At 39.7% G+C, this 72,089-nt stretch overlaps 1 long non-coding RNA gene across 2 annotated transcripts; it reads left to right on the top strand.

The window, feature by feature from the left end:
- Window positions 1–55,837: 55,837 nt before the first annotated feature.
- LOC147573375 (uncharacterized) lies at window positions 55,838–64,969 on the top strand. Of its 2 annotated transcripts, XR_015244691.1 has the most exons (3): window positions 55,838–58,125; window positions 58,586–58,732; window positions 63,064–64,969. It is a non-coding gene; the product is annotated as an uncharacterized LOC147573375 (long non-coding RNA). The 2 variants fall into 2 exon arrangements; XR_015244690.1 differs by having other exon boundaries at window positions 55,838–58,732.
- Window positions 64,970–72,089: the final 7,120 nt, after the last annotated feature.

Here is a 72,089-nt window from a genome sequence, read left to right as displayed (position 1 = left end):
TGTGCCTCAAACTTCTTCCAGCCATTGTCTATTACCAATTCCAAAGCCTCTTCCACAGTTTTAGGTATTTGTTATAGCAGCACCCAACTTCTTGGTGCCAGAATCTGTATTAGTTTTCTGTGGCTGATATAACAAATTACCAAAAACTTGGTGGCTTAAAACTGCAGCACTTTTTGTGCTTGTAGTTCAGAGGTCAGAAGTCAGAAGTCAGTATCATTGGGTCAAAATCAAGGTGTCAGCAGGGCTGTGTCCACTTTGTGGCCCTAGGGGAGAATAATTTCCTCGTCTCTTCCGGCTTTAGGTGGACACCAGTATTCCTTGGCTTGTGGCATCACCCTAATCCTCAAACCTCTCTCTGCTCGATCTCTATATTGCCTTCTCCTCTCTGTGTGTAAAATCTCTGTTTGCTTCCATTTCCCAATTTATGAACACAGGTAATCTATGACATCCCCCAACCCAGTTCTAAAAAACTTTCCTGCCCATTTTTTTCAGTGGAATTGAGTTCAGATTGGTCTTTCTTCCCTATTGCAACAGCCTTGAATGAAGTCTTCCCTGCCTGTTTAACTTTGTCCGGTGCAGTGATTTTGACAGTGGTTTCATACACTAACCATCACCCTTTAACCATCTCTATCATGACTGCAATATGAATGTAAACGTGATATTACTTTTAGTGGGGCCTGCATAGTTCAGCTGGTTGAGAATCTGTCTCTTGGTTTTGGCTCAGGTCATGATCCCAGGATCGTGGGATTGAGTCCCATGTTGGGCTCTGAGCTGAGCTTGGATCCTGCTTAAGATTCTCTCTGTCTCCCCCTGCCTCTCTCCCCCAACTCATGCTCTCTCTCTCTAAAATAAAAAAAAATTTTTTTTAAGTGATATTACTTTTAGAAAAAATAATTAACTCTTTGTTTTCATTGACCCTAAATTATGACCTCCTTATGCTTAGAAAAGCATGAGAATACGACTCTCAATCTCTTCTTGCTGGATATGTCCTCTTTCCCCATCTCATTTTCATAAAGCTCCTGATCTATTGATCAGCGTATTGATAATCATACCCCAGTTTTGCTTATTTTCCTCGCTTGAGGCTGTTAAATGATAATTTTCAAAAAAGAGATAAAACTATATCTCCCGTGCTGATATAAAGTGAATAATTATTAAGGATATTATTTAACTGGTGAATCAGAGAGGGAATCAAGTAGACATTTAATAGATTCAAAAGAAAATCCTTGCTTGTCCACACCTGAGAAGGGAGGTCAGTTGACTCTCTATGGACAGGGAAGGCTTGCATTTCTATAGATAAGAATTATTTTTCATTGCTATCAGCTATCTAGAATTTACAGAGATGGGGAATAGCTGCCATAAGATCATAAATAGGTAACAGGGAGACATGTGCTAGATAGACAATGCATTGTTTCCCTTTGAAGCACTAATTTTTCCCTAAAGAGCCTTGATTCAATTTTTACTATTGACACAGAGTTGCAGGCTTAAAGTGCTAGAGAACTAGGGAAATTTCTTGAGGTTTGGATAACTGTTTTATTCATAATAAGAAAGGTTAGAGTATTTTCAAGAGAAGCAATCAGTGAGCCTGAGAAAGGATTTAGTGAAAGGACTGTTACATTAAAGGAGAATAAAGTTCAGAATCTCAGTATGGAAGGAGTTTTCGTGCTACTGACACGTAAGGATGGGGAAAATGTCAATTTGACCAGAGCTCATAAGATTTTTTATATTTGAAATGGAATTGGCCTGATGGATAACCCCTGAGCCCTTTGCACCTTTTGAGGTATGATTCTGCCTACAGCCACCTAGGACCAAGATAACTGAGCCAGACAGCCCTGCGACGAATCTGCAAGAGCTTAGGCAGGAGCTGTGTTCAGAAGGGAAATTCAGTGGTCTGGTGGTCCATCATGACCCCACAAGTCCTCAATACCACGCGTCCATTAAGTGATTGTTGCCTTCAGTTTGGTTTGCCATGTCACATGGCATGAAGTTTTGCTAAATGTCCTCAGAATTTAGGGACGATGGGAACAATGTGCAAATTAACCATGGGTAATGTTCCTGCCCATACACAATTGCGGGTGTTTAAAAACTTTAGATGCGAATGAAACCCCATATTCCTTGTAAATAGTGCCAGTCTACCTCCAAATAACATGTTGCCAAGATGGAATAATTTGCCGTAAGTGTCTGCACCAGCAACAGTGGCTGGCACATATATAGATGCTATTCAGTAAGTGTGCGTGGTATTGACTGGAAGAGCATCCGAGAAGAGTTTCCATTTTTCTATGAAAAGGAAAACATTTGGTGCTCATTTATTAGAAAAGAAGTGGTTGACTTCGAACAGGGTGGTGGTGCGGCGTCGTGTTGCTGACAAACATACTAACTATGCCCTCATTTTCCTTAGTGTTCCTATATGTTAATGATATTTACATCCTCTCCTGATCACCAGGGAACCAAACACAGAATCCAGGAGCACATTGGCAGGAGAAATGTAAATAAACATGCACGTTACGTGAAAAAAAACGAACCCTGGAGAAACCTTTTTGCCCATTAGAAGTGTAGGGTTACCTAGAAGCTCATAGTCTCCAAATGTGTTTGTAATTACATGTATAACGTGTCTTGTTTGCTAAGTAATAGGACTACTGAACTGCACAACCTGGAAATAAAACATACTGACCCCTTACATTACAGAAACTCTTTATTTAATGACTTCCCTGATGAGCCATGAGCATATCCAGGGCAGAGATTTGAAAGCTGACACTCCGTAGCACTTTCGAAACTTCCTTCCATTCCTCTTCCTTCTTTGGGATGTTAGTAGTTTGCAAAAAGCTGAATAGGAGACAACACAATATGAACTACTACAAAAAACCCGTAACACCATACGAAATACTGAAAGAGAATATTTTAAACATGCAAATGATTACTTATCTGAATTTTAACCAAAGTAGGTAAACAAGTCTTTCAGAAAATAGGAACTTAATGGGTACATTTTGAAAGCCAGATTGGGAGATTATATATCACATTGCGCACATGGTCTTCTCTGGGTGATCTTTGGTTTCATTCTAAATAATTTATTGTAATTTACTTTAAAAAACTTACTTAAAATGACTTTTTATTTTTGTTAAATGAACGTTTATTATTTCTGTAATGAGGAACAAAAGTTACAAAAAGCCTTTGAAATCTGTGCTGTTCTATCACTTGCCATCTTGTTTTTACGATATAGTTATGTCTTGTATATATTCCATATATTTTGCATATGACATATATGACTTTTTATAATTTTTGCTCTCCTGAATGATTTAAAAATATATTTGTACCCTTTTTTTCATTTAGTCTATTTCTTTATTTTTAATTTTTTTATTAAGAAATTTGTTTAATGTTTATTTTTGAGACAGAGAGAGAGCATGAATGGGGATGGGTCAGAGAGAGGGAGACACAGAATCTGAAGCAGGCTACAGGCTCCCAGCTGTCAGCACAGAGCCGGTTGCAGGGCTCGAACTCACAGACTGTGAGATCATGACCTGTGCCAAAGTCGGATGCTTAACCGACTCAGCCACCCAGGTGCCCCTATTTTTAATTTTTTTTAGTGTTTATTTTTGAGAGAGAGAGAGAGAGAGGCAGAAAGAGGGGTAGACACAAAATTTGAAGCAGGCTCCAGGCTCTGAACGTCAGCACAGAGTCGGATGCGGGTCTTGAATTCATAAACCACCAAGATCATGACCTGAGCCGAAGTCAGAAGCTTAATTGACCGAGCCACCCAGGCACCCCTCATTTAGTATATTTATGTTTTGCAATGTGATGAAAACAAAACCCCAACATATTTTATTTTTATTTTTTATTTATTTTTATTATTTTTTTAAATGTTTATTTATTTTTGACAGAGAGAGAGAGAGACAGAGCATGAGCGGGGGAGGGGCAGAGAGCGAGGGGGACACAGAATCCCAAACAGGCTCCAGGCTCTGAGTTGTCAGCACGGAGCCCCACTCGGGGCTGGAACTCACAGACTGCGAGATCATGACCTGAGCCGAAATCGGAGGCTCAACGACTGAGCCATCCAGGCACCGGTATTTATTTTTATTTTTTGAGAGAGAGAGTGTGTGCACGCATGTGCATGCACGTGCAACTGGGGAAGGGCCAGAGGAAGAGGGAGAGAGAGAATCCTAAGCAGGCCCCACACGCAGTATGGAGCCCCACATGGAGCTTGATCCCACTACTGTGACATTATGACCTGCGCCGAAATCAAGGCCTTTTTTTTTTTTTTTTTTTTTTTTTGAATGAATGATCAGAAGAAAGGAGCTCCACCAAACTGAAGACCCTTTCTCAGGAGTAACTCTAATACCAAGTTGAGTCAGACTCCTACCAAAGTTTACCACTTATTGACTTGGAATAGTTGCATTTCAACAGAGAGATGCTGGCTGACTGAAAGGACTATCACATGCTTCTTTTCTTTTCTTTTTTTTTTTTTTTTATATATGAAATTTATTGTCAAATTGGTTTCCATACAACACCCAGTGCTCATCCCAAAAGGTGCCCTCCTCAGTACCCATCACCCACCCTCTCCTCCCTCCCACCCCCCATCAACCCTTAGTTTGTTCTCAGTTCTCAACAGTCTCTTATGCTTTGGCTCTCTCCCACTCTAACCTCTTTTTTTTTTTTTTTTTTTTGTTCCCCTCCCCCATGGGTTTCTTTTAAGTTTCTCAGGATCCACATAAGAGTGAAACCATATGGTATCTGTCTTTCTCTGTATGGCTTATTTCACTTAGCATCACACTCTCCAGTTCCATCCACGTTGCTACAAAAGGCCATATTTCATTTTTTCTCATTGCCACGTAGTACTCCATTGTGTATATAAACCACAATTTCTTTATCCATTCATCAGTTGATGGACATTTAGGCTCTTTCCATAATTTGGCTATTGTTGAGAGTGCTGCTATGAACATTGGGGTACAAGTGCCCCTATGCATCAGTACTCCTGTGTCCCTTGGATAAATTCCTAGCAGTGCTATTGCTGGGTCATAGGGTAGGTCTATTTTTAATTTTCTGAGGAACCTCCACACTGCTTTCCAGAGCGGCTGCACCAATTTGCATTCCCACCAACAGTGCAAGAGGGTTCCCGTTTCTCCACATCCTCTCCAGCATCTATAGTCTCCTGATTTGTTCATTTTGGCCACTCTGACTGGCGTGAGGTGATACCTGAGTGTGGTTTTGATTTGTATTTCCCTGATAAGGAGCGACGCTGAACATCTTTTCATGTGCCTGTTGGCCATCCGGATGTCTTCTTTAGAGAAGTGTCTATTCATGTTTTCTGCCCATTTCTTCACTGGGTTATTTGCTTTTCGGGTGTGGAGTTTGGTGAGCTCTTTATAGATTTTGGATACTAGCCCTTTGTCCGATATGTCATTTGCAAATATCTTTTCCCATTCCGTTGGTTGCCTTTTAGTTTTGTTGGTTGTTTCCTTTGCTGTGCAGAAGCTTTTTATCTTCATGAGGTCCCAATAGTTCATTTTTGCGTTTAATTCCCTTGCCTTTGGGGATGTGTCGAGTAAGAGATTGCTACGGCTGAGGTCAGAGAGGTCTTTTCCTGCTTTCTCCTCTAGGGTTTTGATGGTTTCCTGTCTCACATTCAGGTCCTTTATCCATTTTGAGTTTATTTTTGTGAATGGTGTGAGAAAGTGGTCTAGTTTCAACCTTCTGCATGTTGCTGTCCAGTTCTCCCAGCACCATTTGTTAAAGAGACTGTCTTTTTTCCATTGGATGTTCTTTCCTGCTTTGTCAAAGATGAGTTGGCCATACGTTTGTGGGTCTAGTTCTGGGGTTTCTATTCTATTCCATTGGTCTATGTGTCTGTTTTTCTGCCAATACCATGCTGTCTTGATGATGACAGCTTTGTAGTAGAGGCTAAAGTCTGGGATTGTGATGCCTCCTGCTTTGGTCTTCTTCAAAATTACTTTGGCTATTCGGGGCCTTTTGTTGTTCCATATGAATTTTAGGATTGCTTGTTCTAGTTTCGAGAAGAATGCTGGTGCAATTTTGATTGGGATTGCATTGAATGTGTAGATAGCTTTGGGTAGTATTGACATTTTGATAATATTTATTCTTCCAATCCATGAGCAGGGAATGTCTTTCCATTTCTTTAAATCTTCTTCAATTACCTTCATAAGCTTTCTATAGTTTTCAGCATACAGATCCTTTACATCTTTGGTTAGATTTATTCCTAGGTATTTTATGCTTCTTGGTGCAATTGTGAATGGGATCAGTTTCTTTATTTGTCTTTCTGTTGCTTCATTGTTAGTGTATAAGAATGCAACTGATTTCTGTACATTGATTTTGTATCCTGCAACTTTGCTGAATTCATGTATCAGTTCTAGCAGACTTTTGGTGGAGTCTATCGGATTTTCCATGTATAATATCATGTCATCTGCAAAGAGCGAAAGCTTGACTTCATCTTTGCCAATTTTGACGCCTTTGATTTCCTTTTGTTGTCTGATTGCTGTTGCTAGAACTTCCAGCACTATGTTAAACAACAGCGGTGAGAGTGGGCATCCCTGTCGTGTTCCTGATCTCAGGGAAAAAGCTCTCAGTTTTTCCCCATTGAGGATGATGTTAGCTGTGGGCTTTTCATAAATGGCTTTTATGATCTTTAAGTATGTTCCTTCTATCCCGACTTTCTCAAGAGTTTTTATTAAGAAAGGGTGCTGGATTTTGTCAAAGGCCTTTTCTGCATCGATTGACAGGATCATATGGTTTTTCTCTTTTTTTTTGTTAATGTGATGTATCACGTTGATTGATTTGCGAATGTTGAACCAGACCTGCATCCCAGGAATGAATCCCACTTGATCATGGTGAATAATTCTTTTTATATGCCGTTGAATTCGATTTGCTAGTATCTTATTGAGAATTTCTGCATCCATATTCATCAGGGATATTGGCCTGTAGTTCTCTTTTTTTACTGGGTCTCTGTCTGGTTTAGGAATCAAAGTAATACTGGCTTCATAGAATGAGTCTGGAAGTTTTCCTTCCCTTTCTATTTCTTGGAATAGCTTGAGAAGGATAGGTATTATCTCTGCTTTAAACGTCTGGTAGAACTCCCCTGGGAAGCCATCTGGTCCTGGACTCTTATTTGTTGGGAGATTTTTGATAACCGATTCAATTTCTTCGCTGGTGATGGGTCTGTTCAAGCTTTCTATTTCCTCCTGATTGAGTTTTGGAAGAGTGTGGGTGTTCAGGAATTTGTCCATTTCTTCCAGGTTGTCCAATTTGTTGGCATATAATTTTTCATAGTATTCCCTGATAATTGTTTGTATCTCTGAGGGATTGGTTGTAATAATTCCATTTTCATTCATGATTTTATCTATTTGGGTCATCTCCCTTTTCTTTTTGAGAAGCCTGGCTAGAGGTTTGTCAATTTTGTTTAATTTTTCAAAAAACCAACTCTTGGTTTCGTTGATCTGCTCTACAGTTTTTTTAGATTCTATATTGTTTATTTCTGCTCTGATCTTTATTATTTCTCTTCTTCTGCTGGGTTTAGGCTGCCTTTGCTGTTCTGCTTCTATTTCCTTTAGGTGTGCTGTTAGATTTTGTATTTGGGATTTTTCTTGTTTCTTGAGATAGGCCTGGATTGCAATGTATTTTCCTCTCAGGACTGCCTTTGCTGCGTCCCAAAGCGTTTGGATTGTTGTATTTTCATTTTCGTTTGTTTCCATATATTTTTTAATTTCTTCTTTAATTGCCTGGTTGACCCACTCATTCGTTAGTAGGGTGTTCTTTAACCTCCATGCTTTTGGAGGTTTTCCAGACTTTTTTCTGTGGTTGATTTCAAGCTTCATAGCATTGTGGTCTGAAAGTATGCATGGTATGATTTCAATTCTTGTAAACTTATGAAGGGCTCTTTTGTGACCCAGTATATGATCTATCTTGGAGAATGTTCCATGTGCACTCGAGAAGAAAGTATATTCTGTTGCTTTGGGATGCAGAGTTCTAAATATATCTGTCAAGTCCATCTGATCCAATGTGTCATTCAGGGCCCTTGTTTCTTTATTGACCGTGTGTCTAGATGATCTATCCATTTCTGTAAGTGGGGTGTTAAAGTCCCCTGCAATTACCACATTCTTATCAATAAGGTTGCTTACGTTTATGAGTAATTGTTTTATATATTTGGGCGCTCCGGTATTCGGCGCATAGACATTTATAATTGTTAGCTCTTCCTGATGGATAGACCCTGTCACTATTATATAATGTCCTTCTTCATCTCTTGTTACAGCCTTTAATTTAAAGTCGTTTGTCTGATATAAGGATGGCTACTCCAGCTTTCTTTTGGCTTCCAGTAGCATGATAAATAGATCTCCATCCCCTCACTCTCAATCTAAAGGTGTCCTCAGGTCTAAAATGAGTCTCTTGTAGACAGCAAATAGATGGGTCTTGTTTTTTTATCCATTCTGATACCCTATGTCTTTTGGTTGGCGCATTTAATCCATTTACATTCAGTGTTATTATAGAAAGGTATGGGTTTAGAGTCATTGTGATGTCTGTATGTTTTATGCTTGTAGTGATGTCTCTGGTACTTTGTCTCTCAGGGTCCCCCTTAGGATCTCTTGTAGGGCTGGTTTAGTGGTGACAAATTCCTTCAGTTTTTGTTTGTTTGAGAAGACCTTTATCTCTCCTTCTATTCTAAATGACAGACTTGCTGGATAAAGGATTCTCGGCTGCATATTTTTTCTGTCTAGCACACTGAAAATCTCGTGCCAATTCTTTCTGGCCTGCCAAGTTTCAAAAGAGAGATCAGTCAGGAGTCTTATAGGTCTCCCTTTATATGTGAGGGCACGTTTACCCCTTGCTGCTTTCAGAATTTTCTCTTTATCCTTGTATTTTGCCAGTTTCACTATGATATGTCGTGCAGAAGATCGATTCAAGTTACGTCTGAAGGGAGTTCTCTGTGCCTCTTTTTTTTTTTTTTTTTTTTTTTTTTAGACCAGTGTAAATAACAAACATTTATTGGTGTCACTTATGGTAGAAAAAGTTCCTACACCAGATGCGCATGACCCAATTGTTAAATAGAACATTTCCAAGATGAACACACGCCCTAACTCAGCTTTTTTTACCCACTTTTTAAGATAGCCAATTCTTCCTCCCCCCCCCCACCCCCAAGACATGTGAGCAACTGCTAATGAAAAGCAGTAAACAGCCACTTGGGCTATAGCATTTTCAACTCCACTCCAAGGTGAAGATTCCAATTACATTCGAGACTTAAGTTCTCTCAATTTTCTCCTAACGAAAGTTCCTGAGTCCAGTATTTACAATATTACAGCACTAGCAGAGCAATGTCTACAACTCATCTTTATCTGCTGGTTCCTCATCACCAGTTGGGGGAGGGCCTGCACTTCCATAGAGTTTGCTGATAATTGGCTGAACAATTTCTTCCACTTCCTTCTTTTTAGCTTTGAAATCTTCAATGTCAGCGTCTTGGTGACTTTCTAGCCATTCAATCTTTTCCTCTACGGCTTTTTCCATGGTTTCCTTGTCTTCGGAGGAGAGTTTACCTCCCAGTTTTTCTTTATCTCCAATTTGATTCTTTAAAGAGTAGGCATAGCTTTCCAATTCATTTCTAGTATCAATGCGCTCCTTGAGCTTTTTGTCTTCCTCGGCAAACTTCTCAGCATCATTAACCATCCTTTCAATTTCTTCAGGTGTCAGGCGATTTTGGTCATTGGTAATTGTGATCTTATTTTTGTTGCCTGTACCTTTGTCTTCAGCTGTCACTCTAAGAATGCCATTCACATCGATTTCAAAGGTGACTTCAATCTGTGGGACCCCACGGGGAGCAGGAGGAATTCCAGTCAGATCAAAAGTTCCCAGAAGGTGATTGTCTTTGGTCAGGGGTCGTTCACCTTCATAGACCTTGATTGTAACAGTGGGTTGATTATCGGAAGCCGTAGAAAAGATCTGAGACTTCTTGGTAGGCACCACGGTGTTCCTTGGAATCAGTTTGGTCATGACACCTCCCACAGTTTCAATACCAAGTGTGAGGGGACATACATCAAGCAGTACCAGATCACCTGTATCTTGATCACCAGAGAGTACCCCAGCCTGGACAGCAGCACCATATGCTACGACCTCATCTGGGTTTATGCCACGGGATGGCTCCTTGCCATTGAAAAATTCTTTAACCAGTTGTTGAATCTTCGGGATTCAAGTAGAGCCACCAACAAGAACAATTTCATCAATATCAGACTTCTTTAAGTCAGAATCCTCCAACACCTTCTGGACAGGCTTCATGGTAGAACGGAACAGGTCCATGTTTAGCTCTTCAAATTTGGCCCGGGTCAGAGTCTCAGAGAAGTCTTCTCCTTCATAGAAAGACTCAATTTCAATTCTTGCTTGATGTTGAGAAGACAGGGCCCGTTTGGCCTTTTCTACCTCACGTCGGAGTTTCTGCACAGCTCTGTTGTCTTTCCTGACATCTTTGCCTGTCTTCTTTTTGTAGAGCTTGATGAAGTGTTCCATGACACGTTGGTCAAAGTCTTCTCCACCCAGATGAGTGTCTCCATTAGTAGCCACAACTTCGAAGACACCATTATCAATGGTGAGGAGCGACACATCAAAAGTTCCACCACCGAGGTCAAACACCAGGATGTTCTTTTCCCCTTCCCTTTTATCCAAGCCATAAGCAATAGCAGCTGCTGTAGGCTCATTGATGATTCTCATAACATTCAATCCAGCAATAGTTCCAGCATCTTTGGTTGCCTGGCGTTGGGCATCATTGAAATAGGCTGGTACAGTAACAACTGCATGGGTAACCTTCTTTCCCAAATAAGCCTCAGCAGTTTCCTTCATTTTAGTGAGAACCATGGCAGAAATTTCTTCAGGAGCAAATGTCTTTGTCTGCCCACCTCCAATATCAACTTGAATATATGGTTTAGTTTTCTTTTCAACCACCTTGAAAGGCAAGAACTTGATGTCCTGCTGCACAGATGGGTCGTTCCATGTGCGGCCGATGAGCCTCTTGGCGTCGAAGACCGTGTTCTCAGGGTTGGAGGTGAGCTGGTTCTTGGCTGCATCGCCGATCAGACGCTCCCCTTCAGGAGTGAAGGCCACATAAGACGGCGTGATGCGATTGCCCTGATCGTCGCCCCCTACCAACATATTATTTTGGAAGTATAGTTTAATCCTAAATAAATCATACATATACATGGAATATATGTGTATATAAAAATAGAAAAGGTATATTGGAATATATATGTGTATATAGATAGACATGTATGTATGTCTATAACATCACATGCATATGTGTTTATTGAATCACTCTTCTCTTAGGCATTCAGTTTGATTTAAATATATTTTATTAGGCATAAATATTGTACAGACAGAATGAAGAGACTTTGTTATAGTTCTTGAATATACAAAGTTTCTTTTCACTTATTCAAATATGTAATACTTTTCAGATAATTATCTGAAGCTTTCATGAAGCAAGCATTCGACTTTAATTTATTCTTAATCAAAAATCCTTGAAAAATTTCTGAACAAATAATCTATTGACCTCTTGTCATCTCAAAAGAAACCAGTCTTATTTCCCCCACATATTTTATTACTTTCGATTTTTGTTAATCATACTCTAGACCATTTGGAACTTATCATTTATCTGTTTTTTAAAATTACGTTCATCACATTCTTTTTCTCAACTTTTTAACAAAATTGATACAGACCTCAGATAGGTGCCTCTCTGGTTTCTGTTTGAAAGCACAAGAGGCTGATGGCAGCGGGTGGAGGTTTGTCTATTTATTACCAGACCTTTAGGAGAGCATATTATGAAAGGTAGAAGATACTGCAATCAGAACTCTAGTTACTAAGCCAAATTTCATTTTGTCAGACAGAAAGCCCCTGCACACAGCAAGAAATGTATCTGATGAATCAGCAGCTGAGCTGAAATGAGACTTATATGGATCAACTATTTGAGGCAGCTCTTTATTAGCCTTTCCTGTTAAGGAATGATAAGATGGGACATCTAGCTGTTGAGAAGTCTTTAGACCACTTTAGAATCTCCATTCCCCTATTCAATAACTCATCCTAAATATAGGCTTGCCTTCTATGTAGTTGAGACAAGAATGAAAGAGAGTGCTACAGCTTTGACTTCCAATAGGTTGTCCCAAAAATTTTAGTAGAAAGTCTTCAGCTCCCTGAAAGTCTGTAAGGAATAACGTTTAAATTTATAGGGAACTTGTCCTACCCCATATAGAACATTGGGTTTAATGAGCCATTAGTCTTGTTTTCTTGTTTTGCAAATAAAGGAATATCCCTCCCCATTTTCAAGTCTTCTGTAGGAACTGCTTTCCTATTTTTCCACATCTTATAAACATCTAGGCTTGAGATTCACGTAGGAGTGTTACTTCTCTAGATATTTAGAGTCTCACTGCTTTTTTAAAATTTAACTCTGGAGGTTTCTGCTTCCTTCCTGAAGGTAGTACTCTTGTCTGGCAGACTTTGTGTTGGTAACTGTCATGACAGACACCTTTAAAGATTTACTTGACATATTTGACAGGGAAATCAGATCAGCCTTTTGGTAGAGTGAAGAGATGAGTCTCTCTCTTCAGGAGAGAGAATTATAGCCATTTTGATCAAGAGCTGGGTGTTCAACTTCAGCCATGTATCTGCTTGGATCAGAAGAGCAAAAAGCATATGATTATTAGAAGATGGGAGAGCAAAGGTCCAGAATTGTAGGTAAACTTTTTCAGTTATTAGTAAGCTATTTTTTTTTTTTTACTGACAATTAGAATGATGTAAGCATAAAAAAGTAAATCCCCAGAGAAGAAACACGTCTCTTTTCAAGACCACCTCTGTGTCCATCTGAGTCACAGTTAACTCTGTGGTATCTAAGATTCAGGAGTGAATTCTTTTTCTCTTAGAGGTAGTAATATTGATAGTGTACTTAAATTTTTAATGTGATTATGGGTTACAGGATTTGGGGAACACAGATAGTCTTCCAGATCAGGGAGAAGGTTTTGCAATACCTCCAGGGTATAAATACACCACCAAACTTAATTGAGGAACTTGGAAGTGTAGAAGAAGACTATCTAGGTAAACCTGAGGTCAGGGATAGGATAGAAGAACTGCCGTTGTCTGCCAAGGAAATTCGGTGAGGTCGTCTTAAATCTTTGTCAAGAAGATGTTCTTGTGGGTGAAGCCAGAGAAAAAAACCTATTCACAAAAAGGCCATAGCCACTCAGTACTATTTAGCTCTCCTTGTCTAGTGGAATATTTTATTTTGTTATTTATTTATTTTTAACATAGGTTATTAGTTTCAGGTGTAAAATATAGTAATTCAGCACTTCCATACATCATCCAGTGCTCATCACAACAAGTGCATTCCTTAATCCCCATCACCTATCTAATCCATCCCCCCCCACCATAACCATCAGTTTGTTCTCTACAGTTAAGAGTCTGTTTCTTGGCTTGCCTATCTCTGTCTCCCCACCCCACCCCATTTGCTCATTTTTTTTGTTTCTTAAGTTTCACATATGAGTGAAATATGGTATTTGTTTTTCTCTGACTTATTTGCTTAGCATTATACTCTCTAGCTCCAACCATATCATTGCAAATGATGAGATTTCATTCTTTTTTATGGCTGAGTAATATTCCAGTGTGTGTGTGTGTGTGTGTGTGTGTGTGTACCACATCTTCTTTAACCATTCATCAGTCGATGGACACTTGGGCTTTTCCCATAATTTGGCTATTGTAGATAATGCTGCTATAAACATAGCATTATATGTTTATATATATATAAACATATATAGATTACAGAAACTCTTTAATGACTTCCCTGATGAGCCATGAGCGTATCCAGGGCAGAGATTTGAAAGCTGACACTCCGTAGCACTTTCGAAACTTCCTTCCATTCCTCTTCCTTCTTTGGGATGTTAGTAGTTTGCAAAAAGCTGAATAGGAGACAACACAATATGAACTACTACAAAAAACCCCTTACACCATACGAAATACTGAAAGAGAATATTTTAAACATGCAAATGATTACTTATCTGAATTTTAACCCAAGTAGGTAAACAAGTCTTTCAGAAAATAGGAACTTGATGGGTACATTTTGAAAGCCAGATTGGGAGATTATATATCACATTGCGCACATGGTCTTCTCTGGGTGATCTTTGGTTTTATTCTAAATAATTTATTGTAATTTACTTTAAAAAACTTACTTAAAATGACCTTTTATTTTTGTTAAATGAACGTTTAGTATTTCTGTAATGAGGAACAAAAGTTCTCATTATATATATATATATATATATATATATATATATATATATATATATCCCTTTCAATTAGTACTTTTGTATTCTTTGGGTAAATGCCTAGTACAGAGATTGCTGGATTGCACACTAGTTCTATGTTTAATTTTTTGAGATACCTCTATTCTGTATCCACAGTGGCTGTATCAGTTTGCATTCCCACCAACAGTGCAAGGGGATTCTGCTCTCTCTACATCCTCGCCAATGCTTGTTTCTTGTGTTGTTGATTTTAGCCATTCTGACAGGTGTCGGGTGATATCTCATTGTAATTTTGATTTGCATTTCCATGATGATGAGTCATGTGGAGCATCTTTTCATGTGTCTGTTGGCCATTTGGATGTCTTTGGAGAAATGTCTATCCTTGACTCCTCCCCATCTTTGAATTGGATCATTCATTTTTTGGGGATTGAATTGTATAAGGTCTTTATATATTTTGGATACTAACACTTTATTGGATATGTCATTTGGAAACATGTTCTCCCATTTTCTAAGTTGCCTTTTAGTTTTGTTGATTGTTTCCCTTGATGTGCAGAAGATCTTAATTCTGATATAGTCCCAATAGTTTATTTTTGCTTTTGTTTCCCTTGCCTCAGAAGACATATCTAGAAAAAAGTTGCTATGGCCAATGTTGAAGAAGTTACTGCCTGTGTTCTCTTCTAATTTTCATGGTTTCAGGTCTCACATTTCAGTCTTTCATTCATTTTGAATTTTTATTTTTGTGTATGGTGTAAGAAAGTGGTCCAGTTTCATGTTTTTGCATGTTGCTGTTCAGTATTCCCAGCATCATTTGTTGAAGAGACCATCTTTTTCCCACTGGATATTCTTTCCTGCTTTGGTGAAGATTAATTGACCACATAGTTGTGGGTTTATTTCTGGACTTTCTGTACTGTTCCATTGATCCATGCGTCTGTTTTTGTGCCAGTACCATACTGTTTTGATTACTACAGCTTTGTAGTATAACTTGAAGCCTAGAATTGTGATGCTTCCAGCTTTGTTTTGCTTTGGCTATTTGGAATCTTTTATGGTTGCACACACATTTTAGGATTGTTTGTTCTAACTCTGTGAAAAATGCTGTTGGTATTTTGATAGGTATTGCATTAAATCCATAGATTACTTTGGGTACCATCCAAGACATTTTAACAATATGTGTTCTTTCAAGCCAAGAGCATGGAATGTCTTTCTATTTCTTTGTGTCACCTTCAGTTTCTTTCATTGGTGTTTTATAGTTTTCATGTTGCTGTATTTGGTTAGGTTTTTTACCTCTTTGGTTAGGTTTATTCCTAGACATCTTATTATTTTTTCATCCAATTATAAATGGGATTTTTTTAATTAAAAAATTTTAAATGGTTATTTATCTTTGAGAGAGAGAGGGAAAGATACAGAGTACAAGGGAGGGAGGGGCAGAGAGAGGGAGGGAGACACAGAATCTGAAGCAGGCTCCAGGCTTTGAGTTGTCAGCACAGAGCCTGGCGTGGGTCTTGAACCCACAAACTGCAAGATTATGACCCAAGCTGAAGTTGGACACTTAACTGACTGAGCCACTCAGGCGCCCCAAAAATGGGATGGTTTTCTTAATTTGTCTTTCTGCTGCTTCATTATTGATGTATAAAAATGCAACAGATTCTGTACATTGATTTTGTATCCTGTGACATTACAGAATTTATCAGTTCTAGCAGTTTTTTGGTGGAGTCTTTAGGATTTTCTATACATAGTATCATGTCATCTGCAAATAGTGCAAGTTTTACTTCTTCTTACAGACTTGAATGCCTTTTATTTCTTTTTGGTGTTTCATTGCTATGGCTGAGACTTTCAATACTATATTGAATAAAAGTGATTAGGGTGGACATCTTTGTCTTGTTCCTGATTGTAGGGGGAAAACTCTCATTTTTTTTTCTCACTGAAGATGGTGTTCACTGTGGGCTTTTCATATATGGTCTTTATTAGGTTGAAATATGTTCCCTCTAAAGCTACTTTGTTAAGGATTTTTATCATGAGTAGATATGGTACTTTGTCAAATGCTTCTTCTGCCTTTTTTGAAATGATTATATGATTGATTCTTATCCTTTCTTTATTGATGTTATGTATCACGTTGATTGATTTGTGAGTATTGAACCATTCTTGCAAACCAGGAATAAATCCCCCTTGATCGTGTTGAATGATTCTTTTAATGTATTGTTAAATTTGGTTTACTAGTATTTCGTTGAAGATTTTGCAATAATGTTCACCAGGGATTTTGGCATATAGCTCTTTTTTTGTGGTGTCTTTATCTGGTTTTGGTATTAAGGTAATGCTCACCTCATAGTGTGAATTTGGAAGTTTTCCTTCCTTTTCTATTTTTTTGGAATAGTTTGAGAAGAATAGTTTCTAACTCTTCTTTAAATGTTTGGTAGAGGGGTGCCTGGGTGGCCCAATTGGTTAAACATCCAACTCTTGGTTTCAGCTTAGGCCATGATCTCACAGTTCACGGAATCAAGCCCCATGTTGAGCTCTGTGCTGACAGCATGGAGCCTGCTTAGGGTTCTCTCTCTCTCTCTCTCTCTCTCTCTCTCTCTCTCTCTCTCACTCTCTCACTCTCTCTGCCCTTCCCTGCTCATGCTCACATGTGTGCTCTGTCTCCTGAAAATAAATAAATAAACATAAATAAATAAATATTTTTTGATTATTATTTTTTGATTAGTAATTTAATTTCTATGATGGTTATTAGTCTGTTCAAATTTTCTATTTCTTCCCATTTCAGTTTTGGTAGTTTATATATTTCTAGGAATTTACCATTTCATCTGGGTTGTCCAATTGTTGGCATATGGTTTTTCATAATATCTTTTATAAATGTTTATTTTTCAGTTGTGTTGATTGTTATTTCTTCTCTCTCATTTGTGATTTTATTTGAGTCCTCTTTCTTTCTTTCTTTCTTTCTTTCTTTCTTTCTTTCTTTCTTTGAGAAGTCTGGCTAGAAGTTTATCAATTTTAGTGATTCTTTCAAAGAATCAGCTCCTGGTTTCATTGGTCTCTCCTATTGTTTTTTAGTATCTATATCATTTATTTCTGCTCTAATCTTTATTATTTTCTTTCTTCTGCTGGTTTTGAGTTTTGTTTGTGCTCTTTTTCTAGCTTCCTTGGGTATAAGCTTAGATTGTTTATTTGAGATTTTTCTTGCTTCTTGAGGTAAGCCTGTATTGCTATAAATATCCCTCTTAAAACTGCTTTTTCTGCATCCTAAAGATTTTGGATTGTTGTGTTTTTATTTTCACTTGTTTCCATGTAATTTTTATTTCTTCTTTTATTTCCTGGTTGACCCATTCATTGTTTAGCAGGATGTTGTGTAACCTCCATGTATTTGTGGTCTCTCAAGATTTTTTTCTCATGCTTGACTTCTAGTTTCGCAGTGTTGTGGTCAGAAAAGATGTATGATATGACTTTGACCTTCTTGAATTTGTTGAGGCTTGTTTTGTGGGCTAATATGTGAACTGTTTTAGAGAATGTTTCACGTGCACTTGAAAAGAATATGTATTTTGCTGTTTTAGAATGGGGTTCTGTGTATCTGTTAAATCCATCTGTTCTAGTGTTTCATTCAAAACCATTGTTTTCTTGTTGATTTTCTGTTTAGGTAATCTGTGTGTTGATGTAATGGGGTGTTAAAGTCCTCTACTATTATCATATTGCTGTCAATTAGTTCCTTTATGTTTGTTATTAACTGTTTTATGTATTTAGGTGATATCATGTCGGGTGCATAAATATTTACAATTGTTATATCTTCTTGTTGGATTGTCCCCTTTATTATTCTATAGTGTCCTTCTTTGTCTCTTATTACAGTCTTTTTTTGAAGATGATTTCTTCCAGCATAAGTATTGCTAATCTGGGTTTCTTTTGACATCCATTTGCATGATAGATGTTTCTCCATCCCCTCCCTTTCAATCTGCAAGTGTCTTTAGGTCTGAAACGAGTCTCTTGTAGGCAGCATATAGGTGGGTCTTGTTTTTTAAATCTACTCTGTCACGCTATGTCTTTTGATTGGCACATTCAAGGTAATTACTGATAGATATATATTTATTGTCATTTTATAATTTGTTTTGTGATTTTTTCTGGAGATTTCTTCTGATCCTTTCTTGTCTTTATCTCTTTCATGGTTTGCTGATTTTCTTTAGTGATATATTTGGATTTCTTTCCCTTTATTCTTTGCATATTTATTAGTGGTTTTTGATATATGGTTACTATTAGGTTTGTATATAACTTCTGCATATAGTATTCAATATTAAGTTGAGGATGGTTTACGTTTTAGTGAAATATTTGAATGTATCATGTTGAATTTTCTCTTATCCATTATGAAGCATTATAATAAAATATCTATGGAGGAGCACTGAGTCCAATCATCGTCAATAAGATCTAATAATCTTTTGTGCAACAACAAGCCAATTATCACTGCACTTGATGTTCTATCAGTTGGAGTTTTAAAAAGTGACCTGGAGTTTATTTTAATTGAAGAAGTATATGCAAATCTATTTCTTTCATTCTTTCTCACTATGGAAAACAAAATCTAGAAGCATACTGTACAAAACCCAGAATTTCTGAAATTCTCATTACCAAGTAGTTTGCAGGTATCCAAGAAAGAAGGGCTATATTTTCATGTCCTCGTGGAGTTTCATGAAGAAAATAAGTAGTTGATTTAATTTTGTGGTATTCATTTTTTTAAAAATATTTATTTTTGAGAGAGAGAGAGGGAGACAGGATCTAAAGCAGGCTCTGTGCTGAGAGTGCATAGCCTGATGGGAGGCTTGAAGTCATGAACTGTGAGTTCATGACCTGAGCTGAAGTCAGATGCTTAACTGACTGGGTCTTCTAGGTGCCCCTGTGGTATTCAACTTTTACTTTTAAATGGTGTTTTCAAATTTAATATTAAAAAAATTGTTACTTTTAATATGGTATCCTCAAATGTCAGTGCTATTGGGCAGAACATACACTTAGCATAGGGAGCATGTTTGTTAATCAATTACTATTTTGAAATATCATAAAATGAATAGCGTTAGGTTTATCTACAGGAGTCAAAAAGTTAATATGAAAAAAATAAATGAATTGCTATGGAAACGTGCTTGTCAAACATAATATGTTTTCAGTTGGAAGGTTTTTCTTATGTTAGAAATTGATAAACTAGTTCTGTCCAGTAGAACTTTCTATAATAATGGCAATATTCTATAATACAGTGGCTACTGAACACTAGAAGTGAGAATAGGAGGACTGAGGAAGTGAATTTATTATTATTTTTTTACCTTTAATTAATATAAATTTAGATTTAGGTAGATACATATGGCTGCCATATTAGAGAACACAGGTATACCCTGGAAATTCAGACACTTGAAGGTTGTGATCATGTTCAGAGGAGTATTTACAAATTATCACTATAAATGCCAGAGTGCGTTAGAGCACAAATAAGGCTAAGTGATGACATTCTTTTTTTTTTTAGACACCTTCTTAGCATAGAATCTGTATGATATTTCATAATTATTAAATCTCAGACTTTCAACCAAGCAACATTGCCGGAGATTTGAAACAATAAATCAACACTACACAAACATTTAAACCCTAGACAATCACAGAAATGTCATCAATACCTCTCTCAGTGTCCATTTCCAATTCTGGCTTATGTTAATATCAGAATCTTTATCTGTACTTGGAGCCCTCAGTGTCTGACCGAAAGTCTACCACCTGGTGGGTGTAATTTGATACATACTGAACAGCTAAAAGTACGTTAGTTGCATGCACATTGCCTAGTCTGTGGTTCTTGAAGGCAAGCAGTTCAATATCTATCCCTAGCATCCTGCACAGTAAGTGGTACAGAGCAGGCAGCAGTAGATGCTTATAAACTGAGTGGTAGACTTTGCATCTGTTTTATTCTCTAATTATTATCAAGAAAAGCTAAATGGAAATTATATGTATAATATGAATGTATAAACATAACCACACACACACACACACACAAATACTTTCATTTTTTATGTGACTCAGAAGAGTTCAGTGTGTAGCTCTCCCCTCTGTTGACTTCCTGTTTTGGACTTCTGCATGTTAAATGCTAAATATATTACTAAGGGCTATGAATCTCATACACTTGGAAGAGAAGTAGATTTTCTGGAAGGAATACATAAAGTATAAAGAAATTCATGTATTTTAAAATGTTATGTGACTTGCAAGTTGCCTTTATTTAGAAGCAAAAGCAAAAAAAAAAAAAAAAAAAAAAAAGAGAAAAAGAAAAAAAGAAAAAAAAAGAAGGAAAAGCAACCTTGTCCTTCATTAAATCGATCATGTCTGCAGCAACAGAAAAGACAACATCTGGTTCAATCATCTTTTTTGTAGTTCTTGGAATACCCTTTAGGAGAAAAAACTTTTTTTTTCCTTTCCTAACCTTTCTTTTCTTACTGTATCTTTGAGGTGGTGTCACGGAATGGCAGAAGTTTCAGAAAGAGGTTGCTGGCTTTAGCTTTACGGAGATAGGAAGCAAGGGCAGCAAAATGCACTGTAGTGTGCAAAGGGAGCGTTGTAACAGGACTCTAGTTATCCGGGGGAATGACGTTGTGTGACAAGCAAAAGCCCCTTTGGTCCTCTTGAGAATCTTGGGGGAACATTCTCGGTTAGAATCTCTGAAATAACATGACGAGCTTCTTGTGGAAGGAAGGGAGGGCAGTAGCTGTCGAGATGCTGCTCATGCTTTCTTGGGGGTTGCACTGATTTCTACCAAATTGACCTTTGGTCACTTTTCTTTCATACTAAGTAATTAATTGAAGAATTTGGGGGATATGGTTCTTATGTGTGCTGAATGCAATCCAGAGTGGTTTGTATTAAAGAGAATGTCAATGGTTGGACATTTACTAGGAATCTAAGACACTCTCTCCTTGTGTTTTAGGTGTTCTTGTGGTTGTAGAAAGCACAGGTACTTCTTGGGTCATTGGGTCTGGGACAAGCTAGCTGTTCTGCCATGAGGACTTTCAAGCAGCCTGCCAGAGACATCCATGAAGTGAGGACATATGACTTCCTGCAAACAACCAGTACCAACTTGACATTGCATTAGTGAGTCACCTTGGAGTTCATTCTCCAGCCGCATTTAAGCTTTCATATTATTGTAGTCCTGGCCAATATGCCAAGTGCAATGTCATGAGAGACACTGAGTTAGAAGTTCCCTTTCAATTTTTCCTGAATTCCTTACCCACTGAAATGGTAGATTTTCCACTTCTTGCCATGTTGAAGTAACTGGTGCTGGGCTTGTCTTGCTATAAAAAATGTAAAAATTTTTGAAAACTGGAAAAACATACGAAACAATGGTTTTTCAGAAATTGGGCAGTAGGCGGTGAAGGACTGTGATCCAGGGAAAGGGAAAGAAATGATGTGAGCCCTACAATTGCTCTGGCTACAATTACATGGAGATATTTTGTGTTCTTTGGCACCAGAAAGGATAACCCAGGCAGAGTATAACATTCCCATTGAGTTGAGAAGATAGAGATTAGAGTCTGGGGAAGATGAAGTGGGTGGAATCCTGCAGGGCAGGGTACTCAAGAAGAGGGAGTCATGCAGAAAATGGTTCCAAAGGTCAGAATAGGGGTCCTCTTGCATCTGTTGCTGAACACTGGGCTTCACATATGTGGGATGTGAAAGCGCCACAGGGCAGCACAAAGAACAGCCTGGGAGCTGGAAGCCCAGCAACTTCTAGAACTCACCTATGGCTGGGGTACAGTTTCCACTAAACCTGACTGCTTGGTTAACAGAGACAGGCTTTAGTAATAAGGCCCAACTGATGGGCCACCTGGGTGGCTCATTTGGTGAAGCGTCTGACTCTTGGTTTCAGCTCAGGTCATGATCTCACAGTTCGTGAGTTTGAGCTCTGCATCGGGCTCTGTGCTGACAGCTCGAGCCTGCTTAGGAGTCTCTCTGTCTCTCTGCCCTTCCCCTCTCTCTCTCTCTCTCTCTCAAAATAAATAAGTAACCTTAAAAAATAAAAAAAATAAGGCCATACGGAAACTAATTCTAATACTTATTCTAATAATTCTAATAATAATATTTTAAATCTAGGCCTAATAAAGCTTAAAAATAAGCCAGCCTGGAGGTTACTTAACTCCCTGCCAAAACAAATTTCAGTATTGTCTACAGGAAGGCAAAACCTGGTAACAACGTAATACTTAAAATCTACCATAAAATTGTAAGACATGCAGAAGCAAATATATATAAATGAAATAAAATATGTTATTCATTATAAAACACATATCTATAATTTTATTTATGTATGTATCTCTACATATGTACATACATAATATATATACAATTATAGTTAACCAAGAAAAAAATCAGGCAATAGACATGTACTTAGAAATAGCAAAGGTGAGAGAATTAGCTTAAGGACTTTGCAATGGTTATTTTAAATCATTGTGTTTAAAATAATCATTATGTTTAAAATCTTCACTTTAAACATAATTAAGACAGGAATGGAAGATATAAAAGTAAACTATAGTGAACGTAAAAGTACAATATACAAAATGAAGATTTTATGGGAGAGGGCTAAGAACAGCCATTGTGGGGTGCCTGGGTAGCTCAGTTAGTTAAGCATCCGACTTTGGTTCAGGCCATGATCTCATGGTTCATGGGTTCGAGCCCTGCGTTGGGCTCTGTGCTGACAGCTCAGAGCCTGGAGCCTGCTTTGGATTCTGTGTCTCCCTCTCTCTCTGTCCCTTCCCTGCTCTCATTCTGTCTCTCTGTCTCTCAAAAATAAATAAACTTTAAAAAAAAAGCAACTTAAAAGCAACTGGAGATAAAAGATGCATTACCTATTGGGCAATAAAGATAAGAATAATTTTAGGCATCTCCGCAATAACTGTGCAAATCGGAGGACAGTGAAATCCCATCTTCGAAGTCCTAAAAGAAAAGGAAAAAGCCTTATAACTTAGAATGTTAAATCCACCAAAAAGATCATTCAAAAGTGAAGGCAAAATAAAGGCTTTTTCAGACAAATAAGTATGTATAGGATTTGTCACCAGCAGACCTGCGCTACAAGAAATGTTAAAGGAAGTTCTTCAAGTGTAATAGTGACAGCACATGGAAAATTGGATCCACACAAAGAAACTAAAGGTGCCAAAAAATGAGCAACATGGATGCACAAAATCGTGATGATTGCTTACTGACGGTGATGTAAACAGAAGTTAAAACAATTCTGATTCTGCTTTTATTAAGGCAGCATTTTATTTTTTTTTAAATTTTTTTTCAACGTTTTTTATTTTTATTTATTTTTGGGACAGAGAGAGACAGAGCATGAATGGGGGAGGGGCAGAGAGAGAGGGAGACACAGAATCGGAAACAGGCTCCAGGCTCTGAGCCATCAGCCCAGAGCCCGACGCGGGGCTTGAACTCACGGACCGCGAGATCATGACCTGGCTGAAGTCAGACGCTTAACCGACTGCACCACCCAGGCGCCCCTATTAAGGCAGCATTTTAACATACATTTAGTTTAATTGAAAAAGCACAAAGTGCTCGTGAAAACAAGATAAAATTCTAGAGAAAGAGTAAGCACACGCTTGCTGAATTCAAACAGAAGGACAGAGGCGATGGGGAGAGGGTCACCATGGAGAAGGGGCACTCTTTCTGCCCGTTCAGTCTGCTTAAGGTCTACGGAGAGCATTGGCTGAAAAATGGCAAAGCTGAGGAAGCTCCAGAAATAAATTGGATATCTGAGTTCTTACAAGTTCCTACAAGTTCTTACAAGATAATACTCCCCTAAAATGTGACACTTTTAGCAGAGTTCAGTCTGTGGTGTACTTATGTGTGCTTTGACTTTTTTTCTTACTCCTTTGGTTCTGTGTCTCTTTATTCATTCATTTATTTAAAAATGTAAAAAACTGAGATATAATTGACACGTAACATGTCATACAATGTGTTGTTTTGATACATTTATAAGTTGCAATATATCACCTCACATAATTATCATTTCTTTTTTTGTGGTGAGAATAATTAAAGACCTGGTCTCTTAGCCAGTTTGAAGTTTATAATGGAGTATTGTTGACCATAATCTCTAGGCTGTGCGTTAGGTCTCCAGGACTTATTTGCATGTCTGTACCCTAAACATCTTCCCCAGTTTCCTCACCCCACACACTCTGCTAGCTGTCATTCTAGTCTCTGATTTTATGAGTTCTGCTTTTTTTAGATTCCACAGGTGAGATCATACAGCATTCGTTTTTCTCTCTCTGACTTATCTCACTTAGCATAATGCCCTCAGTTTCTACTTCTGTTGTCGCAAATGTCAGGAAATCTTGCCCCTGTCAACAGTGTCCTCCCAGCTCCGTCTGTGATGGGCCTTCACATTGTGTCCTGCTGTTGTTTGTGACCGTCTCCCCTGCCTCGGTTGGACAGGGTCTGTCCAGGTCATCAAGTGTCCTTCAGAGTAACTTAATTAATTGTTTTAATTAATAACATTCAAAAGCCTTTTCAGAGTTGCTCGGCAACATGTTGCTCTCTCAGCTGTTCCCTGAGCTGGGGAAGGGAGGTGACAAGGACAGGAAGGAGGTAGCCCGTGTTAAAGGTCCTTTCCCACCTGATCAGCTTGTGAAGATCAACTAGTTTTTGAGGAAAGACGAATATGACTTAGGAATCCTGACTTAAGTATCTTTCTAGGAAGAGAAAATCCATGTTGATAGGAAGCCTGTTCTTGTAACTACTAAGTTGAAAAATTTGTTTTTAAGTTTTACTTTTTTTGAGAGAAACAGACTGTGCGATTGAGGGAGGCACAGGGAGAGAGGGAGAGAGAGAATCCCAAGCAGGCTCCACGCTGTCAGCACAGAGCCCGAGGTGGGACTCGATCCCATGAACCATGAGATCATGACCTGAGCCAAAATCGAGTCGGAGGCTCAACCTTCAAAGCCCCGCAGGCTCCCTTCCCTGGTGATTTGTACAGACCACACAGATATTTAATAAGCGTCAATCATTCTGGCCACTTTCCCACAAACTGTGTGGAGAATATAAATCAGGCACGTCTGCCGGGCACCACTCTTGGTCTGGGGTGAGCTTCAGAATGAGATTGGTATTGGAGGCGGAGAGGAAGGAACGGAAAAGAGGTGCAAATGGAAACGGTAGTGTCTCAAGTAGGCTAATCGAAGGTGCGTACTTCGCACATGTGCAGTCAAGTGTTAAATTTTTAGATTTCCCTGGACAGTGTGAACATGAAAGAGAATCTCTTCACGTGGTAGCGATGATGCTGTGATGTCTCATTTTGTGAGGTAAGGACCCCCTTGGGCCGACAGGCTCCTGGTTTCAGGCCGTCCTCCGCTCGCAGCAACCTCAGCTCCCAGCGCCGAGCTTTCTGTGGATCAGAGAGAGGCAGCGTCAGACCTCTGGGTAGAGCCAAGTGAGGTTGCGTCGTTTCTCCTTCCCGAGGGCCGGGCTCCTGCCTCCAGTCACAGAAGTCACAGATGTCACCTCTGATCTCTTTGCTTCCGTTCACCACACACCCTGCCTTTTGTTTTACAATGTACCTTCATTAAGGAAGGCTTCCCATGTGCCCGCCCCTCTAGGCAAAACTAATGACAATACATCGGCGCTACCATACGGACATGCCGATAGCTGGTGTGTGTGTGTGTGTGTGTGTGTGTGTGTGTGTGTGTGTGTGTGTTGCTCTCCTGTAGGCTCTTGTGGGCACACTCTAAAATGCCACTTGCTTCCCCTATAGCTGCTCATGATAATTGGCAAAGTGTGAGGTACAACCAATATACAATACCATTAATTAAACAAACTGCCATCAGAATATGAGGAGCTGTTCAAAGCAAGTCAGAATACTTAAGAAAAAAAAATCACATGAGAGAGATCATCTCTGTTAATACAGATTCCAGAAAAGGCGCTCTTCGCCTAGTTTGGGCCACCTCAGATACCCATGCCTCCCTTTGTAACACGTGACATCCACCATTTATTTTTAAAAGCACGAGTGAAGTTTTACAGGCAAAATTTTCAGATGTTGTCGAAATACTTTCTTCAGGGTTTCGTGCTTCTATAATAGTCACCATGGTAATAACGATCACACATAGAGAGTTTTACTCAATCTGAGTACACTTGAAGTTAACTTGATGAATGGTTTAAAAAAAATGTTTACTAGAGTCTTTGCTCATCTCTAATACACGTCACAAAATGCTGACCCTTTCCTTGTTAGTTCAGGGCACATTTTAGTTCACTTGGCCCCGCGGTTGTCTTTCCCCTCCAAATAATCTTTTCTCATCATGCCTGTGTTCAGAGGCGGAAAGCGTGGCTTGCTCGTGGATTCAGGTGGAAGATGTATCCCACGTCGTGTAGCTCTGCCCCTCGCCCTTGCAACCGCACTTGGCTGAGGGATTTTGCTTTCGTATTACATTCTAGCCACAGCCATGTAGAATAAATTTATTGGTGGAGAAATTTTACTTAACCTTCAGGAGAGTTATTTAAAGTGATCGCAGCCTTGGCTAAGTGGGATCACTGAGATTAGTTGATTTGCTGTGACGCTGTTCACAATTTTTTGTCATAACCATCCGTGACGTGGTTTGGCTTTGAGAGCAATATTTAGAGTCCAAGGTCTCTCCTGAGACGTAGGGCTAAAAGGGTTGAGCGTTAGAGGAGTCGTTTCGTGGCATGTATCTTTATCTTTAGGAAAGACGATTTGCATACCTGTGCCTCTCAGTCCTCCCCGGCAAAGGTTTTCCTAGACAGCATCTCTGCTCATCTTTTTTTTCTTTAAAGAGCAAGATGGACGAGTCACATAGTCTCAGTTCCTTAAAACTGAGGAAAACAGAAAGCACAAGGAAGGGGAATATTCTCTCAGAGGTAGAAAGAATCCCCTTGGAGGATGAGGGTGCTGTTCCGGCTCGTTGTGCACTGGGACGCAAGTTCGATTATCTCCTCGGCTTTCCCCCCAAATTCTCCTCATCACTTAACCACCAACCATTTATCAGCTGGTGGTGGGACTGTAACTCTAGTTGTGTTCTATACTCCTGCAAGCTAGGCGAAGCATTGCAGAACTAAATAGATGGTCATTTTTTTTTTTAATGGAGTTAATAGAATTCTCTGACTTCCATTAGTAGATTTCATGCTCAACCTTTAGCCAATGGGTTTTCCTTAATGTTAGCTCAAATCCTTCCTGCTGGGATAGAAAACACGTCTTGCTGGTCTTACATTAGAGGTGTGCCGGCCAGCAAATACATCTGTGATTATATAAATATGATTTATTTGTATTTAGGCTGACAGGTCCTTTTTTCAGCCCTCCATTCCTACTTTCAGAGATTCCTGCTAATCTTCCTTATAAATAACATATTGCACTTAACACTGAGGCTTTCTTCAAGTTATCCACATAACACACCAGTTGTTGGGCTGTGAATTAGAGGAGAGTCTGAGTGATGAACTCATTCTTAGCTTGAGTTCTCAAAGCTCCCCAGGTTTTTCCCTTATATGTGTCTAAAGCCATTTCTCCTTCTCTTATGTTATATTTGTACAGATTTTTTCTTCCTAAAGGGATTACATCCACATCTGTTTCTATTAAACACCACTCTGCTTATCTTTCCTTTTCTCCAAATTGTCAAGGGCGCTTCTTTCTTCTTAATTCTGTGTCCTAGCCTCATCTCTATGGAGATTTATCTAAGACCTGCACTGAGGAAATATCTTATTAAAATGTAAATAGATTCTCAACATTCCAGACACATTCAAATCATCCAAATGTGGCTATTTATTTGTTGGGTTCATGTTTCTATTTCTAAGAAAAAATGTGTTCAAAAATCAAAGACAGCAACTTTAATTAAACAAGGTTATTGCATGGTGGGAGGGGCAAGGCATTTGGAAGTTTATGTATAATTGTTCTTATGGGACAGTTATCTATAAAGTGGAATCAAAAATTCACTTTATGTTCCTTTCCTTACATCTTAAGAAAAAGAGGCTTTCCTGTTTGTTTGAGAGTGAGAATGTTTTAAGATTTTCAGACCAGGCTGACTGAGCCCTTTGTCCTTTCTGATTGCCTCAAACAACTCTGAATCCTCTTTGACACATGCAGGATGGAAGTGTGTCCCCTCTCCCCACCCACTCTATTCTTGTGATGCGGTGTCTTTATTAATAGGGAAAAAACTCTGGAAATGGGAAATTGAGTCATGGCTCAGATTACTTCAGAAATATGGCTAGTGCACCTCCAGTATTTGGTTAATGTGACAATCGTCAAGATGGTCAGGATAAACTAAATCACGTGATAAGACTCAGAACTCTGTGGGGTTTAATTAATTGATAGCTACAAAAATAATTTGGGGGCAAAAAGGCCATACAATGCAAAAGTATTAGTATAGTGATGACCACATATTATAAATGTTTTCATAGTCATCTTTCCTTCTTGTCAATGTTCTTATCCCTCTTATCTACTAAGCTCATGTCAGACTTTGCTTGAATCTCCAGTTGTCCAGAATGGGGTGTCCTTTGCTTTTGGAAACTGTGAAGCAGCTGGGCAGAGACTGTAGAAAGGGTCAGCTAGAACCGAGGGTGAGGATAAGGAGGGTGGCAAGCTGTCATTCAAGATAAGATGCTGGCAGTCTTACCGACTGGAACCATATTAGAGTGGGAGATAAAAATTTGAAATAATTCACATATATATGTGTATGTGCACACAGTCACATTCACATACAACCAGTGAGCAAAGCAAAGTATTCCTGAAGAAAACAAGGAATAGAAATAGAACATTCTGGAGGTCAACAGAGACACACAAATTGTTCGCTCGTTGACTCACTCATGCCTTCTTTTCTTTCAATATTTATGTAACCCCTACTCAATGGTCTGCACTAAAGAAGACAGTACAGGAATAAAACGATGGAATATCTTTATGAAACTAGAATTAATCTGGGCAACATTTCCAAATGTATACGATTAAATCGTAATTAAAAAGCCAATGGTTTAATGTCTTTCACATGCTGTAGCATGTTTGGAATTAGCACTACTGGGTCCCTGGAAAAGGCCCACTTATTGCTGAAACAGTTTTGTTTTGGGAATTAGCTTGCCTATAATACAAATAAGGCAAACACGTGGAGAAAGACAATGGGTGATGGTTCCTCCCAGGACATCTAGTAAAATACCCAGAATTGATTCTCCTGGGATCAATCACTAGAGACCTGGTGTCAGGCAAGGCATAACTAGTAACTTGCATGTTAACTTCCTCCTATTGGCCTGAGAAATGCAACAAACTAGTTTGTGTTTCATATGTAAAATAAATGATTGAGGATAGTGAAAGGGAAATACAGCACTAAATGGACTGCGCTGGCTCGCGGGAAATGAACTTCTCCATCCCTGTTTACCAGCTGCATTGGTTTGCTTCTGCGAACTTGCGGCAGCTCTATGTGGATTGTTTAAAAGGTTAGCTGCCATGACCCTGATATGACAAAAGGATACACGAGGATGTGGATGTCAGCAGTGCATGAGTGCACATAATAGGAAAATGTTTGAGCTTTAAAGGTGGAAACGCCAAGACCGTGTATTTGAGTAAAATGCTTCCACTAGTTCGATGGAGAGAGAGTTTGATGGGTCGTTTTCCCAGACTAATGAAAGGAAGGATGTTTTCTTTATGTGGATGGGATGGTTACAAATGAATATAATGGTTCCCCCAAATGAGCATCATTTTGAACATCATGTATTCCATTCACACCAGGGGCACTGATTTATAATTACCCTAATGGAGCCCAGAATTGGGACAAATGGATATTCACGCTGCAGTTTCTTCTTAGGCACTGAGTATATTGGGCACATACCACCACAACTACAGGGTGCAAGTGAGGTTTGTTTACTTCAACTTGCTTGCAATGGATGTGCATTTCTAGGTCACTGATTCCAGCACAGCAGTGTTCATGGCAAACAGTGTATAAAGAGGGATTTATATGCAGCATGGCTGACATAACTGGATGGACTCTGGCTTGGTCTGCTTGGGTGGCTAACTCTAAATGAAGCCCGGGCATCTGCAGGTAGTGTCCTAGCTGATGAAAAATGCACTTGAGTTTGGGCTTACTGATATCCAAGCACATGAAACATATACTGAGCTGGGAACATGGAAGAGAATCTATTATGAGTAGCAAGAGAAGGGGTGACTAAAATGTCTCCGTTAGTCCCGAATTCTGTTTCCTGTTTTATTGTGAGGGAGTCCATTGGCAAAGGAGATGAGATTTCAGATAGAGACCTTCCAAGTAATGTTAAGTACCTGTCTATCAGAGCGTATCATCCGGGATGCTGGTAGCTGTTGTACTAGGTTCTGGGAGCGTGTACTCACTTATCTTTCTAAGTTGGTTACATTCAGCCATGATGGTATTCAGGCTGTTGACACATGATTTGTAAGAGGATTTAGTTTTCCTTAAACTGCAATATGAATTCTGAAATAGAAATCTAATCTTAAAACTAGTACAGGGGAATTTGCAAAAACATCTTAAAACATGAGCGCAGGGAATCTTAAAATAGTAGGAAGAATAATTTTCCTGGTGTCAGGAGAACACACGGTAGAAAGAGCAGGGTCATTAGTAGTTGATTTGTTCAGCCAAATGCAGGCCCTGTGACATATTTAAGGTGATGCAAAGAGTGATATTTGCTTAAGGGTGCAAATGTCTATCTTTGTATCGAATTCTGAAGCCAGTGCTGGAATATAAAAATAGATATCTTATTCTTTAGGAAGGAAAATTAGGTATTTTTAGATATTATTGATTCCAGCCTCCATATTGAGTTTATAAAAAAAGCAAAGACCAAAGGGATTGCTGCCTGTTGTTGCAGGGTCACGCAGGGCAAGTCGACAGCATTGCAACTGGAGGGATGGGATTCCCATTTATTAAAATGAGAAGCTTGTTGGAAAATCAGGTTTGGAAGATTCGAGGTTTGTTTGGGAGGGATATGCATTCCAGTTTGGACACAGAAAGCCTCAGATGGGTATCTGCAATCCTAGCAGACATGTCAAGTAGACAGCTGGAATTTGGGGCAGAGGTTAGGAGTTGTCAGTATACGCGTGGTCCTGGAAAGTCATGAGAGCTCCAAGGAGTGAGTGTACATATAAATATAGAAGACGTCCTTGGACAAAGTCTAGTGGCCCTCCGGTGTTCAGAGGTCGGGGGGATGGGGAAGCACCATAAAGGAAATTTAAACGAGTGATCAATGAGCAAGAAGGAAACACAGAAAGTGGGATGACACGGGAGCCAAATGAAGGAAGTATTTTGAGGGAATGATCCACCATGGGAAATGTGGCTGCTCCATCAATGTGGGACAAAATGCATTTAGTTAGACAGGACTGAGGAGAAACCCTGTAATCTTTCACCTGCTGGGGATGAGGTGCTGTTGTCTCTTCTGACTTTGCAAATCCCAGAATTTTCAGACTCTCTCTATTCCATTTCATTCCTGCTTACAAATGGAAATTCTTTTCTCAGCTAATCTCTCTTGAAACACTGTGGTAAATGCATCCAATAGTAACCAACTCATGCTATTAACATTCTGTTTTCCGATTTCTTCCCATAGAACTGCCATCTGATAAGGCACATGGTATAGAACTACCTATGATTGTTTACCAAATACTGTACTATTTCATAACACAGCTTGCCATTTTTCCAGCTTGTAATATAATTTTCCTTACTGCTCCTTCTCTAAGCTAGTGCTACAGTAAGATTTTATATTTTAGGGTTTTTAGCAGGGACCCCTCGAGAACCAGTCAAATGCTAGGCAATCCTCAAATTCCAATGGCCTAAAAGAGCAAGAATTTATTTTTCACTCGTATAAAGCCTGCTGCATGTTTGGGAATTCACTCCAGGGTGACTGTTGTCCATGTCACGGCTCAGCTTGGCATCTTCACAGACCCCCAGGGCAGTGAGGGCTGTATTGCAAAGATGAAAACCAGCAGGTAAGTTCTCCCACTTAGAAAGTTACACACAGCGCCCCCAAAGCAAAACCAGATGACCGGTTCTGGTTTTTAAGGCTTAAAAAAGAGGACTAAGGTATAGTTGTAAAGTTTATCTCAGTACGTAAATCAGTGTAAAGCCATAGGATTTATTTTTTATCTTCTTGCATAATATCAAAATGATTTTTCTGTAGAGACTGTTTTACTTCGTTTCTGGGCCTGAGACTCCAAAGACAGACTAGCTAGTGTGATAGGAACAGGCAAGATTTCCAGGAAAATGTCAATAATCCTCTTAGAGGGAAGAATGGACCAGGTTTTTATGTTTTGAACTCTGTCCTAAAGTAATTCATGCTAGTTGTTAGCAGGAGCTAATAGTAAAACCACATAAGTCTCACCTAAACCCCTGGTCTATTACTGATGCATTGTTTTTTTTCCAAGTCTCACCTTTATTGTTCTACTTTGCTATTCACAACCTTGCACTGAAACAGCCCCTTGTTTTAGCTGACAAATACCTCACCTCTTTTATCTTGTCAATATTGCTTTCTTCCTTGCTGTCGTTACTCCAACGAAGACTAACTTTGGTTTTTATAAGGACTTGAGACAGACACCTTAAAGCAACCATATTACTCTTTTTTAAAAGTTTATTTATTTTGAGAGAGATAAAGGGAGAGAGAGACAGAATGAAAGGTGGAGGAGGGGTAGAGAGAGAGAGGGGGACAGAGGGTCTGAAGCAGGCTCCATGCTGACAGCAGAGAGCTGGACGTGGGGCTTGAACTCAGAACCATGAGATCATGACCTGAGCTGAAGTCTGAAACTAAACTGCCTGAGCCACCCAGGCGCCCCCACATCACTCTTGATGTGAACGTATTTAAACATAGTTGATCTAGCATTGCCTGAGAATGAGTTATTTTGCCATTAGTGAGATAGTTAAATCCAGGTGTTGGTCAAGTGAACTCGCCCTAATCTGCCAGGAAAAGTGTGACCAACCCCGTTAAAAATCTCTGTATTCCATTTAATTTTATTCCTACTTGAATATTTGTAGTAGATGCGGAAATATGAAGTGAAAGTGACTTTGTCTTGGACAGGTCTACCGTTCTACAAAACTAACAAATTTCTCTTATGTTCTCATGTTACTTGTGGATAGCGATATGTAGGTCACAAATTGTTTCAGGTTTGCGCTCATTTGGGTGTCATACAGTAAATAGGGAATGTGTACGTTATTCCTACTCTACCGACAAGTAAATATAGACTTAAAAAAAAAAATCCAGACTCGCTAACCTTCACACAGTTAGCTATTGACAAAGCTAGAATTAAAACCTGTGTTATCTGCTTTTCCTTTTGTGCTATTTCCACAAGCAATTTCCTACATAATTCAAAGTGAAGAGTATTATTTTTTTATCATGACCTGAAATTTATTTTATCTCATTAAATAAATAGTTGTACTGAGCACAGCACTTGAGGCTGTTCAAGTGGTGCCCTTGGTTACCTCTGTGTCTGGAGCTGTTTGAGGTTCCTTTTGTGTACCTGCCCGTGGGGCATCTGACAGTGATTCATTTATGGATTCTTCAAATATACTCCCAACATTAAAGAGGAGGGATTCTTTTCGTAAGTAACTCTTTATGAATTGGTAAATTTTTAATTGTTCTCAATTGGTGGCAAATACGTTAGTTAGCACCTTTAATAGAGTTCTTGCTGTTTCGGGATCTTACCAGGTAGCAAATCGACTTGTTACAGAGTTCAGGCCCACGCTTCTCTCTTACCCTTTCTTTTTGCTGGTCATACGTGGAGCTTTGGAATGAACAGTTGGAAGGTGCTGGACAAAAACACTTCACTTATCCATGCTAGAAGGATTGAACCATTAATACTGGGGGAGGGGGAGCATTTACTGAATCATAATAAAGGTAGGAGCCAGATGTCTAAGAGGGACAATCCTTGAAATCTGGGTTAATTTTATTTTTTAACATTTCTACCTGGTAATGCCATGCTCTTTAACAATTTGCTTTACCTCTCTGTGCGTATTCTTCTTTATTAGATACGTGGAGGGAATTACTACACAATATTTAATAATGCATAAATAATATGTTCAACTTTATTTTCATTTCTGTGGAATAGGTATCATAATCTTAAGATAATTCTATGATTAATATCGTCTCTAAGACAATATCAAAAAGAACCTTTTAGGTGATCCCATGAGTGGCCATTCTCTATGGTATAAGAACAAAATCAAACACTGCTGGTATAAATTCTCTGGAATAGGGAATATGCTGAAATAATAAAATTTTCTGAAAAACCATCAATCAGGATTCAAGGCTAAATATGCCACTTATTAGAAAATTGGATTCCCAAGTTTAAATAAAACCAAGGCTTAATTTTAAACTTACTTAAATAATATGTACAAAATATATTAGAGCAGAATTAAAAGAGGTTGACATGACTTTCACTTCCAGGAGTGATATAATAGGGCACAGCAGGCAAGTATGCCTATTGCAAAAAAAAAAAAAAAAAAATCCTCATAAAAAATATTGTGAAGATATCAGAGAGCTGTGGAGGCGCAGGGATTACATGAACCACAATTTATGGGAGGAGAGAACATATCAGAGGTGAGGTAGTGATCTCTGCCTTTTTTCCTCTTTAATTTGTTAGAGAGGCATTTCCTGATTCTGGGTGTGAGCTGGGAGCTTGTACAGGCAGAAATGGTATTTTGGGGGAAAAGAGCAACGAGCAAAGCTTTTCTTGGTCATGTAGGGCCAATGTAACAATACCAATAGCAGGGATTTTTTTTTTCGTGGCGATTTTGAGCTGGTTTTGATGTGTAATGGAAGCTAGGGCCCTTGGTCAAAATATTTGCAGACGTAGAGTGAAATGTCCTGCACTCTTGAGGTGCGTAGGGAATAAAAACCCAATTTGAGAGAAAACATAAAGCTGGTCTTTCCAACCATATTCTTTTTTTTTTTTTTAATTTTTTTTCAACGTTTTTTATTTATTTTTGGGACAGAGAGAGAGCATGAACGGGGGAGGGGCAGAGAGAGAGGGAGACACAGAATCGGAAACAGGCTCCAGGCTCCGAGCCATCAGCCCAGAGCCTGACGCTGGGCTCAAACTCACGGACCGCGAGATCGTGACCTGGCTGAAGTCGGACGCTTAACCGACTGCGCCACCCAGGCGCCCCCATATTCTTTTTTTTAATTTTTAAAAAGTTTATTTATTTTGAGAGAGAGAGACTGAGCACCACCAGGGGAGGGGCAGAGAGGCGGGGGGAGAGAATCCCAAGCAGGCTCCGCACTAATGTGCGGGACTTGAACTCATGAATCGAGAGATCCTGATCTAAGCCAAAATCAAGAGTTGGCTGCTTAACTGACTGAGCCACCCAAGGCAGCCCCCAGCAATATTTTTTAGGGCAGGTTTTGAAAGTCTTAGAGGTGGCAGGTTAGAGGGCTAGGTAGAAAACTCTGAAGGCAGAGATAGTTCTCTTACAGAGCTTTTCAGGCCTAAGGAAACAGAGACCCACCTTGTTCTCAGTAGATACTTACCAATCTACTGAGCATTCTGATTTGTAGACAAAGGACTTCTTTCATTATAAGGTAATCCTACTCAAAGGATTCCTTAAAATATTTAGTTACATGTACGTAGATAGAGCACTGGCACATACTTTATTTCATTTGACCTTATAATTGTGGGGTAATTTTGATTTTGTACATAAGAAACCTGGGGTTCACTGCGAGCTTTGCTAGAACCCAGGTGTTCTGATGGCTCATCCAGTGTCCACGTACTACATTAATATAGGCGACGACTTAAATGGGCTACTCAAGAACTCTTCAGCTCTACTGTAAACCTCATTGTACAAATGGGCCATGTTTAAGTCAGTGGTATTTACAAAGCTTGATCTTTCACTGGCAGTTGAAAGCAACTGCTCAGAGTCCCTGGAGTCGATATCCTTCTCCCCTGGCACTTGGGTTACATCAGCTCGTAGTGAGGATGAGAAGATATAAAGCATGGGGGCATGAATCTGGGTTTCAGGATACACGTTAGAGCCAGGGTTTCTCAGTGAATCATTTGTATTTCTGTCACCTCAGGAGCTCCAGAGGGCAGCTGGGCTAATTCACATACTGTAATTCACCAAGCTATTCTAAGCTTTTATTTTCTAATAAACTGTGGAGAGTTCTTAATTGGTAATTAGAAAATGATTATACCTTGTCTGTAAAAACCACACTTCTTTGACTATATTGATGTGATTGTGCAATTACATTTCAAATTAGCTTGAACAATGTTCAACACAGGAATTCTAATTTGGGTCTGATCCACCGAAACTTGGGCGTGGCCAGGTGTAGGGGCATCCTCGAGAGTGTGCACACAGTTCCTGGTTTTTAAGTGGGCTCTCAACTCGCTCGAGTGACGTAGGGGGGGAGCAGCAGCGATGGTTTCATTTCATCATCCTGTCTTAATTTTGTACATAATTCCTTTTTAATTATGACTTAAGCCAATATATTTGATTTTTACAGAAACCAAGTGGCTTTTGTATTTCAATATTATTGTTATTTCTTACTTAATAAGAACATACTGTGGTTAATCAAATACCTGTAACGTACATTTACAACGATCAGAGAGTTTAATCATCATCCTAATAATCATCATAATACATGGGTTATTCCAAAATGTTGCAATCCTAACAAACACAGCTTGGGATTGTTGATGAACAGTGGCGAATCTGATAGGGTCCAAACAGTGATAGTTTTGAGAATCAAAGGGGCTAACAACCCAGACGGGGACATTGGGACTGTAAGTTTAAGCTTGTAGTGCCCCGGTTAAACCCGCATATGTGGTCACCCTAATTACGGATTAGTCTATGTATGTGTGATATTTGACTGTCATGCTACACACACGTACTTGTACCTAAATGGAAAAAACGGCATCCACGCATTTTTGTATATGCATTCGCTGGATACTAAAATGCCTACTCTGTGCCAGGCACGCTAACTAGGAGTTGGATACACGGAGGCTAATAAAATTCAGCTCTAGGCCTTGTAGAGACATTCCCTTGCCAGCATGGTAAACCCTGAAGTCCATTACGAACCACTGAGGTGGAGACGTGTCACAGGCTGTGTTTCTCCAGCTAACTTGACTCTTTGACCCTGACGTTTAAAACTGGTATAAGCCTCCAAAACTGGTGTTTGAATTAGTTTATTTTCATTTTTAACATTGTGTGGGGCATGTCAGGAAACGCTTTTCGTTTTTAAAGGGACAAGAGTCCTTTATCTGGACCGAATGTGTACACATTTATGTAAAGCTGCACCGTCTTCTATTGTAGCCATAGGTGGCTATTTAAATGTAAGTTAGTTAAAATTTTAAAAAAAATAGTGGAAGTTCAGTTCCTCAGATGCAGAAGCCACGTTTCAAATGCTCGGTAGCTATATGTGGCTAATGAAAACCGTACTGAACAACACAGTGAAGGACTTTTCCATCATCTTAGAAATTTCCATTGGATAACACTGACATCAACATATGACGCATCTCTAAATGCACAGAGTAGTTTCCATTCCCTTTCAATATCAGAATGCTTAGACCATCACACATTCTCCCAAAATGTGAAATGCACTCATTTACTCATTTATTCACTCGGCACATATTTATTAGGTACCTAATCTGTGCCACGCACAGGAATGAATAGGATAGAGGACATGTACTATTCTTATTTGATTCTAACAATTTAAGTGTTATGGGTATTGAAAAATATCTTCCTTTTACAACATTGAGCCTTCTAATTGGGAGGCAAATTAATTTGTGTTGAGCTTCCTAACATGGCAGAATCTGAAAGTAACAAACGTGGTATAAGATATGGGTGAGCAGAGATGCCTGAGTGGCTCAGTCGGTTGAGCGTCCGACTTCAGCTCAGGTCATGATCTCACGGTTCGTGAGTTCGAGCCCCGCGTCGGGCTCTGTGCTGACAGCTCAGAGCCTGGAGCCTGCTTCAGATTCTGTTTAACCCCCCTCTCTCTTCACCCCACCCCTGCTTGTGCTCTCTCTCTGTCTTTCAGAAATGAATAAACATCAAAAATTAAAAAAAATACGGGTGAGGAAAGTAAAATATGAGAGTAGACTGGTCAGTGATCTCGGACCACTTTTGTCATTGCTTATTGCAGATTTTCTTATTTCATTTTCTGAAAAACCATAAGTAACATCAAACAAAGCTCAAGGAGATGGTTGGAGCTTGTAAGAAAGTATACCTGAGACTAACTTTCAAATAGTTAAGTTGTCAGATTCAGAGAATTTACAGGAAGAGTATCTGAACAACACAACAATTAGGAGATTATAAGCAATACAAGATAACATTTGCAAAGACATAGCGAATTATGGTTTATGTGACTTTCAAAGTTAATGATAAAGAAATATAACTGTATACAATTACCCTTTCAGATTCTTATTTCAACTTTTCAATGTACTGAAAAGGCAGAACAAAACTTGACTGTATTTGAAGAGATAGTTGGTTTGATCACGCAGGGTGAAGAGATTATGGTCCTAAAATAGCCTGCAGTATGGAGGATTTACCTAGGATTTAAGGGCATTAGTTTGTAAAGCTAGGGTTAAACAGTAGAATGAGTTACTTAGGGAAGGTTAACCTACTTCCTGTTTCTCAAGGGCATTTCGCTGAGAATTAAGAGTGGAATTGGACTGAGGGTTGTTTGTAAGATGGCATAGGAAGGGAACAGGGTTTGGTATGCCAGCCGTTTCTCCCCACCTTCCACGTGAGATCAATATATCTTTGATTTAAAAACCATTGCCATCTCTTGTCAAAGCCAAGTTATCCACATTATTGATTTCCCATGTGTTGTCAGGTTGGCTTCCTGAGACCCTGTCTTCTGTGAGCAGGCTTACTGTTTCTCCCTCTCCGCTGAGGTTAGCAGGGACTCCCATGTCATTCAGTGCAATGAGACTTCTTTAGTCTATACTCCCTCTAACTCCAGGGAACCTCTATAATGATTTCCTCATCCTTCATGTGATCTCTCCAGCTAGCATCCATGACACCACACCAGTTCAACCATATCCCATCTTGTTCTAGCTTCATGGCCGTCATTCTGACTGGAGCCACCGACAACTTTGGGTTACTGCTTCCTCTCTGTTTCCTCCAGTTATCACTCTTGTTATACATTATAAATTTATAATGTAAATTAGACCATTGACATTCCCCACTTAAAACCTTGCCATTGCATGTAGGACGAGATCGAAATCCCATACGCTGACTTATGACCCCTGGATCATCTGGCCTGTCTCTAACTCTCCAGCCTCGCTCACGAGTTGTCATTCATTCATTTATTCTTTTACTTATTAATTCTCTCACTCACTTAGCAATTACGTGTTGAGCACAGTCTTGGGATCTGAGCGAATAACACAGGATGAAATTATTGCTTTCTTGGAGTTTATATTCCAGCAGTACCCACGGGTGATCTGGTGGTGGGATACAAATAATACACAGGATGAAAAAACAAAATTAGAATGCATTAAGTGATGATAAGGGTGAAAGCAAAATAAGCAGGGAAGTATGCATGCATGCAAGGTTGAAAATACAGAGAAGGCAGTGAAGGAAGTTTTCACTGAGAAGCTGAGCAAAGACATAATAGAAGAGGGGAAAACAAAAACAGCTGTGCAGGTGTCGGGGTGAAGAAAACCCAGGGTTTGGGAAGAACAAAGGCAACACCCCAAGCGCACCTAGAATGTTCTGGAAACATCAGGGAGGTCAGTGTGAGTACCTCAGATTACACAAATGAAGTGGTCATACTGAGAAATGAGACAGAGGGAGAGGACCGGATCATGTGGAACCTTGTACACCATTGTAAGGACTTTGGTTTCAAAGAGGCCATTAGAGATCAGAGACCATTAGAGACTTTTGAGCAGGGAAGTGCTTTCTTTCTTAATGCATTACTTCTTTACAATTACTGGGCACCCTTTCCAGGTACTGTGCCAGGTTCCAGGCTTTGTGCTTGACTTTCTACTAAATTGAGATATTTCCACATGAAATCGTGTATAATATTGAGTTCTTCATGTAAATTAAAGCCTTTTGAAATTTAAGCAGCCTTTGATTTCTAGTAAGAGAATAAATAGTCTTTTATTCTTGTGATAATTGTTCACACTGCCAACATCCCATGGGAAGGAAAAATTATGTAAATGGGAGCCCAACTAATAAAGGACATTTTGATTTGTCCAAGCGACTATACAGCGAAAATGTGAATTATCATAGGTCGTGAATCATGTTAACTGATTAATGTTACAAACCTCCAGTTATTGTTAGCATTTGTTGAAAACGGGAGGGACTGGAGATTAAAAAGGACCTCTATTATATCTGGTATCTTTGCATTTGGGTACCTCAGAGAGTTGAGGTTTTTAAAGCAACATTTGGCAGTCTAAAAACTGGAAAAGCTAAGGAAACAAATTTCACGTGATCAGAGGTGATTCTCAATACCATCTTCCCTTCAGCTGGATTCTCAGTTTTACTATATTTCTGAAGTTTGGCACAAGACCTGTCACTCTCTGAACTCCTCTTATATAAACTTTAATCTCTACCACTTTTATAATTATTTTTATTCGATTAAGTCTACTCTAAATGGAAACCATTTCTAAATATTTTGTGAGAATAACATCTCCTTCTTTTCTCTTCAAGTATTACTATAGTCATATATTCTAGGAATTCCTGTCCACAAGTAATGGTTGCTCTAGGAAATGGGGAAGAGAGGAAGAGAAGTTACCAAAGCAAGCATGCAAAGTCCTCACTAAGAGCTGAAGGACTTAGGTCTTCAGGCTGTATATGGGCAGCAAGTTCCCCCAAAAAAAAGGAATAGGAAAAAAACCCCTAACTTTCAAGCATTTGGTTGATTAAATAGAAGCCCACACAAAAGTTTCTAGGGAGGAGAAAAAAAAGGTCACCTCAAAGAGGGAAGGGAATTACAGTGGTATAAAAATCTCACCCACAAAAACAAGACAGTACAAAACAGCCGAGTCGTTCTGTTATGTTTCTGAAAAAATCATTTTCAACCTTCAATTCCAGAATCAAATAGGCAAAATGCCTCATAGAATATAGACAATATTGGGGCGCCTGGGTGGCCCCGTCTGTTATGCGTCCAACTCTTGATTTCAGCTCAGGTCATGATCTCACAGTTTTTGAGTTCGAGTCCCACATCGGGCTCTGTGCTGACAGTGTGGAGCCCGGTTGGGATTCTCTCTCTCCTTCTCTCTCTCTGCTCCTCCCCCACCTGTCTCAAAAATAAATAAAAACTTCAAAAAATATATAGACAATATTAAGACATGTAATTACTTAGAAAAATGAATGTATCGTGTGCTTAGTCTCAGGAATTCACTCAAGACTGTGATCCAACAAAAATAAAGGGATAATATGTGGTGCAAATGTTAGATGAAACAGCTTGCCTTCTATATTGTATTTTCTAGTATTAAAAAAATTTTTTTTAAGCATTTATTTATTTTTGAGAGACAGAAAGAAACAGAGCACATGCCAGGGAGAGGCAGAGAGAGAGGGAGACACAGAACCCAAAGCAGGCTCCAGACTCTGGGCTGTCAGCCCAGAGCCCAACATGGGGCTTGAATTCATGGACCGTGAGATCATGACCTGAGCTGAAGTCTGGTGGTTAACCGACTGAGCTACCCAGGCGCCCTGTATTTTCTAGTGTTTTAAGGTCTGTATTTTATTTTGCATTCTTTCATGTCAATTCTTTAATACATATTTTAAAAATTACTATGGTTAAGAATAGTATCTTGACTTCCTCACTGTGTACTACAGATAAGTGAGACATATGGGTAAATGGGGAAATTTACCCAAGCTCAAAAGATATGTCAACCATTCCCCAGTCGTGATCACTGAAGACATATCAATCATTAGAGACAGTGTAACTCATTCCACTGACGGTGGAGGGACTCCTCTAGGAACTTTTCACATAAAATGTCTCTCCAAAGGGAAAGTGAGACCAACTTCATTCAAAACAAATGAGAGGGGAAAATAGAAATTAAGAATCAACACACTTTAGTGGATAAAACTTCCCAGTAAAGCAGAATAAAGTGGTATGTAACACTCCAAAATAACATACAGAGAATTTAAAAGGAAAATCCCTAAAATCAGATATTGAAGAACTAGGAACAGGGGCTCCTGGGTGGCTCAGTCAGTTAAGCATCTGACTTCGGTTCAGGTCATGATCTTGCAGTTGGTGGGTTCGAGGCTGGGTCGGGTTCTTTGCTGTCAGCTTAGAGCCTGAAGCCTGCTTTGGATTCTGTGTGTGTCTCTCTCTGTCCCTCCCCTGCTTATGCTCTGTCTCTTGCTCTCTCAAAAATAAATAAACATTAAAAAGAAAAAAACTAAGAACAAAAATGGACAAAACCCAGGAAGAAATGTCACCAAAATTGGCTGAATTCAGGAAAGAAATGGAAGTAAGAGATTGGACTATGGTGCCAAGAGGGAATAGATTTGAATGAAAATTTAATAAAAGTCCTTAAAGAAAGTCAGAAAAACAAACAAGATAATTAAAATTAGATAACGGAAGAAGTAAACTGTCAGAGAAAAGACTAGTTGAAATGAAAGATATTTCCTTTTTTTTTTTACTGTTTCTTTTTGAGACAGAAAGAGAGAGAGAGGGAGGGAGGGAGGGAGAGAACAATTGGTGGAGGGGCAGAGAGAGAGGGGGACGGAGGATCCAAAGTGGGATCTGTGCTGACAGCAGTTAGCCCCATGTGGGGCTTGAACTTATGAACTGTGAGATCATGACCTGAGCCAAAGTTGGACACTTAACTGACTGAGCCACCCAGGTGCCCTGAAAGATATTTCTTAACTATTTTTTCTGTTATCTATCTATGATAGATATCTTCCTACCAATTTATCTGTATTATCAAAACATTATATACATGATATTTTTTAAACTGTTTGGGAGTAGGCTGCTTGCACCAGGACCTTTGCCTCTTAATACTTCTGTATTAATATCATTATTATTAACACTGTTACATAATTATATATTATTATATCACATTATAATATGACAAGGATATTTATTTACATAACAACAGTAGAGATATTAAATTCGGGGAATTTAACATCAAAGAATACTATTGCTTATTCTTTATGTCATATTCCAAGTGTATCAATTGCTCCAATAACATCCTCCTTAACTGTGATTTTACAGTAAAGGATCTAGTTCAGGACCCGCACTGCATCTTGTTCTCATGTCTCTAGACTCCTTTTTTTTTTTTTTTTTTAATTTTTAAACATTTGTATTGATTTTATTTATTTTTGAGAGAGAGAAAGAGACAGAGCACCATCAGAGGAGAGGCACAGAGAGAGGGAGACCCAGAATCTGATGCAGGCTACAGGCTCTGAGCTGTCAGCACATAGCCTGACACAGGGCTTGAACCCATGAACTGCAAGATTATGACCTGAGCTGAAGTCAGATCCTTAACCAACTGAGCCACCCAGGCGCTCCTCTAGACTCCTTGAATCAAGGAATTCCTTAGCCTTCCTTGGTCTTCTATGAAAAGACACAGGCCATATATATATATATATATATATATATATATATATATATATATTTTTTTTTTTTATTATTTTTTTTATTTTTTATTTTTAAATTTAATTTATTAAAATTTTTTTTTAATGTTTATTTTTTCCAGAGAGAGAGAGAGAGAGAGAGAGAGAGAGAGAGAGAGAGAAAATGAATGAGTGGGGGAGGGGCAGAGAGAGAGGGAGACACAGAATCCGAAGCAGTCTCCAGGCTCCAGGCTCTGAGCTGTCAGCACAGAGCCCGAGGTGGGTCTTGAACTCAAGAACTGAGAGGTCATGACCTGAGCTGAAGTCGGATGCTCAACTGACTGAGCCACCCAGGCACCCCTAATTTATTATTTTTTTAAATTTACATCCATGTTAGTTAGCATATAGTGCAACAATGATTTCAGGAGTAGATTCCCTAGTGCCCCTTACCCATTTAGCCCATCCCCCCTTCCACAACCCCTGCAGTAACCCTCTCATTGTTCTCCATATTTAAGAGTCTCTTATGTTTGGTCCTCCTCCCTGTTTTTATATTATTTTTGCTTCCCTTCCCTTGTGCTCATCTGTTCTGTGTCTTAAAGTCCTCAAATGAGTGAAGTCATATGATATTTGTCTTTCTCTGACTGACTAATTTTGCCTAGCACAATACCCTCTAGTTCCATCCACATAGTTGCAAATGGCAAGATTTCATTCTTTTTGATTGATACAGGCCAATATTTTATAGAATGTTCCTTGATTTGGATTTTTCTGATGTTTCCTCATTAATGAATCACGGTTATGCGTTTTGGTTACATGCAGTGATGTGTCCTTCTCAAGCCATTATGTCTGGGAGCACATAGGACTCTGTTGATGTTTGCCTTTTTTTTTTTTTTTTTTTTTGGTGAATTTTGATTACTTAGTTTAGTTGTTGTCTATATTCACCATTATGAGTTTAATTTTATTTTGTAATTTGCTAAAAGATATGGGAAAATACTGAAGGGCTGTGTAAATATCCTTCTTTTCTTCAAACCTTTTCCCCGATTTAAATTTAGCATCTGTTCGTGATACTTACTTGGAAATGTTCCAGTCTTGTCTGATCGCTACCCCACAATCTCCCCAGGGAATCCTATTTCCTTTGAGAGGGGAATGGCATTTAGAAACCCAGGCCTGGGATCTAGTTCTCCTGGGGTGTTGTTGGCTATGAGCCCCTTAGGAGAAACTAGTGAAATCATATTTTTCTCTTACTTCTAATTCCAGTCTAATCATTGAAGATTATTCTTTGACTTCCCTCATTCGTTGTTTGTTTCTCACTTATTCTATAGGGAGAAACATGACTCACAAATGTATATATTTACTCATTTGTTTAGTTTGAGAGTACACACAGATTAGTTTTCATTTATTAATAGTGTCAAAGGGTTTTTCAGTGTGGTTATGCCAATTAACACTCCCACCAGCAGTGTGTGATATTTCCTATTGTTTACATTCTTGCTAACACTTTAGGAATGTCAGTATTTTTTATATATTGTTGTGGTTGTAATTTTCATTTGTATGTTCTTGATGAACTGATGAGATTTTAACCTCTTTGTTGGTTTATTTGCCATTTTGATATCTTTTTGGGGGGGTTAAAATGTATGTTCATTTTTTCTATAGTATTGTCTTTTTTGTGTAGTCTATATACACATGCTCACATATATAGATGAGAGTAATTTGTGGCATTTATTTTTGGGACTGTTTTCTCTGATTCTCTTTGTTGTCCCAAGCTCATTAGTATTTTCTCCTTTGTTTTATTATAAAAGTTTTATTATTTTGCCTTTACTATTTACACCTTCAAAATTTCTGGAATGCTTTTGTGTATTGTATGAGGAAGGGTCAAGACTCTGGAATGATTTTTTCCACAGTGAAGTTTTACTGGAAGGACGATTCTCTTTTATACTTCACTGGAGTGTCCCCTTTTTAAAAATGCACATGCACATATTTATGTAGCTATGCTTTTGAACTCCATTCTGTTTAACCAGAATATTTTTCTGTCCTGTGTTTTGCCACATTTCTGTCCCTGTGTTATGTCACATTAAGACTTTATAGTAAGTCTTAATACCTAGCGATGTGAATTCTTTAAATTCATTTATTTTCAAAATTGTGTAGGTATTTGTGGACTTTTAAATTTACATATACATTTTAGTATCAGTTTTTCAATTTCCACAATATAAAAACACAGCCGGGCTTTTCATTTGGATTGTATTGAATGCATATATCTCTTTAGAAGGAGTTACCTCTACAGTATTGTGTCTTGCACTTCACAGACATATGTCCTCTGTTTGTTTAGATCTTTTACATTTTCCCTCAATATTGTCTTTAGTTTTCTGTGACGAAGTATTGTACATATTCTGTTAGAGTCAACCCTGAATATTCTTTATGCTTTTATAAGGATCATTTATTTTATTATTTTTATTTTTATTATTTTCTTATTTTTTTGAATAAAAAAAACTCATTTTCTACTTCTTTCTGGTAGATAATGATGAAACTTTCATCCTGACTTTATCGAGCAATTTTGCTAGATTCATTTTATTATTTATTTATTTATTTATTTATTTATTAATGTTTATTATTTTAGAGAGAGAGAGAGAGACAGAGACAGAGTGCAAGCAGGGGAGGGACAGAAAGAGGGAGACACAGAATCCGAAGCAGGCCCCAGTCTCTGAGCCGTCAGCATAGAGCGGATGTAGGTCTCGAATTTATGAACTGCGAGATCATGACCTGAGCTGAAGTCGGATGCTTAAACCTGAGCCACCCAGGTGCCCCTGTTAGATCCATTTTAGTAGTTTTTCTGTGGAATATTTTTGGATGTGTCACATGAATAACTGTGTTGTCTGTTACTAATCACAGGTATATTTACTTTTGCAATCTGTATGCTTTGGGAGTTCTTTTATTTACATGGGTGCATAGCCAAAGACCTAACGTGTAATGTTGGATAGAAGTGATGATAGAGTGGACTTTGTTATGTTCCTGGCCTTGGGAGGTAAAGCTTCCATATGTTACCATTAAGTGTGATGTTTGCTGTAGGTATTTTGGTAGACCCTCAATATTAAACTAAAGTCAGATTCTTCTATGTCTACTTTGCTAATATTTTTATAATGAATTTTCTCAAGTGCTTTTCTGGTACCTTGTTAGAAGGTCTTTTATTCTTATTTTTTTCATTCCTTTTCTTTTTCTAGAATGGTGAGTAGTTTGGTTTTTCTTTCTTCTTTTTGCTGTTTGGTTTTTCTAATGTGGGAGCAATGGTGCATTTCTGGAATAAATTCAAACGGATTATGATGTATTATCTTTTTTATGTATTTATGAATTATATTGAAATCAACTTTACGACTATGTTCACAAATAGATATTAATCTGTAATTTACTTTTCTTGCAATGTCCTTTTCAGGTGTTAATATGAAACTTTGGTTGGCCTCATTAAATAAATTAGGGCATGTTCCCTCTTTACTTTGGATTTTTGAAAATCCTTTTGCCCTGGGTATCGTAGGAATTATCAAGTACCTAAAGGGAAAGGGGCCCAGAATGCCGAGTTCACTTTTCTGGGCTTTTTGTCTTTCCAGCAACTTGGCTCTTTGAGTCATGGCTGCCTTAATAACTCTCTAATACCATTGACCTGATGTTTTCTTTTCTTTTCTTTTCTTTTCTTTTCTTTTCTTTTCTTTTCTTTTCTTTTCTTTTTTTTTAATGTTTATTTATTTTTGAGAGGGAGAGAGAGAGAGAGAGAGAGACAGAGTGAGAGTGGGGGAGGGGCAGAGAGAGAGTGAGACACAGAGTCTGAAGCAGGCTCCAGGCTCCGAGCTGTCAGCACAGAGCCTGATGCTGGGCTCAAAGCCACGAACAGCAAGATCCTGACCTGAGCCAAAGTCAGATGCCCAATTATCTGAGCCACCCAGGTGCCCCTGACCTGATGTTTTCTGTATTTCATTCATCTTTTAAAGATTTTCTTGCTGAGGGGTTCATTTTGCTACAAGCTGGTCCATCACAGTTGGAAGTGAAAGCCCCTTCCTCATTTTTAACCCCATCTCTTCTCTTGGTATTTTTCACAGAGGGCATATAGATCAAGGATTTTTTGGCTCGTGTGTTACAAGTATTCATTAGAGACTGTTCGACTGCTGTCTGTGCTTACCTTCTCATGGTTGAGTGCTTTAGGGATGAAGAAGAATATTTACTGAGACAAATGCTTCCGTCAGCCTGACAATGCTCTTTTCAAACTGGGTGCCTCTCCAAGCAAGTGCTACATGGTTCATTACCCATATGTTGCCCTACCCTCATCTTTTAAGATTTGCTTTAGATGATGCTAGTCTGTAGAGGTTTCTGTTTTCTGGCACATGCAAGCTTTAGTTGTTTTAGAAGTTGTAGAATAGTTAAGGAACATGTTCTTGGTTTCACTAATAAAGAATGCTTGTTTTAATTTTGGTAGAATCGCTTATAAACGTGTCCTGGAGGGATTTCTTTGAGTGGAGTCTGGAAAGACGTTAAATCAGGCAGCAAGGCACACACACACACACACACACACACACACACACACACACACACACACATCAAATAATTTTAAAAGGGGAAATAAAATTTTTAACAAATAATATTTTGCAGGGAGTGACATGAGCAAGATGGCAGGATAGGAGGCCCCTGTCCGTGTACCTGCCCAACAACAATAATTTGGCAGCCATACTGGACAAAAGTGCCTCTGCAGGAGGTTTGGGCTCCTGGTAGGAGACTGCAAAATGTCAGCAGTGCCCAAGACCAAAGAGGGTTGTTTTGAGAAGGCAGGCCCATACTCAGGATTTTGAATCACCAACTGGGGTCCCAGCTACGGCCCCAGAAACTGCCCCATCCCTCTGGACATATGGCTATATTTCTCTTTGCTCTTGATCCTGCCACTGGTGACACCTGCCTAGGGCCCCTGCAGGAGTCATACTGGCCCATGCCTCAGGTGTAGACAATGATACAGAATTGAGGGCCCCGAAATAAGCCCACATATACATAGCCTGCTCATATTTGACGAGGGAGCTGAGAATACTCAATGGAGAAAGGACAGTGTCTTCAATAAATGGTGTTGGGGAAATTGGATATGCGTATGCAAAAGAATGAAACTGGACCCCCCTCCTCCATCTTATGTCACTCACAAAAATGAACTCAAAATGGATTAAGGACTCAAATGGCAGACATGAAAGCATAAAACCTCTGGATGAAAACATAGGGAAAAAGCCCCTTGACACTGGTCTTGGCAATGTTTTTTTTGGATATGACATCAAAAGTACAAGCAACAAAAGCAAAAATCAACAAGTGGGACTGCATCAAACTACAAGGCAAACTAAAAGGCACAGCAAAGGAAACGATCAATAAAATGAAAAGGCAACTTATGGAATGTGGGAAAGTATTTGCAAGCCATCTATCTGATAAAGGGTTAATATCCAAAATATAGGAGGAACTCATACAACTCAAAAATCAAAATAACCTGATTAGAAAATGGGCGGAAGACCGACTAGACATTTTTCCAAAGAAGACATGACAAACAGGTATATGAATGACAGGTATGTGAAAAGGTGCTCAGCGTCACTAACGGTCAGGGGAGTGCCAAGAAAAACCACAATGAGATATCACCTCATAGCTGTTAGGATGGCTGTTACCAAAAGACAAGAGATAACAAACATTGGTTAAGGTTGGGAGAAAAGGAGATCTTGGTGCACCGCTCGTGGGAATGTAAATTGGTACAGCCATTATGGAAAGCCGTATAAAGGGTCTTCAAAAAACTAAATATAGAACTATCACATGATCCAGCAATCCCACTTCTGGATATATATCCAAAGGCGATGAAATGAAATCAGTATCTCAAAGAGATATCTGCACGCTCATGTTCTTTGCATGTTGTTCATAATAGCCAAGATATGGAAACTTGCTAAAGGTCCATCAGTGGATAAATGGATAAAGAAAATGTCACACACACACACACACACACACACACACACACACACACACACACACACTGGAATGTTATTCAGCCACAAAAAGAATGAAGTCCTGATCATTTGCAATGACAGGGATGAACCTAGAGGACATTACGCTAAGTGAAATAAGACGGGCACAGAAAGACAAATCTTGCATGGTCTCACTTAGATGTGGAATCTAAAGATGTGAACTCAGAGAACCAGAGACTAGACCGGTGGTTGCCAGAGGGGAGGATGGGTGAAATGGTTGAAGGGGATCAAGTTATAAAATAAGTAAGTCATGGGGATGTGATGTGCGGCGCGATAACTCTAGTCAATAATATTGAATTGCAAATTTGAAAGTTGTTGAGAAAGAAAATCTGGAAAGTTCACATCACCAGATAAACGTTTTGTAACTTCCGATGGTGACAGATGGCACCTAGACTTAGTGTGGTGATCATGTTGCAATATATACAAGTGTCAATCACTATGCTGTACACCTGAAACTAATATAATATTGTGTGTCAATTATACGTCAATAAAACAATAAAAAAAAGAGAACCTGCTGCTGAGAGTGTAGTTGATTGGCATCACCAGCTGCCACCAGTTTGGTTTCTCCCCTGCATTCATGCTGAGATCGTGCTTCTCCTGGGCTGCTTTCAGTCAAGACTGAGCATTGTATGGGCTATGTGTATGGGCTTAACACAAGAGTCCTTTAAATTTGTTTTTAATGTTTATTTATTTTTGAGAGAGAGAGACAGAGTGCAAGCGGCGGGGAGGGGCAGACAGAAAGGGAAACAGAATCCGAAGCAGGCTCCAGGGCTCAGAGCTGTCGGCACAGAGCCCCGGCGATACGCCTGCGGGGCTTGAACTCAGGAACCATGAGGTCATGACCTGAGCCGAAGTAGGACACTCAACTGACTGAGCCACCCAGGAGCCGCTACACAAGAGTCCGTTAACGAGTAACTTTTAATCAGGTCATGCTCCATTCGCCTGGTTGAAATGTTCTCAAAACTCTGGTACAGGGGCACTTGGGTGGCTCTTGGGCTCAGGTTGTGATCTCGCGGTTCATGAGCCTGAGTCCTGCATCCGGCTCTCTGCTGTCAGTGCAGAGGCAGCTTTGGATCCGTGGTCTCCCCTCTCTCTGCCCCTCCCCTGTTCACGCTCATTCTCTCTCTCACAAAAACAAATAAACTTAAAAATATATTTTTAAGAAAACTGTGCTGTAGGTGAAGTCTCTTCCCATCCCTTCCCCCTCTCTTTTCTTTCGCAGGTGTCATTCTGCACCACCGTCTGAAAGCACTCCCTACCTTTTTCTGCTCCGTCCCTCTTTATCCATCACAGGTTTGTCCCTCGTGCCTAACCCCGACTTGGCTTCTCCTTCTGGGAAGACTAGTTGACAAAGGCATACACTGAAAAGATTGGTTGAGGACGTCCCTACACTCCCTTGGCTTGCACTGGGTCTTTGGTTTTTCCATTTCAATAAAAGTATCAAAGCAACAGGCTGTACAACTTAAACTTACACAACGTTACACATCAAATTAAAAAAAAAGACAGTCCAGATTAAATATAAATCTTATGCCATTACCTGATTTAGGTGGTTCTAAATTCCGTGGAATATGACTATACAGTCCCTGATGTAATAAAACGAAAACAAAACCAAAAACAAAAGAAGAAGGTAGTAAGGAAGTTAAATAAGCAAAGTGTGAATTATCATGCCACGTTCTCAAAGAAGGTCTGATTCTTGACGTACCTTGATGTACCTGGCTAGCCAAGGTGCACTGAAACTTGGCTTTGGATTTATGCATATAGTTAATTATTATTGTGGTGCTGCTAGTATTTGGAATTTGTTGCTTTCTGATCGGGCAGTATTTTTTCTTGGGGCACAAAGGTCCATCTTGAATGATATGGTACCTACAAGTTTCATATTTAATTCCTCAGTAGAGAAGGTATATAATAAAATAGTTCGGATAAATATTTCAGGTATCTATTTCTAGAATGAGGGTTGCTACTAGTTTTCAGTTTATTGTAGGAATGTACTTTTCTCAAAATGTTCTTTGTTTATTTTGAGAGAGAGAGCGTGTGTGCATGAGCGGGGGAGGGGCAGAGAGAGAGAGCTCTGTCAGCACAGAGCCATATGTGGGGCTCGATCTCAGGAACCACGAGATCATGACCTGAGCTGGAATCAAGAGTTGGACACTTAACCGACTGAGCTACCCAGAAACCCCGGTAATATACTTTAGACTCTTGTTCATCCCTATCCAAATTATTTCCCCCCTTTCAAGGTGGGCCAACTCTTTTTTAATTTTTTTTTTTTCAACGTTTATTTATTTTTGGGACAGAGAGAGACAGAGCATGAACGGGCGAGGGGCAGAGAGAGAGGGAGACACAGAATCGGAAACAGGCTCCAGGCTCTGAGCCATCAGCCCAGAGCCCGACGCGGGGCTCGAACTCACGGACCGCGAGATCGTGACCTGGTTGAAGTCGGACGCTTAACCAACTGCGCCACCCAGGCGCCCAAGGTGGGCCAACTCTTATTGGTGGTGGGTAAGGGACAGACAGAGTGGTTTGTGCTGCTGCCTGCCTAACAACCCAAGCCGATGTGGGAAAGCTTCCTGGAGAGTGAGCTCCACTCCTACTCACAGTTCATATTCCACGCTCCCCCCCTGCCAACTGTTACATATAACAGTGGTGGCCAATAGGAACGGCATGAGACAACCTACTTTAATACACCCTGACTTAGTTAGAGTGGTTACCAAGTCTGAGACAAACTCAGGTTCTTTGCCCAAACACATTCTCTTCCTCCTGGAGCCAAAATATTCCCCATATGATTCCATTGACTTTGCTCTACACAAATACACTCTAAACCTCAGCCCTTCTCTTCCTTCTTTTTTGAGTCTCAAGATCGCCAGACCACATGTTCTCTTCCTCGTTTTCATGTCCGCATCTCCATGATGTAGACTGAGCCACGTCTGTTTCTACCATTCAATATGTTTTCTTTCCACAAAGCAACTAATCATACCAAACATGTCTAACTGTGTATGAATAAGTACAGAGATTTTGTTAATGTACATTTTCTATGAGTATATTTCTTAATATAGTTTTTAGTTTAATAAAATAAATTTCAGTACTGATTTTATCAGGATATTCAAATTTAGCTTTGTTTTTCCTCTTATCATGAGCACTAAGTATATACAGAATCTGTGATTGATATTAATCTGCATATACTTAGTGTTCATGATCAGAGGAAAAACAAAGCTAAATTTGAATACCCTGAAAAGATCAATAGGGAAATTTATTTTGTTAAAATGAAAGTAGTCTCATATACCCTCAAATTCTCAATACTTCCTTTGGGATAAGAATAAAACATATTTCCTTTTAATGTTTTGGTGTTCATGCAAGTAAATACAGACAAGAACAACCCAAACCTGGTGCAAAAGCCACACATTTTGAATTGAAGGACAAAAAAGAAAACACATGACATTTATATAAACAACAGTAAGAAATTGTAGTTTCCAACACTTTGGTCAATATGGTGGTTTATTTATTTATTTATAAATGTTTATTTTTGAGAGAGAGAGAGAGAGCGAGCGAGCGAACATGAGCGGGGAGGAGCAGAGAGATACAGGGACACAGAATCTGAAGTAGGCTCCAGGCTCTGAGCTGTCAACACAGACCCTGATGTGGGGCTCGAACTCACGAACCACAGAATCATGACATGAGCTGAAGTTGTGTGTTTAACTGACCGAGCCACACAGTCGCCCCTGGAAGGTGATTTTTTTTAGAGTTTTATTTATTTACGTAATCTCCACAACCAACATGGGGCTGGAACTCACCACCTGGATGTCAAGAGTCTCATGCTCCCCTAACTGAGCCAGCCAGGTGCCCCAGAAGGTAATCTTTTTTTAAAAATTTAACTTAATTTTTACTTTAGAGAGAAGAAGAGAGAGCAAGAGCAGGGGAAAGGGACAGAGGAAGAAAGAGAGAAAATCTTAAACAGGCTCCACAGTCAGTGCAGAGCCCGATGTGGGGCTCAACCGCACAATCCTAGGATCATGACCTGAGCTGAAATCAAGAGTTGGATGCCAAACCTACTGAACCACCCAGGCACGCACAGGTGATTTTTAAAACAGGTGAGAGTTAGGATGGTTGGAATTAAAGCGGGAGCACAAACCTGATGCCATGTGTAAAAAGTCTCAGTTACCAAGAAAGGTCAAGATACTTGTGTCATCACCATCAGTCCAGACATTGTCCAAGTGAGAGTCTCATGGGCATGGCTAACACCAAGGACCCCTGTATTATTCTTCAGTGACAGAAATCAGGGCTCCTTCAAAGGGAATTTGTTCTAAACCTTGGGATGGAAAGAAACAGCATAACCCAGATGGTATTTTTGTTTTCATAATGTTAGTAGAATTTTAAAAATATTGTGGTATTGAAAAGAAAATAGGAGCAGAGTTTGGAATTATCCTAATAACCCAGTAGTGATAAGTTGCACGTGAAAAGTAATGATCACAGTCAATTAGAACATGATATGTCCATAAAAAAATCCATGAGTATATGGCCACACAGAAACAGGACAAGCTGTAATAATATGCATGCAAATTTTGGGGCACCTGGGTAGCGCAGTTGGTTGTGTCCAACTTTGGCTCAGGTCCTGATCTCATGGTTAGTGAGTTCGAGCCCCACATAGGGCTCTGTGCTGACAGCTCAGCACACGGAGCCTGCTTCAGATTCTGGGTCTCCCTCTCTCTCTGCCCCTCCCTTGCTCATGCTCTCTCTCTCTTTCAAAAAAATAAATAAACATTAAAAAAATATGCACGCAAATTTCTAGTGCTGTCTAGTGCCGTATATTGAGCAAATAAACTTTGTATGTCCTATAATTACATTTGGTTAGCATCATATTAACTGCTACGATATTGGATGTTGACAGGGATGATATTTGAAAATACATTTTTAAGAAGAAAAGTAAGGAGTATTACTTTTATAAGGGGGTTGGTGACAAATATTAATCGTGAGAAGAATATTCAAGAAACAGGCGAAGAAGTAATGTGTTGGAAGAAAAGCATCTTTTGTTAAAATGGGAAAAATGGTAAGGTTAAGTTAAATACATGGAAGCAAGATTTTTAATCCGTGGTCTGCGTATTTGGAAATGTGTTGCATATTAACTATTGTTAATAGAAATCAGTACCAATTAGGAAAAAAATGTGTATACTCACAATATATTCCCACATTGGGAGGAATTTGTCCCAGTGGACAAAGAATTAAATTTTGTGGTTACAGAATTTGAGAGGGAGATAAAGAGACATTGCGAACCGAAATGTCAGTATCCGAAGAGAGGTGTGATATTGTGCTTGTTATCAGCTTAGTGCATCAAACTTCCTTGGGTCAGGGTGGTGGCTTCATCATGGGTACAAGCCCCTTCACTGGGGCTTTCCTTGAAAACTGGCTGAGTTCTCAAGCCAAACCTTCCCATTTTAGGTTCTGAGATGTACACAATTTCTGCAGTAACTTACTTTCTTCGATGGCAAGATCTTTTTCAATTTTGGATATTTAGTACGCTTGGTAAATGTTTATGAATTGTGTCATTTGGCTCCATATTTTTTCTCCTCTCCGTATGGTTCATCTTGACCAGCGTTTGCAGACAGATGAGAGGCAAGCCTTGTACAGTTTGCCACGCACCCAGCCCTTCCTTAGTGTCTTCCAGATGGCCACTTAAATTACCTGTCTGGGATGTGACGACATTTTAGTTTTCTTTTTCTTTTTTTCTTTTTTTAAACTTTTTTTTTTTTTCAACGTTTATTTATTTTTGGGACAGAGAGAGACAGAGCATGAACGGGCGAGGGGCAGAGAGAGAGGGAGACACAGAATCGGAAACAGGCTCCAGGCTCTGAGCCATCAGCCCAGAGCCCGACGCGGGGCTCGAACTCACGGACCGCAAGATCGTGACCTGGCTGAAGTCGGACGCTTAACCGACTGCGCCACCCAGGCGCCCCTCTTTTTTCTTTAAAAAAAATTTTTTTTTTTAACATTTATTTATTTTTGAGACATAGACAGAGCATGAATGGGGGAGGGTCAGAGAGAGAGAGAGAGAGAGAGACAGGATCCGAAACAGGCTCCAGGCTCTGAGCTGTCAGCACAGAGCCCGATGTGGGGCTTGAACTCACAGACCGCGAGATCATGACCTGAGCTGAAGTCGGACGCTTAACCGACTGAGACACCCAGGCGCCCCTTAGTTTTCTTTTTCTGATATCAGCCAGAGGTGCCAACGTAAACATGAATGGGAACTGGCTTTGGTCATTCACTGGATCAACAATGTTTATGGAATGCTAACACGTGCCAGGTTCAATGTAGATACCATGGTCTGGAGTCTGGAATAGACATATATGGAACAGTTTTGATTAGACAAAAAGAAACTAACCCACAAGTGGGTTATGCCTGGCGTAGCTCCTAAGCTATTTTTCTTTGTTATGATGCTGATGCAAACGATCCAAAATTTTATGTAGTATTTGGTGCATATTTTATGAGGATTAAATTTATGTTATGTCACCAATTACATCCCAACTTGAAGATTCAGGTTTTCTGAATATCTGTACAGTCCCTCCCTCCAAGTCCAGAGACTTCATTAAGAAGAAGTTCAATGGCATAGAGGAAAGGACTCTGGGTATTAGGATAGGTATGTCCTCGTCTTGGCATTGCGCCTGGAAAAGTGGCATCAGTCTTGTGTCTATTTCTTAATCTGGAAAATGAGGCAACTGGATTACACGTGCGTTTCTCAAGGTGTGAATGTCCTAAGAACTGTCTTCCTCACTCTTCTTCTGGAGTCCGGAAAGTCATAAAAAGCTGCATACTCTATTGGGGTATTCAAACTATAACTACATTTTAGCAACCACGAAGCTCAACACATGACAGCAATAACTGGCAATGCAACGTGTGTGTCCCCCCAATTTTTGAACTACAAACCTGTTCTGAGCAATCTGTCTACACTGCATGGGCCATCTGGACGACTGGATATACCCAGAAAGGCCCAGCTTTAGTGAAATGCAACAATGGCTCGTATTTCAGGAGGTTGAGCTAATTTGGATCAAACTTTGCAAACAGTGGGAAAACCTGCAATGTTCAGAGCGCACAGTGAGTGCACGGAGGCTAATGAGCTGCCTTCTGACTCATTCATGACAGGGTCAACACCCCCACAGCATCTTCTTTGTTAGGAAGGCTGCACCGATATACGCATACTCTGCCCTTCCAATTTCCTCTTGATTCTCTGATTTGATGAGGGTGTTGTCATGGAAGGTTTGTGTTATGGTGTATTCTCACAGCATTTTAAGTTTTCTTGGGGAGTCGTGGCTTCTATTTTCGCTTCTCAACTCCTTCTCTCCTTTGGCTCTGCTAAATGCCTAGGCGGGGCCTCCAAAATTGATATGTCCCTTTTATTCCTATTATTCTGTTTCTAGTCTGGGATATATTCTCAATTCACATTTATGTCACCCAAGAGTTTAAAAAACCGAGATCCTAATTTATTTTATAGTTGAAATCCTTCTCTCCTTAAGTCTGTTCAAATGGCTTTAGGCAGAAACTCATCTGCTTTTGAAGTCATTGATGTGGCTTCTAGGAAACGGGGCTGCTGCGATTGATGTCTTGGTCCTAAAATACCCAATGTTCTCAGAACGTGGTAGACAGACGAGAGAAGGCGTGAGTGCCCAGATACAATGCTATGAGCTGAATTACATCCCCCCAGATTCATGTGCTTAAGTCCTAACCCCCAGAACCTCAGAATGGGACTGTATTTGGAGATAGGGTCTTTAAAGAGGTGGTTAAGTTAAAATAAGGTCATTAGGGTAGGTCCTAATCCAATATGTCTGGTGTCCTTATAAGAAGAGGAAATTAGGAAACAGGCGTGTGTGGAGCGAAGGCCATGTGAAGACACAGGGCGAGGTGGCCAGCTTCAAGCCAAGGAGAAAGGCCTCAGAAGAAGCCACCACTACCTAGATCTTGGACTTCCAGACCCCAGGATTGTGAGAAAATAAATGTCTGCTGTTTAAGCCACCCAGTCACTGGTATTCATTATGGTAGCCCATGCAAATGACAACATACAGGTGTCCGTGGACGCAGAATCCCACCACCTTCCTGCACGCAGATGCGCCATCACCCTGTAATTGTGATTCTTTTGGCCAAGGAAGAGTTCACCTAGCTTCTCAACTCCTACGTTGATGTGATCATGTTGGCAGTATCTTTCTCATGATTTCCAGAAGAATGATCCATGGATAAGCATCTTCATCAAGAAATAGCATCCAAATACACGGGTGTTTATTTTCACAGAAAGCCATCTCTTGCCCACAAGCAGTTCTCATCAGTTTCCTGACAAAGGAATATTATAGAAACAAAGTTGAAAAATACTTTGTCGTGTGAGGCAGCTTTGGTTCAGCTGCAGAGCTAAACTCTCACCTCAAAACTAAATTGGAATTGGCTGTGAATGATTACAAATGAAAATCTGTCACCGCTGAAGGGTCTCATCTGCAACACGAGGTAAGAACAGGTATTTTTTCATATTACTGTCTTCTAGCAGGTGGTTTATGTACCTGGGCTCCTGAATGCTTTCCTGGGCCTTGTTAAATTGATTGCTTTTCTGGACTCCATGGGAGAAAAATCACTTGAAGAAGCTCTGAGCAGCGCAGTGACAGGTTCCTGGATATACTCTTGCCTTTTTTTCTAACCCCTTTGAATTTGCTCAGCAGATTAAAAAAAGACACCACCATTCTCCCATTTGTCTAAACATATTCAGTCTCTTAAATTAACTTCAGTCATGTATTTGTTTCAAAATCTGGTTGAGTTTAAGCTGCCATTAAACCTTTAATCAAATTCTTTTCTCTTGATTTAGTGTTACAAAGTACTTATTCTGGCATATAGGAATTATAGATGTAATTGTAGTTTTCTCTAGATCTCAGTCATTAGCTCCACCCTAAGTTTTATTCCTATATCCATCCAGGAACAAAGAGAATGCAAAACATAACATGTTATCAGAACTACAAAGGAAAACAAAATGCATATTGAAAGGTGAAAGTATCTTCCAGAGCTGCTCGAGACCTCCTAGCAAGCCCAGGAAGAAAGAGAACACGTTTGCAAAGAGAATATTGTAAGTAAAAAAAAAAAAAAAAAAAAAAAGAAAAGAAAAAGAGATACTTATTAATTGTATCACCTTAGGCAAATTAAGTAATTACTCTGTGGCTCAGTTTCCTCATAAGTCAAATGCGGATGATAGAAGTAGCTTCTTTATATAGGCATGTGATGAGGATTCAATCAAATATGCCAGTACTAGTAAAGCATTTAGAACAGTGGCTGGCACCAAGTAAGCACTATCTAACTGTTTTAAAAATAAAAAAATAAAGTACATGCTAAGGAAATTTCTCTAGGAATGTAAAATTTTATCCGGTGTCTTTTTTTTTGTTAAAAAATTTTTTGTTAATGTTTTGTTTATTTTTGCGCGAGAGAGACCCAGCACAAGCAGGGGAGGGGCAGAGAGAGAGAGGCAGACATAGAATCCGAAGCAGGCTCCAGGCTCTGACCTGTCAGCACAGAGCTCAATGTGGGGCTCGAACTCACAAATTCAGGATCATGACCTGAGCTGAAGTCAGATGCTTAACTGACTGAGCTGCCCAGGCGCCCCTCCAGTACCTAATTAAAAAAAATATTTGTTTAGTGTTTATTGATTTCGGAGACAGAGAGAGACAGAGCATGAGGGGGAAGGTCAGAGAGAGAGGGAGACTCGGAATCTGAAGCAGACTCCAGGCTCTGAGCTGTCAGCACAGAGCCCAACCCAGGGCTTGAACTCACAGACCGCAAGATCATGACCTGAGCCGAAGTCGGAAGCTCAACCGGCTGAGCCACCCAGGCACTCTGGCCAATACCTAATTTTAAAGGCTAATTCTCATTGGGAGCTTCACTCTCAGTAGGACATTGAGAGGCAAGAGACTTCTCTATTGCAAACACATATATGGGATTCACGGAATGTTTTCTCGACTCAACCTTCAGCAAGCACCGAGGCCAACACAGTACATTCCAAACCTGCAATGTTCTGATGATCAGGCTTTTGATTCTAGATTTAAAAGAAATGGGTGGACTCATTTCCTTAAAAAAACCCACCCTACATAAATATCACTTCTTTTGTCTAGGTATTTTATAAATTGTGCAGTAGAAGTGTGGGGTGACAGTGTCTGTTAGGGCTTCTCATGCTGGTAGCATCCGGCAGGGACTCAGTGTGTCCCTGAGCTTTCATACCAGCTTTCCTACTACGGCTATACCCCTGGCTGCCTGGGGTACCTTGGGCAAGCTACTTCTTTGGATCCCTGGTTTCCATCTGAACCTCTGCAATCTCAAAAAAGTGCTTTGAGAATGAAGGAGATGATGTAAGTGTAGCATCAACTCCATAAGTGCTTACGTAGTCAGGACTAATGACAAGGGGAGACTCTGATTTTTGCTAATTTGGTGACTGTGTTGGGCCTCAGTCTCCCTATCTGCGATGGGGTTAGTAATGGCTCCTTTCTTATAAGGCTGCAAGGATTAAATACAGGCGTGGACCACAATGATTAACATAGATTACCTGTTGTTATGCTTGATTTAATCTTCTGTTAGATGCTGCACACAATCCATTTTAATTGAATTAGCGCTGGGTAAAAATGGCATACTTGGGGGGCAGAAATGATTTTTCAGCACTGTTGTCACAAAATGCAAATTATTCATACACACTTTTATCATAGAAACAGTTCTTGGGCATTGTACAAGATTAGAAAATACCACGCAAGCAAAAACACAAAACAGAAACTGACGTTGCCATGGCACAGAGATTACCGCAGTTAACACCCTAGAGCATATCCCCCTGCACTTTTCCTACAAATATATGTGAGTAATATTATACATATATTTGAAAGTTTATTTTTTTAGAGGAGTTTTCGGTTCACAAAAGGTTTGAGAGGAACATACAGAGATTTCACACATATCCTCTCTCCCAACACATGCATGCACTCCTTCACTATCAACATCAACATCCCCTACGGGAGTGTGAACATTTGTTATGATTGATGATCCTACATCGACACATCATTATCACCCACAGTCTGCAGTTTACATGAGGGTTCACCCTTGGTGAGTCTTCTATGGGTTGGATAAATGTATAATGACATGGGTCCACCATGGTTGCATCATACAGAGTATTTTCATTGCTCTAAAAATCCTCTATAAGATACTTTCAACAGTGCAATTTCATACCACGTGCATTGTTTTATAATATGCTTTTTTCAGCTAGCTATCTTGTTCTTTACAGACCAAAAAAATCTTATCTCACCTAATACCATAAACGCAATAAAATATTTCCAAATGTCCCAATTTTGTTTTTTTATAGCTAATTTGCCCAAATCAGCCTCCAATCCAGAACTACACAAGTGCTTGTGTTTCAATAATATTTTATTTGTATCTTGACCAGTTCCATATTGCTCTGCTCTAGTTTATATACAGTAAAGTACAAAAATCCTAAGGGTACAGTTCAGTGAGTTTTGACACATGTAAAAATTTATGAAAGCAACATGAAAATGAAGATACAGAATATTTCACCACCTCCAAAGTTTCTTTGTCCCTCATTTCAGTCCATCGCTCCTCCAGAGGCAAACGCTCTCCTGATTTCTGTCATTATTGATTTATTTTTTTATTGTTCTTGAACTTCATCTAAATAGAGTGATTCAGTATTTACTCCTCCTTTGAGTCTGGCTTTCACTAAACATTATGTTTTTGAAATACATCCATGCTGTGTTTAGTAATGCCCCTTCCCTTTTATTGCTAAGTAGAAAATACATTGTACATTGTATCTATCAATATACCATGGTTTGATTATGCATCCTTTTGCTGTGGTGGGTTTAATAGTGGTCCCCAAACTGTGACACTCCTCCCACTGACAAGTGAGGTCGATGTCTCCACTCTTGAATTTGGGTTCTGTGGCTGCTTGACACCAGAAACTGGCAGCTTTTACTTCCTGTCTCTTGGGATGGTTGTTACTGGCACACATCCACCCTTCTGCGAGGAAACCCCTGTGACAATGTGGACAGGCCTCCACGAAGAGGTCCAGGCAGAGACAGTTGTAGCCTCTAGCAGGATTCAATTACCTTTTTAAAAATGTCATTTCTTTTCAGTTTGATACTTTGAATTTTATTTATTTTTTAGCTTACAGATCTGTCATAAAATCCACCATCATTTGATGATTTAATGGGTTCAATTTACCTTTTAAAAAAAAACACATTTAAAACAGTTGTTTTTAAGTCTTTGCAGATTTCCATAGCAGGGTCATTAGTAGGTCTGCCTTTATTGCATTTCCTTCTATCGATTATGGGTCCATTTATCTACTTCTTTACATATTTTGTAACTTTTTATTCTATGCCAGTCCTTGAAGAACAGTGAAATATGATGTTTTTTCTTTCTTCTTTTCTTTTTTCCCCAGAGGGCACAAGAACTTTCTTCCATCAGGCAGCCTAGCCAGGGTCTGTTTCTTTAGATTCCTCTTACTTCGAATTGGGCCAGGGCTGGACTGCAGCTGCAGTTAGTTTATGTCTGATTTCAAATATGATTTAGGGATTTAAGTTTGTCCTTCAGCTCAATCCCCAACTTTCTTTACTGCTGTTGCTACAACTGAGGGACAAATAAATCTCTTTGATCCTCTGAGGATTTGAACTTGAAGGGGTTTGATTTTTAGCTTAGTTGGTTATGATTCCCGTATGGATTCAAATTTTGCAGGGCCCTGGGATCTGAACACCATGAAAATGGTCCAAATTTTGTCTGTCTTTTAGCCCTGTCCTCATAACGATTTCTGCCGCTTTCTCAGAGAACGACTTCCAGGGGATGGAAGAGGGGGGAATATGTTGGCCTGAACAATGATTTTATTAGTTGAGCTCTTACGGATTCCACCTTCTTCTGCTGGCCTCACTGTTGCTAAAGTGTGGCTGGTTTCTCCTCACACTTCCCTCTTCCATCTATGATGAGTGTGCTCTTTTCCATATCCGCAGTCAGATTGGAATTTGCCGCTAGGTGTGGCAGCATCTGCAGCTCTTTGCTTGTCTCTCTCTGGAATTTAGCTCATTAAGGCTCTTTTTTTTTTTTTTTTTTTTTTTTTTTTTGCATCCATCCACTGATCTTTGATAGCTTTATAGAAGTGTTTTTTTTTCCCCCTTGTTGTTACCATGGGAATGACGGTCTCGTGCACCAATACACATCCTAATCAGAGACGAAACTCCCCCAGCAACTTTAGAGTATTTATTCTTTTCTGATTATAAACTTTGGGATCAGTTCTGTGATATATAAGGTTTGCATTATAGGATTCCTTTAAATATTAAGCAGACAGAAGAGTATTGGAGATGCAATTGGAATTTCTGAACTACCAAATCTAGCGCTTAGGAGTTTTTGTGATTCTCTGTGTGTTTCTCACAGGGGAGGAAGTGATTGGCAGTGAGATATCAACAGACACAGGCAAAGGCTGCAGATCCCGTTAATGTCAGTGAAGGATCAAAGATTTAACTGCATGGCGATGGCTATACCAAGCTGGAGACTCAGCAGCGTTCCACCTTTTGGAGATCAATTTTCATGGCCTTAAAATTCCTGGAACAGTGCTTGTCAGCCAATAACACAGCCTGTCTGTGGACAGGCTCTCCCCAGGCAGGTTTTTCAAGAGGCTCAACCTGGGTCCAAGAAGAGGCCATTGTGCCCCTCTGGCTTGTATGTTCCTGTAACTATATGGAGAAGCCCCAGTCATTCTCACTCTGTGCTATGTGCTCACCTCCTGGTCTGGGAAATCCAGTTAAAACCTTAAATTAACTCTCTCTGTTGTCCTGGGTATGTCATGTGCCTCTTTTATCACTGTGGGTGCACTCTGGTCCTAAAGTCCTTCTGGAAACATGCAGGTGTACAGAATCAAAGATTGATCTGTCATCCCTGGGAATCTGACCATCCCACAGAGAAATGGGCTTAAGGTCTTTCTTAAGTCCTATCCTGATACACAAGTAAAACCTTTAAACTCTCAGCATCTAATTGCATATCTTTAAAAAAATTTTTTTAAACATTTATTTATTAGAGAGAGACAGAGCATGAGCATGGGAGGGGCAGCGAGAGGGGTAGACACAGAATCCGAAGCAGGCTCTAGGCTCTGAGCTGTCAGCACAGAGCCCGACACAGGGCTCGAACTCACAAACCACGAGATCATGACCTGAGCTGAAGTTGGACGCCTAACCCACTGAGCCACCCAGGTGCCCCTAACTGCATATCTTAAATCCGTGTAGGTTTCATATATTAATTATATCTTATAAAGCTGTAAAACTAAACTCCATTAGCATCAAGTTTCTCACAGGTTCTCACAAAGAACTTAGTAATAATAATATGTAACTCACTGCTAGTGAGGATAAGGATAATAGACGTGTCCTTGCTTTGAAAAATGTAGAGTACTGATCAGATTGGGATGGAAGGAGATTTCATAGGGCTTTTGGGTCTGGAGGTGACACAATGATTGTATTACCCATTTGCAAACCCTATTTGTAAACAAAGATTTTAGGGAATGGTATTAAGAGATTTGGCTATTTCCAGTTCTTAGATATAGGGAGCAGTTCCTCTGTGTTCACCACAAGACACTGAGTGTCAGGGATGTAGGAACAAATGCAAAGCCAGTAAGGGGAGAAATTTGATCTGGTCCAGTTTTTGCCAAAAGGGTTGGTATGGTGAGGTGATTTACTTTATGCTTTAAGTAATTGGAAATTATTGAAGGATTTTAAGAGAGGAATTTTAGATTCCTTAGCTTTTTTCCCTAAGATACAGAACTGTTCTCATTTGTCTTGTTTCTGTGCTACATCTATTCTTTCTACATCTTTCGGTACAAAACATTTTAGAGCTAAATTAACTATGTTTAAATTATATTTAATATGGACAAACGTTTGAAATGGCTATTTCTGGAAATTTGTACGTTTACCTCTCTATAATACATCTCCCAAAGTCATCATTTTGTAGAGTTGTATTGAAATGTATTTTTATTTTGAAAGAAGACATACAAACAGCCATAGGTATGTGAAAAGGGGCTCAAAATCACTAAACAGGGAAATGCAAATCAAAACCACCATGAGCTATCACCTCACACCTGTTATTAAAAAACATGAAAAAGCAAAAGGTAAAAATTGGGGAGGATGTGGAGAAAAGGGAACCTTTGTGTGCTGTTGGTGGTAATATAAACCGGGGCAGCCACTGTGGAAAACAGGATGTGGTTTCTGAAAACATTAAAATAGAATGACCATATGATCCAGCAATTCCGCTCTGGATGTATATCCAAAAAAATTAAATCACTATATTGAATAAATATCTGCACTCTTGTGTTTATTGCAACATTATTCACAATAGCTAAGAGAAGGAAGCAACCTAAATGTGCATCAACAGATGAATGAAAACGTGGCATACGTATAAAATGAAATATTTGATCTTAAAAGAAGAAGGAAATCCCATCACTTGCAACAACATGGATGAACCCAGAGGACATTGTGTGAAGTGAAATAAGCCAGGCACAGAAGGGTAAATACTACGTGATACCACTTACATGAGGAATGTAGATCATAGAAGCAGCAAGTGGAAAGGTGGTTGCCAGGGACTGGGGGGGAAGGGCCACAGGGAAATACTAGTCTAAGACAATAGGTTTCAGTTATAGAAGACGAATGATACCTAAAGATCTACTGTGCTTAGAGTGAACAGTACTGTATTGTATACTTAAAAATTTGCTATGAGGCTAAATCTTATGTTAAGTGTTCTTATCACACATACAAAATAATAAATAAAGAGGGTGCAAAGAAAGATTTGGAAGTGATAGGCATGTTGATGGCATAGACAGTGGTGAGCGTTTCATGGGTGTATACTTATCTCCAAACTCAAGTTGTATGCCTTACATACGTACAGCTTTTGGTATGTCAATCAGACCTCAATAAAGTGGTTAAAAAAAAAAAAAGAAATGCATTTATTTTGCAAGGTGCTTTGCAGCATCACCATAATGACATCCGTGGAAACATTTCAAGTGCTCCATATTCCAGTAAGTTAAACCCTGAAATAGATTCAGGTACCAAAACAGTAATACTGCATGTTGATTCACATATATTAATACACGCTTATGTAGAGAGGCCATTGTTAGATGTGGTCAGTTCTTAGATTAGTCATTCTGCTTCAGGAGGTTATGATCTTTTTTTTGGTAGTGTTTGTTTATTTTTATGAGAGAGAGAGAGAGAGAGAGAGAGAAGAAGAAGGAGGAGGAGGAGGAGGAGGAGGAGGAGGAGGAGGAGGAGGAGGAGGGGCAGAGAGAGAGAGGAAGACACAGAATCCAAAGGTGGCTCCAGGTTCTGAGCTGTCAGCACAGAGCCCGAAGCAGGGCTCCCACTCACAGACGACAAGATCATGACCTGAGCTGAAGTTGGATGCTTAACCAACTGAGCCACCCAGGAGCCCCAGGAGGTTATAATCCATTAGAGACCGTTGTGAAATGTGACCAAGTGAGTCACAAGTGAGGCCGGGGGTTGTTAAATTGTGTGGCAAATGCATCCCAGAATATTTTCATTCTTTTGCAAATATGTGTCAAAGCAAGGATTGTACAGGACCAAGTTTAGCAGGCAAGGACAACTTCATTCAAGGCTGTTGCAGTAGGGGAGAGAGGCCAGAACTTAAAGTGTGAACTCAACTCTGCTCAGACAAAGGCTGGGAGAGCTTTTAATTTGGGGGGTATGGAGGGATCATAGGTCATTTGTGTTTGCTAATTTGGCCTTATCCAAAGGAAAAGTAAACTTTTCCTTATGCGCATGAGAGAAGATAGTTTTACTTGGAGCAAAGTGCCCATGGAAGTTTGGCTCCTACCTTCTCCTGGAAAATGGGATCTATCCCCTGATGTTAGCATTTCAAAAAGATGGCTCTCAGCTCTTAGATGAAGTCATTCCTGGATTGAAAAATGGGCAAGATGCCTTTAAAAAGATTTACATCTTTATAGAAGAAATTACAGGTTTTCTAAAGAAAACCCTCTGAGGAAAGGGAGGTCAATGCTCAGCGTTAGGAAGAGCCTGTCTGAAGTTTAATCAAGCTGAGGTGAACCTTAAGTCCCTCTTGGGTCATCTGCATGCTTGAAAGCTTTCTGTAAACCATATTGTCACATTTTATGTTAATTCAATAATAAGATAACAAACCAGCACTTGATAAAACTTAATAGTTTGCAAAACATTTTCCTACATGTCATTTCTTTTTATCTTCACAGTCACCTGTGAATAGCATATAATTGTCTCCCCAATCTATATATGAGAAACTTGAGTCTCAGAAATGGTGAGTGAATTAACAGAATCATATAGCTGGTGAATGGTAGAGAAGGTGGTATTTTTAAAAAGTGTTTATTTTGGTGGGGAGGGACAGAGAGAGAGGGGGAGATGGGCAGAGAGAGAGAGAGAGAGAGAGAGAGAGAGAGAGAGAGAGAGAGAATTCTAAGCAGGCTCCATGCTGCCAGCCCAGAGTCCGGCGATGAGTTGGATGATTAATCGACTGAGCCACCCAGGTGCCCTAGTAGAGGAGGTGTTTTAGGCATCTGATTCCTGTGCCCTCTCCAACTTGTCCTCCTTATTTAAGGGAACTCTTAAATGTGATAAATTCTTCAGGAAAACAACAAAAAACAATTGCTCTAACATTGTTCTTTTGATTTGAGATCTCTGTTTTGTTTCTTTAAATTGTATTAATATAGTTAGTAGATTAGTAGATAAACCTAACAGGTAACTACTATCAACTTTGGATGATAACAAGAGTCATGTCAATTCCCTATTAAAAGTGAGCTTATGAATCTATAAGAACTTTATGTAGAAAAATTAACTCATGAAAACCAATTTTTATTTGCTATAAATATCTAATCACTCAATTATTTCTCCTTATGCTCATTAAATTTATCTCCTGGAGTTTCTTGGTCAAAAATCTCCTATGGGATATGCTCTAAAATTTTAGCACAAATCAAGGAAGATGGGGACTTTTATTCAGGTGTGAGTTTTAATTTCATGAGCTATTTAACAGCTTCCAAATAGAGTTTCTCTGTAGCCAGAATCAAATATAAAGATTTTCTTTGCCACGGTTTCAACTTAATTTGAAAATGATTTGGATGATGGAGAGAAGGGCTTGTCTCAACACTACTGTCTAGACTCTCTTGACAAATTTTAACCAGCTTTCAAGTGCCTTTTTGTTCACCAGCAGCATCCGACCACTCCCTTTACAGCACTGTCAAAGTCTGAACAGCCCTCCTCCCTTTTTTACGCATTGAGCATGTTCTCACTTGGGATTTTTCTACCAGTCCTTCAGGCCTCCTCCTCATCATTCTTCTCTTTTGAAATTTATTGCAGTTTTGATTTCCTGCCATGGTAATGGGTTATCTTTTATAACTGTGAAGATGAGTGCTTTCATTTGGAGAAAGTCTACAGCATTCCTGTCGGGCTCCGGATAATAGCTTAGAAGCGCTATTCATCGAGTTTCTTAACTATGTCAATAGTTCAGGACACCCTGTCATCTATTTTACAGGGTCCGACGGTGTTTTCAATTCCTACGATACAGGTTTGGAATGTTATTGAGGCAAACAGTTCAAGTTTTACAACTGGGTACAGAAGAGGATGGCGTCTATAATTACAAAGGTTGGTTGAAAAGGGAGGATGAGGCAGGTTCAGCGTATAGAGTGTTGTATTCTGGTGTCAGTATGATGATAAAAGTTGGGAGCTGAAAGGTATCATCTAGTGACTTTTGCAGTGGTTCTCAACGGGTGGGAGGGTGTGATTTTTCTCTTTCCGCCCGGGGACATTTGGCAATGTCCTGAGACATATTTGGTTATCACACTGGAGGAGGCATACTGGCATCTAGTGGGTGGAGGCCAGGGATGCTCGGAGACATTCCCCCATGCACTAGGAAGCCCCTACAACAGAGAATTGTCCAGTCCAAAATGTCAAGTGCTAAGGATGAGACATCCTGTATTTAACACTATTTTATTACACTATTACAAGTAGTACCTTAGTACTACTTGTAGTACTTTTCAGTATCGGATATTTTTTTTGTTGATTTATTTTTCCTGGTGTGTTTCTCTATCTTGACCGCGTCGGCCACCTCCATTTCTTCATTCCACTGATCAATGCTCAGTAAGATTTTCTTTACCAGGGAAATTATTTATTTCCGTTTCATTCGGGTTTTTTTTTTTCCCCCTGAGGTTTTATCCGGTTCTTTTCTTTGTAGAATATTCCTGTTTCTTCATTCTGCTTGACTCTCTGTGTCGTGGACTCTGTGTACATTAGATAAAAGAGTGCTTCCTGCGGGAGATGAACCTTATCATTCAACTCTGCCCTAGCCCTTAGCTGTCTTTCAAAGCTTTGTGATTGTCCAAGCAGCCTATTTTATTTTTAGAGGCCGCCAGAAGTTGAGGGAAGACCCCTCAGTGTCCCCAAGGGGGTGGGTGGGAGGAGAATCTCAGTGGACTCCTGGATGCAAGTTGATTGAAAGCCAGACCCTCATACAATAGTTTAAAAATGTGCAAATGTATACGACTGTGAGACCGCCAGCTTAAGCCCTGCTGTCTACCAAAGCCAGGTGATACAAGTATCCCCTAGTGGCCGCCGCAAAAACGGGGGCCTCAGACATAAAACCAGGGCCTCTGAAGTAAAACCGAGGCTCCGGTGTAAGACTGGGCATCTGACCTAAAAAGAGGGCATCCGACATAAAACCCAGGCACCTGTAAACCGGGCACCTGCTTTAAACCCCGGCACCTGCATAAACTCAGCCATGTGCCGTAAACCCAGGCACTTGACGTAAACTCAGCCACCTGACGTAAACCCAGGCACTTGACGTAAACTCAGCCACCTGACGTAAACCCAGGCACTTGACGTAAACTCAGCCACCTGACGTAAACCCAGGCACTTGACGTAAACTCAGCCACCTGACGTAAACCCAGGCACTTGACGTAAACTCAGCCACTTGATGGAAGACCCGCGCCTGCGGCCTATGAAATCTCCCGTCCAGGAGACCTGGGCGCCGGTCGTTCTCTCCCCGCCTGGACAGCTTCAGCTGGCTTCCACACTCCAGTCAAACCCGATGTCTGCCCTCTCGGGTCCTCGCTCCGAGAAGCCAACGCTGTCGCACACAGGGTTTGGGCTTCCCCCTCGTCATCCCCGCATGGGACCCGGGTGAGTCTAAGCGCGGCCTGTGAGAACTGCCTCTCAGGTGTGTGGTCTGTGTGTTCAAAGCTGGGATTGTCTGATGCGGGGTTCAGACTCTTCAGTCTTCAGGGAGAGGCTCGGGTTTTGGGGTCGTCGGGGCTTAAGGGCCGGGGGGAGGGTCTGCGGGCCGACTGTGCCCCGGCCGCTCCTGGCGCTCTGCGCGTCTGTGTGTCCCTTCTCTCCTTGGCCTGAGGCACAGGAGGCCTCCAGCTCTTAGGGCTTTTTGTTTCCAGAGGAAGTTGTTCCATAGGTAGCTGTAGATTTGGTCGGTTCCCAGAAGGAGCCGAGTGCTAGGATCCTCTTCCGTCATCGTCTTGAACTGGAACGCCTCGGTAAGATGTTCTCGAACGTTCTGTGTTCCACAGCCACCGTTGCTTTTCACAAGAGGGGAGACTGAGGCCAAAAGGTTATAGACCCACGTGGTGGTAGTTCATATCAAGATACTGGTGTCTTGATTTAGAAGTGCGCGGCCCATCCTGCTGTTGTCCGAATGCAAGGCCGTTGCGTCCACTGGTTTGTTGTTAAATCTAGAAATCAAGAGAAACCGTCATCTTCTCTTATGTATTCCTAATGTTTCAAGAGCCTCTCAAATTTTTTAGCAATATTTTCCTGATAGCAGAAACTTAGGTGCTTGGTACAAAAGAACTGTACCCCGTTCTCTAGTTTATTTTTCTGGAACATGTCATGTCCTCTTAGTGGCGACAGAAAAAAGCAAAAACAAAAACCAAAATTTCAGGAAAACGAAGACTTCATAACAATTGTGGAGTATGTAAATATTTGTTCTCATACACTCCGGATAAATTGCTCCAAGAAACTTGTAGAAATGGCTTATAAATATTATGTTTTTGTTTTTTGTCACTTTAATTAAAAAGTATCATTATTTATTGTGCTAGTAAGCCTCAGCTTGACTTTGACTTTTGGTGATCCATACTTGAGGGGGAATTCCTGGAATCTTGCTGATGTCCATCTTGATTACAACTTTTAGAAAACATTTTTGTTTCTTCACCTATGATGTGTGTAATCAGAAGGAGTTCATAGTCTGCCATGGGCTATCTTTTTTGAATTAAGCTGGTAAGGTATAGCTTAGCACCTTTACTGTGGAATCAGCCGGTAAGCTACGACTTTACCACTTTCTAAAAACAGAGCAGTGATCCACCCACCATTTTGGATGAAACCTTTCTGTTTTAATTTACACCTATATTAAAATTTTTTTAATTAGGGGGAGAGAGAGAATGAGAATGAGCAGGGAAGGGGAAGGGGGGGGAGAGAGAGAGAGAGAGAGAGAGAGAGAGAGAGAGAGAGAGAGATATCCCAAGCAGGCTCCATGCTGTGAGTGTGGAGCCTGGTGCGGGTCTTGAACTCAGGAACTGTGAGATCATGACCTGAGCTGAAAGCGAGTCAGAAATCTTACCCGACTGAGCCACCCAGGTGCACCGACACATGTATTTTATATTACGTTTGCTTAGTGTTATGTGACTTCCAAAGCATTTCCATTCTTAATCTTTATAGGGCCCTTTTTAGGTATGCAGGAAATACATTTCTAATTCAGTATACTTTTTAATACATCATACAGATTTATCTCTGAATAACCCCAACCAGACTGTAAGCTTTTGTAAGGCTGGAAGCACATTTTATACCTCTTTGCATCACATCAGTGCCCTTAATAGGAAAAAGTAAACGTGTTTTTGTTGATTTAGCTATTGTAAAAATTTAATACCAGGGAACTCAAAATACGTAGACGACATGCAAGATTTGGCAGACTCTTTTAGGATTAAGCAAATTCTAAATTTTTAGGACCCCAGTCAGTCAATTCCCCATGTATGTTGGAAATGTGAAAACCAGAGAGTTAGTATGAAATATAAGTTTCTTCATGCCTGTTTAAAATTCAGCTTGATTTCATTTCTTGAAACCTGGTCTGTTCCCTACAATGTTGAAGGTAAAAATCACGAGAAATCACCGTGTTACAAATGTAAAGAAATAGCAAGAATAGGACCAATGCTGTTAGTGTTTTCATTGTCATCTGGCACTTTTTTAGCCACTTAAAATATTTCATCACATTTGAGAGTCAGCACAATGTTAAGTGCCCTGGGAATAAAATGATGTGGTTCTGAGTCCTGATTGTGATTTCAAGCATTTGTTTAAATCTCTGCAATTCATGATAATTATACATATTTCTCATGATGCTTAGAAAAATTAAATGAGATTATACGATTGTACTTTGTAAACTGAAAG

The sequence above is a fragment of the Puma concolor genome, chromosome E2 (genome assembly GCF_028749965.1).
Source record: "Puma concolor isolate L17-30 chromosome E2, mPumCon1.1.hap2, whole genome shotgun sequence".
NCBI classification, from domain to species: Eukaryota; Metazoa; Chordata; class Mammalia; order Carnivora; family Felidae; genus Puma; species Puma concolor.
This window is presented reverse-complemented; position numbering and strand designations above follow the sequence as displayed.